General features: G+C 40.7%; 1 protein-coding gene, 1 long non-coding RNA gene and 1 pseudogene across 3 annotated transcripts; 2 read left to right on the top strand and 1 right to left on the bottom strand.

The window, feature by feature from the left end:
- Positions 1 to 20,011: 20,011 nt before the first annotated feature.
- Positions 20,012 to 52,489, bottom strand: gal (galanin/GMAP prepropeptide). 2 transcript variants are annotated; one of them, XM_086028613.1, is made up of 7 exons: positions 52,416 to 52,489; positions 52,152 to 52,232; positions 51,005 to 51,059; positions 30,710 to 30,781; positions 21,880 to 21,966; positions 21,278 to 21,349; positions 20,012 to 20,872 (listed from the first exon to the last, which is right to left on the bottom strand). In XM_086028613.1, the coding sequence occupies exons 2-7, from the start codon at positions 52,230 to 52,232 to the stop codon at positions 20,811 to 20,813; spliced, it is 429 nt and encodes a 142-aa protein (XP_085884739.1). In that variant the 5' UTR covers positions 52,416 to 52,489; the 3' UTR covers positions 20,012 to 20,810. The 2 variants fall into 2 exon arrangements, with proteins under 2 accessions (XP_085884739.1, XP_085884740.1); XM_086028614.1 differs by lacking the exon at positions 30,710 to 30,781.
- LOC147148118 (F-box/LRR-repeat protein 6-like) lies at positions 23,499 to 24,724 on the top strand (annotated as a pseudogene).
- Positions 52,490 to 57,809: 5,320 nt separating the features above from the next.
- On the top strand, positions 57,810 to 60,704 carry LOC147148116 (uncharacterized). Its single transcript, XR_015086418.1, has 3 exons — positions 57,810 to 57,920; positions 59,082 to 59,158; positions 60,587 to 60,704. It is a non-coding gene; the product is annotated as an uncharacterized LOC147148116 (long non-coding RNA).
- The last annotated feature ends 11,385 nt before the right edge of the window (positions 60,705 to 72,089 follow it).

Genomic DNA, 72,089 nt, shown 5'->3' with positions numbered 1-72,089 from the left:
ACAAACTTGTAAGCGGGGTACTTGTATATATTCTGAAGGATATAAATCTATATGAATGGCTTTATATTAGCCAAAAGGTTAACCATCCATCCATTATCGATACCGCTTATCCTCACAAGGGTTGCGGGGCGTGCTGGAGCCTATCCCAGCTGTCTTCGGGCAGTAGGCGGGGGACACCCTGTATTGGTTGCCAGCCAATCACAGGGCACACAAAGACAAACATCTGCACTCACAATCACACCTTGGGGCAATTTAGGGTGTCCAATTAACCTAGCAAGCATGTTTTTGGAATGTGGGAGGAAACTGGAGTACCCGGAGAAAACCCACGCAGGCACGGGGAGAACATGCAAACTCCACACAGGGAGGCCGGAGCCGGGATCGAACCCACGACCTCTGAACTGAGAGGCGGACGCGCTAACCAGTCGCCCACCGTGCCGCCCCAAAAGGTTAAGCAAAAACCAAAATGGGAATTGCACATCGCTTAATCAGTTAAAAAGTCTCAGAGTCAGCATGCCCTGATCTGAGCAGCGACCAGCTGGAGAAGATCAGCCCCATAGGCAGGGCCAGCCAGGGACGAGACCAGCCCACATTATGTTTAGATTTTGAAGACAGTATAAATGTGAGGCCTGCATGTTAGACCGTGCCCCCTTTTCTGCCCTCACCCGTCTCGGGTGAGAGCATTCGCGAGGATGGAAAAGCTGCCCAGATCTGATTATTGTATTCATTCCTGAACTTCAGAGATGGAAAAGAAATCTGACGATAAATTTCAATCGAATTGTGTGAGTCTTTATTTACATTGCATACCTTCTTGAAAGATAAAACAAACACGCATTGAGTAGTAAATTGTATTGAATAAAAGTAAATAGTAAATTGCTAATTGGGCTTATGGCCTTGAGACCTACAAAACATTTCAACAATTCATTAGTTGTATATGCAAGAGCAAATTATGAATCAGCATCCATTAACTTAGTATTTAATGGATTCTGAGTTGCGCTCCAAAGAAATTCCACTTTACAATGCTGTACTAAGATTTTATTGACTGTTCGTATATTTTGAAGGTTTCATGCACAAGCCAACAAAGTTCTAACTCTTCATAACCAATTTGTGAAAAATTGGCCGTCCACCTTGTTTTCAAACGTACGGAAAAGGATTAGTGCCAGTGGGGGCAAACAAATAGGTTGGCAAGATTTTCACTTTTTCGGACTTTAAAGTGAGAATTCTGAGTATAAAGTCAGAATTCTCAATTCTGACTATAAGGTCAGAATTCTGAGAATAAAGTCAGAATTCTTTAAAGTTTGAATTCTGAGATAAGTGAGAATCTTGCCAATTTTTTTTCTTCACTGGCCCTAATCCTCTTCCATACAAACGTGTTATGAACATGTGACATGGCACATTTTAATTGAAGATATTACCGTGTTAGTGTCATTAATTTTTATTCTATTATAGTAGTAGTAGCAACAAGATGGCTCATGTCATGCTGCAAAAAGTATCAGATCAAAAAGACAAGGGTAACACTAATTCATTTTCTTTTCAACATATATGCAGCTCACGATATTTTTTTAATTCAGAGCCACATTTATCAATTTTATCATTCAGTTGAATAATTTATTTTGATTACATATGGAAGTTACCATCATCTCAAACAATATACTTTGCATGATAACTATTTTTATGTACTTAGATTTTCAGAAATCTAGACATGTCATGTCCAGGATGGGCTTTTTAGTGACGGTTGCAACTCTGACCCCGCATGCTGAGATGGAGCGTAACTGCAAGTCACTGGTGACAGCTGAGATCCAGACGGAATGGGCTGAAAAAACAGCCGAGTTGGAGATCCAAGATGAAACATGCCCTCAAGTGGGCCGTCTGACTTGGGGGACTCTTTGAATGAGGATGCGGAAACGCTGCCATCGAAAAAGCCACGAGAAAATGACAACATTGAAATTAAAATACTTGACAAAATCAGAAATTTTAATACTTGACAAAATCATGAATACTAAATTGCATAAATGTACAACACATCATAGTATAAATCGACATCATGGTAAAAACATAGTATTAATTCACCGGGTATATTATTTGTAGGCATAACATTCATTACTCAATATCACTGGATGCTATGAACAGGCAATACCTTTTGTGTGAGAAATTGTATTTATGTACATGGGTTTCAATCAACTGAAATCTTACACCACATATGAAAAATATACACATTTATATACATTTTCTAGGGATGTAACGATTCATCTAAAATTGATTCAAACTGCTTAAAATATGCATCGTGTAAAAAATGAGTCGATTAGCAAGGCCATGTTAACTATAGCCGCTCTCTCACATCTCTGTTGTAAACAAACTGCATACACACATTGCGTAGATTAGTTGACTAACACGCCGACATCAACGATCAAAATTGTCAACAATTAATTTTAACAGTCGACAAATTGAATTGTTTGGTGCTGTGTTTTTCTCTCTTGAAAGTGCCTCGTCTCCCGCTGGAGAAAAAAGGATTGGTGCCCACGAAGAGTGAAATATGCTTACAAGTGGGGCTGAACGAATTTAGGAAGAAAATTGTATTTTCTGGCTGATATTGCGATTTCGATTTAATTGCCTTTTTTCTTGAAATCAAGCTTCAGTGCAATAGTCACAATGTACAGTAACATTTACAAACATACATATCATGGTATTGTTTGAATCTTTTGGTCGTAACAGCAATGGTGAGTGTAAAAATCACAATGAGAATATTTGCGTTTGGGTTATTTAAGCCGTTGGCGAGTTCCGGCCGGTGTTAGAGCGTGTGCTAAATTGCTGTGTGCTAAATTGCTAATGTAGCCCTCGCCTTATTTTTTTGTCCAGATACATGTTGATTGTAATACAACATTTCTGTTCCTAACTGCTGGATCTCCCCCCTTACGCGGTTCTAGTCAGGCTTCAGTAAAAAGTCTACTAAGCACCTAAACAATTATTTGCCATTCTCGAAGCTGCATTTCACTTTAGCGATTAGCACACCTAGCGACCCCTTGTTAGCCTCCCTGGTGAAAACGCTACTTGTTTGTGGCGTCGTTTGTCACAATGGAGGGGATGATGCGCAGCACATTGCTGTCCATTTTTAAAACCCGGTTGAAGACATTTCTTTTCTCTGGCTTTTGATCAGACCTGAAATTTTCGGCTCTTTTCTGATGTCAATTGTATGTAGTGTTTTATGTCAATTTATTGGCTTCATTATTTATATTTATATATTATTTATGTCTATATTTATTAATACATGTATCACAGCCTTTTATTGTGTTTTAAATTTTTTACATTTATTATTTATTTTTATTGTTTTTGTTCTATTTATCATATTGTTTGTAAAGTGCTTTGTTACAGCTCTAGCTGTTATGAAATGCGCTGTATAAATAAAATTGTATTGTATTGCTTAGCACGGACTTTCATATAGTATAAATAAAGACCGTGCTGCTAGAGGGCAAGCTAGCATAGCGCCTAGCATTCAGGCAGTCACGAACGAAGGGAGTACAAGCGACAGCGTGTAGTAGGACAACAGTTTTTTTTAACCAGTTCGGCGCTGGACCTGCCCATAGTAGCATGCCACTAATGGTGAGCGTGGGGGATAAGTGCCCGTTAAAGAAACCGCATCTTTGGGATGCAATCTCGAAATTGCGTTGCTGGCATGATACACTTTTGTCAGAATCCCATACTTGGGTTGCGATCTGATATGTATTAAGATACTTAAATAATGTAAAAAAACAAACAAAACCTGAGGCATGTGTAGGGTTGGGCACCGAGAACCGGGCATTGATTGGAATCGGGTCCATCATTCCGGTTCTCCTGGAACCGTTCAGATTTCAGAATGTAATTAGTTTCGATTCCTAGTTAGCCACGCGAAAGAGCTACGAACGAAGTACGACCGATAAAAAAAAAAAAAAAAAAAAAAAGTGTGCGCGCGCACGGCTCGCAGCCCCGGGCTCCTGCCGCCAAAGCTGTGTCGCAATAGCGCGGAAGCTCGCACCCACTTGAGCTGCCGTGGTCCTCTGGGTCAGCCCCTCCGCTTGCTTCGTAACGGCCGGGAAGCGGGGCGGTTGCGACTCTATGCGTGCGGCAGGCCCTCCCCACGGATTTCCACAGGGGCGGCGGCTGCTGGGACACACCGCGGTGGCATCAGTTGCCCTTCGCGGGGTCGGTGATCCTGCCCGGGCTGGCCCGGCTGGCTCATTCGGCCGATGCCTAGCCATACAACTGACGCGATGCAGCTTATGACCCAAAAGTCAGAATCAGCTAAGTATCTCTAATGCCAACAGGTTCAACACACAAATGCACATATCCAGCTAATGTTTATCTTACATACATAGCTGCAGTATATACATAAATACTGAAGATACAGATACATCATATGGTTACATAGACTGCTTAGATTAGATACTTTCCTTGCTTGACATATGTATTTTCATTCTGAAGACAAGGTTAGCCAACCAATTGGTGTTCAGTAGCATGCTTTCAGTAACAGCTGCATTATTGTATTGTATTGAACTTCTAAAATTAAAGCTCTTGTGAAAAATAATACTAAAAATACAAAAAAATGTATTAAAATAAATATACTGGTTAAAAACAGCCCTTTGAATAATCCATGGTAAAGTTCACAAATAGTAAAAAGTTCATGAAATTGAAGAACAGAGAAGTTCATGTGATTTGTCCAAAAATAACTCATTTTTTTGTTAAGAATTGGTATCGAGAATAGTTAGGAACCGGAATCGAATCAAAGAATCGGAACCGGAATCGTCCAAATTCAAACGACGCCCACCACTAAGCATGTGTTTCCAAAGTTTTAACGTAAATTCCATTTCACATTTATTCAAGTGTCAGAATTGAAAAGTGCATAGACTGCTCCAGTAACTGTTCCTGATACACAGGAGTGCAATAAATAAAATTCCATTCACAAAGCTCAACTTTAAGGACCTCAAATGTTCTAAAAGTATCTTATAAAACATACAACATAAGGTATCGAAAGTATCGATACTTCATCAATGTATCGATAATATCGATACTTCGGTACTTACGCACACTAAACATTTTGAGCGGATAGAATACTAGGTTGGTGTGGTATTGATATTACCGATACCAAACCACTGAATTCGATACCAACAGCGCTTTGCCAACGTCTGCTCCTAATGATCTGCTGCTCCCGCACACACTGCCGAAGCCTGCCCAGTGCGCCCCTCCCTCCCTGCTCTGCCGAGTGCAGACTGCTCGTCGACTCCCTAGTTAGCCGCGCGCATGAGCTACAAACGAAGTACAACCGATTAAAATGTTGCAAAATGAAACTCGTCCCCACTCGAGCTGCCGTGGTCCTTTCGGTCAGCCCCTCCGTTCACTTCGTACCGGCTGGCAAGCGCGGGCCGCGGCGTCGGCTTCTCTGAGCGTGCGCCTGGCCCTTCCCACGGATCAGCAGCCGCCGCGGTGGCAGCGGTCGCCCATCGCGGGTTCGCTGATCCTGCTCGGGCCGGGCTGGCCCGGCTGGCTCATTCGGCCAACGCCGAGCCATAGAATGATGCGTTGCGGCTCATGAACCAAAGTCAGAATCGGCTAAGTACGTCTAATGGCAACATTGAACCAACAAGTTCAAAACTCAAATGCACATATCCAGCTAATATTTAGTTTATAGCATACGCAGCTGCAGCATATACAGAAACACTGTACATACATATGCATCATATCTTTACATAGACTGCTTGGATTAGATAGACTTCCTTGCTTGCCCATAAAATGCAGCGTTGTGTTTGTCATATATATTTTCTTTCTAAAGCGAGACAAGGTTAGCCAAGTGTTCAGTAGCATGTTTTCAGTAACAGCTGCATTATTGTATTGTCTTGAACTTCTCAAAAATAAAGCTCTTGTGAAAAATAATACTAGATAATAATGCAAAAAAAAAAATTAAAATAAATACTGGTTAAAAACAGCCCTTTGAGTATTCCATGGTAACGTTCACAAATAGTAAAAAGTTCATGAAATTGAAGAACAGAGAAGTTCATGTGATTTGTCCAAAAATAAATCTTTCAATTTTTTTTGTTAAGAATCGGGATTGTAAATCGTTAGGAACCAGAATCGAATCAAAACATCCAAACCGGAATCGTCCAAATTCAAACGATGCTCAACCCTACCTGCTACTGTTCTGGACAGCCAATAACTGAAAGTATTTTAATTTATTTTATTTTTAATTATTACAATTATCATTATCTGTGACTTGTTGGTTTGCCTTAATCGATAAACATGTGGGTCTAGATACTCAGACAACTTACAGATTTTGTTGTCAATTTATGTTACTGTAAGTGGTGGGTGTTATTCTTTTTCACTACCTCAAACAACTTGAAAATGATGTGCCATTGGTGTCACACAGTATGGTTATTTCTTTTCACTAGTTCAGACAATTTACAAATTAATAATTGTTTTTTGTGTGTTTTGCTCTTTGCACTACTTCTTCATTTGTTTTGCACTACCCCAGGCTCAGACAACTTAAAATGTGTCATTGGTTCCAAGCATTGACTGTACAGAGGGTTGTCGAAGTTAAATACTGAAGTTGTACTATTTTTTTGCACGACCTCTTAAAAAAACTATTGTATTAATGAGATGATTTAAGTTTTTGGCGATAAAAAGTGTAACAGTAAAAAAAAAAAAAAAAAAAAAAAAGCTGTGCTTTAATTTGTTCCGTGTGGTATCAAAATGGTATCGAGTAGTGACAAGCCTAATTGGTGTCAGCATAAAACATATCACGATACATCGTAATACAATATTTTTTCCCAGTCCTAGTAGTTTCATATGATCACTGCAACTCAGCGTAGTGTTTAGTTTTTGGTTCCATTTTAAAATGCACTAAACATTTACAGCTAAAAAAATTAAGGCCACTGTATTACCTTCAATTTCAATTACTGGTACTCCATTTACGAACATGTGAGGAATGCTGGTACACGCTGCAAAGTTCAATACAAGTTGAATGTACAATAATCTATGTCTTTATTATTCTTTTGAACAACCCTAAATAATTCTGCTGTAAGCTATCGATATAGTCATATAGGAGCATCTGCTTGTTGGTGCGATTATGACGCGATTTACATATGATGCGATTAGTCGACGAATCACAACTACTGTTGTTGAGTAGTCGACTAGCAAAATAATCATTTGTGGCAGCCCTACTTGACACGCTTGCGCCAAACATCAGCACGTATCGCGTTTGTGGATGGCTTCAGCACCACACTAGTGCACAGAGCCAAATATGGAAGTGATTTAAAAAAAAATTGAATCAAATTCGGGAACTGAAAATCGAATCGGGGCTAGAGTCAATCGTTACATCCCTAACATTTACAGTAGATCTATTAAAATGTCAGGAGTATATCAAATTTGGGGTATGTTGATCATGATGTTGACTTACAATATTACTGCAGCTGGGCTGATATTCTCAGAGAATGTAGAAACTACAAAAGAAAATGAGATAATAGTTGGTTAGACAAGTGTTACATGATCACAATTGTGCATTGAAATGGCTCCTCGCTGTGAATAACCTGCAGTACTGCTGACAGACTCCTTGTTGAGAGAGACACTGATGTTGAATGAACTACACTGAAAAAATGTAATGAATTTACTCAATTTAATTTTGGCAAGTGGAATTAGAATTAGAGGTTGCTGTTTCGATCCAACAGCAACTGACTGCTACAAGATTGGAGGCTGACCACATCCTCGGATGGTAGATATTTGGAGCGAAAAAAATCCAGGCGTGATTTCATACACTTGGAGTAATAAAACACATACTAGTTTATCTTGCATAGATTTTTGGTTGGTGTCCAATTGTTTTGATAGCAACGCTGTTTATGTGAATATTCTCACAACTCCATTGACAGATCACCAGACTATTTCAATACAAATACTATTAAATCCCAATATTCCGCGTAGAAGCTCATACTGGGAATTGATCAGTTCTATCTTAAAACATGATGTGGTAATTAAAACGGTCCAATCTTTAATTCATTGCTTTAGGCATAAATCTTTATTATAAAGGACATTTTGCTGTAATTGGGAGCTCCTTAAATTTGAATTAACCAATTTTTTTTTATAAAATATGGGAGTTCTCTAAGTAAAGCTAAAAAAGATGAAGAAGAAAGAATAATTCCAGAAATAACCATGTTGTCACAAAAAGCACCTAATAATCTGTCAGAAAATGACTTAGAACGTCTAATAACTCTACAAAATAAATTGGATGACATTTATAAATTGAAAGCTGATGCAGCCTTTGTTATAAGTAGGAGAAGATGGTTAGAGGAAGGAGAGCAGAACACTGCCTATTTATTTAGATTAGAAAAATTCTGTACTAAATATAAGACGATTCAAAACTTGAATATAAATGGAGACATTACAATCTTCTAATAAAATTGCAAAATATTGTTCTGAATTTTATTCCAAATTATATGAATCAAAGTAGAATGAAGCTCTCGCATGTCAATTTTTGAAATCTCTCACAGGAACCAAAATAATACATTTTGATTCAAAAGATTTATGTGATAAACCGATAACATTACAGGAGATTACCCAGGCAATAGACCACCTTAATCTTAATAAATCTCCAGGGACTGATGGAATTTCCTCTGATTTTTATAAGACTTTTTCAAAACAGCTTGCACCCTTCCTCCTTGTTGTTTTTTTAGAATGAATATGCAATGAATCTCTTCCTCCCACTCTAACTCAAGGCCTAATAACTTTAATTCAGAAACCAAAGAAAGATTTGCTGTTAATTGATAACTGGCGTCCAATTTGCTTATCGAATAATAACTATAGAATTTTGCATCAGTGTTTGCTCAACGAAGAAAAACTGTTCTAGACTCTATAATTGACGAGGTTCAATCTGGCTTCATGACAAACAGACACATCTCCAATAAATCAGATTAGTACTAGATTTAATTGATTATTCAGATTTTTGTCCTGATAATAGTTTCATCCTCTTCTTAGATTTCTATAAGGCTTTTGACACAATAGAACATAATTTTATCCATCATGCCTTGGAGAAATTTGGTTTTGAGAGCTATTTTCGCAGCGCTATCAAACCAATGTACACTAACGGTAATTGCTCAATCAAATTGCATACAGGTACATCTTCTCGTTTTTTGCATTTTTACGAGGTGTTCGGCAAGGATGTCCATTTTTTCCTGATCTTTTTTTACTTTGTACTCAACTTCTTGCAGACTACATAAAACTCAGTCCTCTGAAAGGGATCGCAATTGCAGATAACCACATTATCATCAGCCAACTGGCAGATGGTACAACCTTGTTTTTAAAAGATCTTTGTCAGATACCTTTGGCTATTGAGTTAATTAACACATTCCCTTCCGCCTCTGGACTAAGTTTAAATATAAAGATATGTGAACTTTTTGCGCAAAAAAATGTGATATTCCTTCCTTCTGTAATAAACCTATAAAAGATACTATCACTTATCTTGGTATTACTTTCTTAAAGACGAGGGGATCAGGTGCATCTTAAATTTTGATTTGATTATTGACAAAACCCGTAAAAAAATCAATGGTTGCAGTGATTTGTCTTTAAGGGGAAGGATTTTGCTGACCAAAGCCGAGGGTTTGTCTCGGCTTATATATGCTGCCTTGTCTCTCGATATGAACAAAAAGATTTTGAACGATATAGACAAAATTTTGTCTGGAAGAACAAAACCCATTATATAAAAAAATCAGTTATAATGAACTCCTATGATAGAGGTGGCCTTAACTTTTTGGACTTTCATACCCTAAACAATACCTTTAAGATAAATTGGATAAAACAATTCTTAAAAAAATTCACTTTCAATCTGGAATTTTATTTCAAATTTTGTTTTTTCTAAACTCGGAGGCCTCAAATTCCTTCTATTCTGTAATTATAATATCTCAAAACTCCCCATTAAACATTCTAATTTCCATAAGCAGATACTTCTTTCTTGGTCATTAATTTATAAACATAATTTCTCACCACATAGATATTATTTATGGAACAACAAAGATATTGTATACAGACGAAAATCCTTATTTTATCCCACTTGGTTTTCACATAACATTCTTCTGGTTGGTCAGTTATTTGGTTCGAATGGTTTACTTTTGACACACCAAGACTTTGTTTTGAAATATGGTGTAATTATTTCTGTTTCTGAATTTAATACTGTTGTAAATGCTATTTCTGCTGGTGTCACTATGTTATTTAGGAATTTGGCTGATTACAACTTGACTTTGTTACCCATTGATCCATCCAAAACTGAAATCAGGAGGATTTGTTTTTATCCTAAACGTAACAATTTTAATTTACGAAAACTCTTTCAAAAAGATGTTGCCTCTGTTCCACATGTTGTTTCTTATTGGAATAATCTTGTCAATAATCTTAACCGGCAAAAAATATGGAATCTACCTGCTAAATATTTGATTAACAACAAGATAAAATAAGTAACATTCAAAATAATCCACAGATGTTATCTATGCAAGTTTTTTTTTACAGCGATTTAAAAAAGACATTGACACTCTTTGCACTTTCTGTGAAGAATCTCCTGAAGATGTGTTTCATTTGTTTTGGGATTGACCATTTTCCAGTAAATTTTGGAAACATGTTTATAATTCTATTTTCGCTGTTTTTGAAGCAAGTCTTTCTCTTTGTTTTGAAAATATATTGTTTGGCTTCAATAATTACTTGTCTAAGAAAAAAGAAATATTTAGCATGATTAATCTTAGCATACTGTTGGCTAAATGGCATATACATAAATGTAAATATAATAATCAGAAACCAAATTATCATATGTTTGTAAATGAAGTCATAAATGTGAAATTTCAGCATCTTGACTGACCATTCCTCAGTATTAATATCCTTTCGGTTAGGTGGATTTCTAACTCTATATGGAAGTTTAACAATAATCTTCTTGAGGATGAAGAGTTCTGTAATGAAACAAAGAAAATGGTTAAGGAAACTAATGATTTGAAAATGTCACCTTTGATGAAATGGGAGTGGTTTGAATTCAAAATTAGAGAAACTGCTATTAGTACAAGCAAAACCAATTCTAGAGTGAAGAAACAAAAACAGCAAGATATCATTAAAGGTATAAATAATTTTTGTCTACAAACAGAATTAACAAGGGAGGATCAATCTAAATTATATGATCTGCAAAACCAATTAGATGATTTATATTTGGAAAAAACTAAAGGGGCATTTATTCGATCGAGAGCTCGATGGTTGGAAGACGTGAAAAAAATACATCCTATTTCTTTAGTCTAGAAAAACAAAGACAAACAAAAAAGAAAATTAATAAACTGATGATTCATAATACCCTAACCCTAACCCTAACCCTAACCCTTGCTAATCAAAAGCAAGTTAATGAGCAAATAAGAACATTTGATAGTAATTTGTATAAATCTAAATTTTCAAGGGAGAATTGTCGGTCATTTTTTGAGACAATTCAGGTAGGTAGAAAAGAAATTGATGATCATTTCATGCAACATATAGAGGATGACCTCAGAATAGAAGAATTGGATGAAGCCATTAAACGAATGTTGAAAGGGAGATCTCCAGGGCTCGATGGAATAACTGTGGAGTTTTATCTTTTGTGTGTTTGTGTGTATCTTTTGAGTGACGCTTTATAATGCTCTTGCAGAATGTATTTCAAAAGGACACCTGTCTACTACTATGAAACAGGGAATTGTCACATTAATTCCAAAGCCGAATAAAGACAGACTTTTACTTCAAAATTGGAGGCCAATAACGTTGTTATGTAATGACTATAAATTGTTAGCACATGTTTACTCTAAGAGATTAGATATGGGGTGATCAAATTTAATTGATGAATGTCAATCGGCTTTTATTAAGGGTAGAAGCATACATAATCATACGAGGCTCATTACTGAGTTCTTAGATTATAGTGAATATATTAGAACTTATAGTTATATACTCTTTCTAGATTTGTTTAAGGCTTTTGATACCATTGAACATCCCTTTTTGTTAGAAGCGCTTCACTTCTTGGGTTTTGACGAATAAATTTAGTAATATTGTGAAAAGTTTCTACACTGACATAAGCAACTCTGTTTCCCTAAACCCTGGAGTGACCCTGAGATTTACCGTATTACGTGGTATTCGCCAGGGATGCCCAGTTTCTCCAAAGCTTTTTCTACTGGCAACACAACTATTGACATTACTTATTAATAATGCTGGAAATATACACAGAATTACCATTTTTGATAAAGAATTTAATTCAATTTGCAGATGACACCTGTATATTTTTAAACGATAGATTAACGGTGGACAAAACTCTCAATACCATTTCGACATTTTCTAAAGCATCTGGATTATCTCTAAACATTGATAAATGTGAACTACTCCCTCTTCATACAACTATTGACACATCTGTTGCTTCAGTTGAAGTTAAATCTGAAATAAAATATTTAGGATTAACAATATCGAAAAATGTCGCTAAAAGAGAAGACACAAATATTGCTATTATTAGATACGAAGAAGTCACTTAAGCGCTGGTTGACTCGAGACCTTACTATTTTTGGCAGAATTACACTGTCGAAAGGGGAAGGTATTTTGAAACTGATTTACCCTTGTCACTCTCTGTATATATCATCTCGAAATATTAAGAAAGCTAACACTGTTATTTTTCAGTTCTTGTGGAGGAATAAAACCCATTATATTAAAAGATTCCAGCTTGTTAAGGAATATAATAATGGAGGTATTAAAGCTCCAGAATTTGAATCTTTGATTGGTACCTTTAGAGTGAATTGGATCAAATCTTGTCTGTTGCAACCCAACTCCATGTGGTTCCACATTCCAAAATCTTTATTTAAGAAGATTGAAGGTTTGGATCTTGTGTTGACGTTTGATTTTGATATTAACAGAATCCCTATTAAGTTGTCTAATTTTCATAAACAAATTATTTTTTTCTGGAAAATGATATTTGCCCATAACATTTCTCCTCATAAGTCAATTTTATGGAGCAATAGAGTAATTACAATAAATAGAAGATCAGTCTTTAAAAATATTTGGTTTGAGAACGGCGGCACGGTGGTCGACTGGTTAGCACGTCCGCCTCACAGTTCAGAGGTCGTGGGTTCGATCCCGGCTCCGGCCTCCCTGTGTGGAGTTTGCATGTTCTCCCCGTGCCTGCGTGGGTTTTCTCCGGGAACTCTGGGATTGTGAGTGCGGATGTTTGTCTCTGTGTGCCCTGCGATTGGCTGGCAACCAGTTCAGGGTGTCCCCCGCCTACTGCCCAAAGACAGCTGGGATAGGCTCCAGCACGCCCCGCGACCCTTGTGAGGAGAAGCGGTACAGATAATGGATGGATGGATGGATGGTTTGAGAACGGTGTCATATTTGTAACTGATTTAATGGACAGCCAAGGGACCTTTTTGAGGTATACAGTATTTGTGGAAAAATATCAGTTGAACTGTTCTCAAAAAGAGTATGACAAAATCTGTAATGTAATCCCTTTGCCATTGATCCATTTAATTCGGATTTTTGATGTATAACAATGCTTCAAAGGTATTGCCAAAACTATTGATCCATCCATCCATCCATCCATTATCTCCCGCTTATCCGAAGTCGGGTCGCGGAGGCAGCAGCTTCAGCAGGGAAGCCCAGACTTCCCTCTCCCCAGCAACATCCTCCAGCTCTTCCGGAAGGATCCCAAGGCGTTCCCAGGCAAGCCGGGAGACATAGTCTCTCCAGCGTGTTCTGGGTCGTCCTCGGGGTCTCCTGCCGGTGGGACATGCCCGGAACACCTCACCAGGGAGGCGTCCAGGAGGCATCCTAATCAGATGCCCGAGCCACCTCAACTGGCTCCTCTCGACGCGGAGGAGCAGCGGCTCGACTCTGAGTCCCTCCCGGATGGCCGAACTTCTCACCCTATCTCTAAGGGAGAGCCCAGACACCCTGCGAAGGAAACCCATTTCGGCCGCTTGTATCCGAGATCTTGTTCTTTCGGTCATGACCCACAGCTCATGACCATAGGTGAGAGTAGGAACGTAGATCGACCGGTAAATTGAGAGCTTCGCCTTTCGGCTAAGCTCCTTCTTCACCACGACAGACCGATACAGGGTCCGCATCACAGCAGACGCTGCACCGATCCGCCTGTCGATCTCCCGTTCCATCTTACCCTCACTCGTGAACAAGACCCCAAGATACTTGAACTCCTCCACTTGGGGCAGAATCTCATCCCCGACCTGGAGAGGGCACGCCACCCTTTTCCGACTGAGGACCATGGTCTCAGATTTGGAGGTGCTGATCTTCATTCCGACCGTTTCACACTCGGCTGCGAACCGCTCCAGCGAGAGTTGGAGATCGCGGCTTGAAGAAGCCAACAGTACTACATCATCTGCAAAAAGCAGAGATGCAATACTGAGGCCACCAAACCGGACCCCCTCGACACCTCGGCTGCGCCTAGAAATTCTGTCCATAAAGGTTATGAACAGAATCGGTGACAAAGGGCAGCCTTGGCGGAGTCCAACGCCCACAGGAAACGAATCCGACTTACTGCCGGCAATTCGGACCAAACTCTGGCATCGGTGGTACAGGGACCGGACAGCCCTTATCAGGGGGCTCGGTACCCCGTACTCCCGAAGCACCCCCCACAGAACTCCCCGAGGGACACGGTCGAACGCCTTCTCCAAGTCCACAAAACACATGTAGACCGGTTGGGCAAACTCCCATGCACCCTCGAGGACCCTGCTGAGGGTGTAGAGCTGGTCCACTGTTCCACGGCCAGGACGAAAACCACATTGCTCCTCCTGAATCCGGGATTCGACCTTCGACCTTCTGACAGTGAGACCAAAACTATTGATTGAAGAATATATTTTGTCTGATGAAAAATGTGATAAAAAATTAATTGGTAAGGTCTTCAAAGCCAAAATATTTCATGATTATGATAGAAGGACAGTTTGGCAGGGGTATAATTTGGCAAAGTCAGTCACCATAAATAAAGCATTTACAAACTATAAAAAATGGGCCACTTTGCCGAAAGTCAAACAAACACATTTTAAAATCATAAATAAGATCTATCCCGTGGCTGAATTTCTTAAAAAAATATTTAAATTTGAAGTACAGAACTGTTCCTTCTGCCATAATGATGATGAAACTCAGGATAATTTGTTTTTTCTGTGCCCCATTTCTCAACACTTTTGGACTGATATGAATAATCGGTTGTCATTGAAAATAAATAATGTTCCACAGTTAGAATTATGTCATATCATTTTCTTCATGGATAACTTAGAATGTTCTGTTTCAGATTTGATTAACATTATTTTGTTGTTGGATAAATACCATATACATTGTGCCAAATGGAGAACTAATAAGCCCTCCTTCTCAGGATTTATGACTGACTTTAAAATGAAAAAAGCAATTATGTGAGGAAAATACATACAGACATTGCTAAATATCTATTGTTTTGATTTGGATTGCTTATTTATGCTCCTTTGTGTTTTTGAATGGAAATGCCTCGTTTTTGTTTTTTACTTATGAATCCCCTTTATTTACGTGTTATATACATCTATTTTAGTTTACATGTTGTTACTAAAATTGTGTTATCGTCTGTGAGTGTTTGTAATTTTCAATGTTCAAAGTTAATAAAAAGCATTAAAAAAAAAAAAAAAAGTAAAAATTCAAACCTGAGTGACTGACATACGGGTAACTTTAGGATGAGCAATCGATTGGAGATACAGAGATCTCCTCTTCAGCAGCTGTCAACTGAGCTTTGTGGTACAAGCCATCGGGTCACCGAGTGGAGGTACTTTCAAAACGAAGCGCCGTAGTCAGTACGTCTCGATTTCCGGGTTGTTTTTTCAAACCATAACGCCAATTGAACTCCATGCCTTAGGCATTACTGACACCTAGGGGTAGAATCAGCGCTAATTTTGGTATCAATAATACTGCCCCAAATAGAACAGACACTCGGCATAATATAATGTATCATAATATGAAACAGAGCCTGAGATGAGCGACCAGTCTATGGGTACATGCTGTGCGCTGAGTCAAATCAAACGATAAATATACAATTCAATAGTAATTCAATAATTCATTTTTCCAAGTAAATAATTCAATTTTCAATTCAAATATTCAGTTTTCAATTCAATAATTCAGTTTTCAATTCAAATATTCAAGCTAAGCAATTCAGATTCAGAGAAAGCTTTAGTGATAAAGTGATGTTGACAATCACATCTAAAAAATAGCTATCCCACTCATTTTTGTAAAAATCGCATAGGCTATAATATTCTCAAAATACATTTTTAATAAACCCAATCAGCCACTTCAATTTCAAAACACCGTTCATTACTTCAAAAGCAATAGCATTCACAACTCCTTCTACACGATGTTTAACCACATTGACTTTCCTAATTTACCGAAATCTATTTCTCCATCTGAACTTAATATTAGTGCTATTATTATTTTCTCATTTTATTTGAAACAGATACAGAGAAGGTCAGATAAATAAACCGAGATAAACGATCCGTTTTGAACAGAACTACCCTTCTCAAGATTGTCTCCCTGCAGTCATCTGTTAAAAATGGACTCATATTTATCTATATTGCTTCCAAAATGTTTGCTTTCCATTACAGTATTGTCCTTGGCAATAGTGATACAGTACAGTATTTAACCTCCTAAATAAATAATAATAAATAAATAAATATAATTCTATTAACTGACTGTAGAGGACAGTCATGCAACGTCGATAACTCACATGTTGCATCCACATTTAGTTTCTTTGAGAATACTGTACATGAATGCTTTCAAGTACTAGGGGAATTTGATTAATATTTTTTCGAAAACAAGGTTGTGTCATCTGCCAACTGATTCATCACTATTTTTCTATTTAACACATCCCCACCTAATCGGACCATTCTTAATTAAAATGCTAACATTGCAGCTATCATAAAGAACAAAAGTGGAACTGCCACAACCTTGACCTATGGCTCTTTTAATCTCAAATCTTGAGCAGGTGTCATTACCTAAAGCAGGCATGTCCAAAGTCCGGCCCGGGTGCCAAATGCGGCCCGTGTTCAATTTTCTACCGGGCCGCAGCCTCCATCCATCCATCCATTATCTGTACCGCTTCTCCTCACAAGGGTCGCGGGGCGTGCTGGAGCCTATCCCAGCTGTCTTTGGGCAGTAGGCGGGGGACACCCTGAATTGGTTGCCAGACAATCGCAGGGCACACAGAGACAAACATCCGCACTCACAATCACACCTAGGGGCAATTTAGAGTGTCCAATCAACTTACCATGCATGTTTTTGGAATGTGGGAGGAGACCGGAGTACCCGGAGAAAACCCACGCAGGCACGGGGAGAACATGCAAACTCCACACAGGGAGGCCGGAGCCGGGATCGAACTCACGACCTCTGAACTGTGAGGCGGACGTGCTAACCAGTCGACCACCGTGCCGCCCCGGGCCGCAGCCTCTGGTATAAAATCAATAATGTATGGCCCGTCAATAGTGTTGACCACAGTACAAAATTCACAGGTAAAAAAAAAAAAGCGATTTTATATTTGACCACCAGATAGCAGCAGACATGTGGTTGCCCTCTCGGGTGCTTTAGGAAATTGGCTCCAAGCGGGCTCTCCTCTCAGAACACCCTATCTCTTTGTCGTGTTCGGTGTCAGAGTGAACACCTTGCTAGCAGGATTACATTTTGTGTGGCTCTTTCCAGCGCATTTCTAAACTAAATACTGTAGTGAAGAAAAAGAAAGTTGACAGAGAGGGCCATGCTTCCAGGACAAGTGCAAATAGGCATATTTTTTCACTGAAATACATAAGAAATGTGTCTGTCTAGTTCGCTAAGAGACTGTGGCTGTTTTCAAGGAATTCAATATCAAGAGTCACTACCAGATGAAATATGCAAACTACGACAAAGTGACTGGTAACAAATGCAGTGAAAAATTAAAGCAACTTGAAGCTGAATGGTTGGCCCCCCAGACATATTCACCTCACCAAATCTGGCCCTCTTTGCAAAACGTTTGGAACCCCCTGACCTAAAGCTACATGAGCTATTGATACCATCATAGAGCATAGAAATAGGCTAATAAATCTGTCACCAAACCCAAAATAAAGCCCTGAAAATTAAAGGATGCTCAACTGAAATTCTGAAACTAAAATAAATCCATCCTGAATCATATGTCTATAGTCGATGAAGTCCAGAACAAGCAGAGTTGGGCAATCCGTCCTGGGGACGGAACGGTCCGTCTTGGACGGACGCCCATTTTTGGGCCGGAGGATGGGGGGTGACACGTTTAAAAAAAGGGGCGAACTGAGCAAGGGCGGAAGTGGATTTTAGTCCGGCCCACTAATCGGCCCTCATACGTGTGACGTCGTCACGAGGCGGCCAAAGTTCATCTCAGCCTCCTCAGTGAAAGGCTTCTTTAGGCTTCTTTATACTCCTGCGTCGGAACAAGCGACAACTGCCGCATTGCATCACGTGACAGACGCATTGTGCTGTGAGACAAGTTGACAACAGGTCTGCAACACATGCAGTGCACATCAGAAATTGTTGCTGCGTATACGACTCCGCGCGCATTCTCTCTCGTGATCGGTCCCTTATGTCACATGTTGCGATGACGTACAGTTTCCCCCGGCTTGGCCCGGCAATTTCTTTGTTGCCACGGAGGAGAGGATCCACTTTGCAGCTTGTTGCTGCTGCGAAACAAACTAGTTTAGCAGCTGCGTGAGTGTTATGTCACTTATGTATGTGGAAAGAAGCCTACACACGCATGTACCACCTTCGCCACCACCTTACAGATCGTTTTCACAAGACAATTAAATGCATCGTCTAGTCATCTAGTTCCCTTTGTTGCAAGAGGTACAATATCCATTTTTGTCGCTGTCTTTTTGATGTGACGCCCCCCGACTTGAAATGAAACTGTAACACATTTTCAAAACAACATGTGTGGTTAGTGCGCGAGTATAAAATCTGCCGCAGTGACGTGTTCGCGGATGGCGCAAAAATGAAAATGTCGATTGGGAACTAAATCATATGTTACATTTGCATTGGGAGCGCCGGCGGCAACTCTGTGAACTCTATCCCATTATGCCACGGGGTTGCACATGCACAAGTCCATACCCCGTGTCATTATGGGGAAAATGCTATGTATATTTGCACCATTTAGCTAGTACGTTCGAACGTATTTGCGAGTACTTTTGTAATACTTAGGAGTGCTTTTGAACGTATTTCCAAGTACGTTTGTTAGAAAGAAAGAAAGAAAGAAAGAAAGAAAGAAAGAAAGAAAGAAAGAAAGAAAGAAAGAAAGGTCAGCCATTGGCTCAAAGGGCGACATTTCACAGTGTGGATGGATAATAATCAGACAAAACCTAGGCTGGATGCATGTGAGCAGAGGTGGGTTCCAAAGCTTGCCGCATACAATGACTAGAAATATTTTCCCTGGAACAAAGAATGTAGTCGCTGATGCTCTGAGTAGGGAGCCATTTGTCCAGTCGTGTATCGCCCATCGTCTCGTAACCGAGTTTGGAGTCAATCCTATTCCTCTCTACTCCGGTCCTGTGCGAGTTCTTGTGTGCATCCCTGTTCCTTCCAAGTCTGTCGGGCAAAAAGTGTGGCACAGTACAAGGAATATGCCCCTCAAGGTTTATTTCCGGAAACTTTCCCCCTGCTTCATTGGTCCTTTTGATATTTTGGCTCTGGTAAACCCGTGTGCCGTAAGCCTTATGCTGCATTCACACCAATTCCAGTGGGAGCGTTTCTGGCGGCGCGTTTCAGTTGGAGTCAATGTAGTTCACGCGGAGTATTCATGGAGTCACTTATTTCCTAATTTCTCCCAAATTTATTGATAAAATAGAAAATGACAACTCTTTTCATTTTCCTGATCAAAAAATATATCAATTGAACTTGTAAGTGAAAACATGGCCATCCCGGCCCCATCGTCCCTTTAAGTGTGGATTGTGGTTGACGTCCGTGGTCCCACTGCATTTAAAACGGTCAATAAAAAGAAAAGCATCAAAGATCTGTAGAGTATTTTGTTCGTTTGTTTCTTTATTTCACTACATCGTTTATAATCTGATGATAGCACATTGGGAAAGATTGCAATACACAAGCAGGAATCTGAGTTTTATATTGAATCTTCTTTAAGTTACCATTACCCTTCCTTGTGACTCTGTGACTATATCTACAGTATTTACATCTGAGACGTATACTACTACTCTCATTTCATCATGTAGTGGGGGACAACCACGCTTTGCTAAACACAACATAATTAATAGTAGTGTAAGAAATAACAACATAAATGACTCTAAAGCAGGGCTGTCCGGCACAAAATCGACATCAACATTCTTTACTTTTAATTTAGTTAACACAGTAAAACCAATATATCAGTTTACCTACTGTGAAACATGGGAGGAAGCCCTGTTACTGTATGTTCTGGGGCCGCTTTACTACATCCAGGAAATGGTGTCTTGAATTTGTGCAGGCTGTCATATCAACACTGTGAAGACTAGAAGGAAATGTGTTGCCCAGTGTCAGAAAGCATATTTGTTTGTGTGGTGCATATTTGTTTGTGTGGTACTAGTTTAAACAGAGTCAGAAAATGAATGCAATTCAGTAAAACTAAAAAACATTAGGGTTTCGGTGTTTCTGCTAGGACGCCAATATCAACAACTCGCGCACAAACAAATTGCTGAGTGGTCTGAGTGTCATCTGTTCTGATATTTCATTTGACGTGAGTAACTAAACTTCGGACATCCCTGCTCTAAAGTTCTTTTAGCAAAAAAAAAAACAAAACATGTTGGGTAGAGAAGTTTTAATAGCAGAGGGTGACATGGCTATGGGTTAGCCATTTCATCTGATGTCATAGAAGAAGTCAGGCTTGGCAAGGCTCCCATTTCTACAAATTACAAAAAGAGAAAAAAAAACTTTATTTTTCATATATCCCTACGTGTGAAGCTGTTTGTGAGGGATCCAAATCAATATCTTAATCATCATAAATAACGAAAATTGAATCAGCACCAATCTGGACACTTTTAAGGATATCCATAGCCTGCATACAGTATGTCTGTAATGTATAGTGTTATTCACAAATTTGTTTAGTAGTAGATAAAATACATAGATGACCCACCCCTCATCCATTCATTTTCTGTACTACTTGTCCAGTTTAGGATCAAGTGCAGAGGTACTAAACAATGCCTCTTGACCCCCATTTGGTGGCTTAAGTGTACTTTGTGTAACCCCACTAAATAATAAACTATTTGCCAAGTATCCATAACACCCTTGGCTGAGACAGTATGAATACCTTTGAATTTGAGGTATGTCAGGAAGTCAATGACAGTGTGGACAATGTCTTGCTCTGCTTTCCTTTGGCCTCCTGTGAAAATAGAGCAAGAATTTTTGGAGCAACGAGGAGACAAATTCACTCTACAGCCGATCAAAAAAGTCAGTATTTTAAAGCACGTAGAGGGAATGAAAACCTGTGAGAATCATGTCAGAACATTCAAAAGCAAAGGAAATATTTGTTTTAAACATTTAACGTGCTAGAACAGCAGTGTAAAAGTTGCAAGAACTTTCCCCTGAGGCTTTTGTACGTCTACTGATGTAACCTCAGTGGGTCCGTTTTCCACGACCCAGCCCCTATTCCACGATCTCTCAAGGCCCCTGTGCTGTTCAAAGCCCTGGTTTTGGCTTGGAACGAACGGCCCCAAAATCAGCACGCCTACTTTGTACAGGATGAATTTGATTTACAAGTGCATATTGCATCTACTCATAAAATAACTTAAATGAACTCCTCATTTAATGACACTTTTTTTTTTCAGAGCAACACTCAGTATGTTTAACTTGGTGGTGTGGTGCTAAACAGATATTACAATGTCATACATACATTATGCACAGAATACCAACCTATTTGGACGTTTTCCTCCCAGTCTATGTCTCTCTTGCCAGCAAGACCAGGCTTATCTCCCAGTATTCTCTGTCCATCTATGCCATCTGGAAAAGAGTGGTGTTGTTTGTAGTTGTCAACGTTTAAGGCAGCCAGCATGCCAAATACACTTTAACACAATTCAATTCTACTTTAAAGCCTCATGCTGATTCTGTATTATAACCTGCAGTTGACACCTAAAATAAGTTTGATTTCATTTTCTTTGTTGTTGTTCGGACTTGCTTCAATTAATTGTAATTGAATACAAAATTAAATTCATCTTAATTCACTAAATGTGTGTGTGTGGGGGGCGGGGGGGTTCTTTGGGGGCGCGGGGCGACGTATACTCCAGTGCGACTTATATATGTTTTTTTCTTCTGTATTATGCATTTTATGGCTGGTGCGACTTGTACTCCGGATCGACGTATAGTCGGGAAAATACGGTATATCTAGTATTTTGTATGACCGCCATGACTTTTATGGACAGCAAAATGTTTGCTAGGCCTGGAATGAACAAGTTGTCAGTTTTTTTCTCAGGGTCTACTTATTTGTGCAACATGGTCTTTCATAAATTTGTAAAGAAAATGAATGATTTTTTGTGTGTACAAATGAACAAATCCACATTTGTGGGGATATTTTGTAGTATAGTATTCCAGGAAATCTTGATTCTGAAAGAAAACTAAAGGTGTTCTTACAAACCTGTTGGAGTGTAATCATTTATGCTGGGCACTGTATATGGCCTGCTAAATAGCACATGACAGCTACTAGCAACAATGCTAGAAACAAGATGAATACCACTGATGAATACCACCAACTCCTTTAGAAGATGGCGGTGCTAATTTTTAAAAAATGCACCATCCTGAAGTGTTTGTGGAGGTGAATGGGAAATTCGGCAATGAGACCACACTACCAATGTCTCCAAACAGTGGACAGGAGGATGCTAACAGACAGCTAGCTTCAGCCACCAGCCCTCCTTGGAATGTGCTGGGAGCGAAATCAAAAGTGCGGAGTTTTCCCCCATCAGCCAAACCTGATTGTCAACAAATAAATGAGGAGTTCCACTGGCTCATGATCAAGACCAAGCAATCAGGACTTTGGTACCGGCAAGAAAAAGGAAACAATCTTAAGGACAATGAAAACAAAACACTGGTATTGAACTGACAAACAGGTTCACCTGACCCGCACGCTTTGGTGGATCACAGCACCAATGAAAGGTGTGAAAGTGGACCTTTTCAGCAAATGCCAACAGCTACTTGGCCACAAACACTGATAATAGGCAATAAAGTCTTATTTGGTGTCAAATGTCAATGTAACGGAAAGAACACAAAGGTTCTGTGTTGTTAAGATTTCTGAAAAAGACAAGATTGTATTTTACACAGGAGCATTTGATGTATTGAACAGTCAGAGATACTGAAGCAAGACTTTAACTTATACAAAAAATGCAATCTCTAATTTTTTATGTCGACTTAAAGCACCTTGGAAGTGCACTATGAGCATAATGACTTTGAAATCAACAGACAAATACAATGAATTTGCAGAGCTGGGCATACCGTTTCCTACGGAAAGGTCTGTCCGTCCGGACGCCCATTTTGTGGACGGGCGGTGGACGACAAATCTTTTAAAAAGAACGGACTAAACAAAGACGGATGTAAGTTTTCGTTCGTCCCTCTAATCGTCCCTAACCGGGTCAAGTCCCGTAAAAAATATTGTTGAAAAAAAAAAGACACATTCAACTGGATGGTGCGGGATTTCTCCCTCCATCATTGGACCCAGAATGTGGACAACGCAGTACATGTGTCGCAGTTCTGCCCACACTTGAGTGCCCTCACTTGAGTGCCCTCACTGTCTCCTACTGTACTGGCCTGACGAGAGCAGCCTTCCAGAGCCTGGACCAGCACAGCCGCTCGCTGTGAAGCTTAAATCTACAGTACACGGAGTTTCCATGGGAAGGTCTTCTCACTTACCTCAAAAGTCACAGCACTTTGATCCGGCAGATTTGTTTCACCCACAAACCAAAGTGCAACCGACTCCTCAGTGCCATCTCTAGGGAACGCTGTCCTGATCTAGAGTTTCTAGATATTAACACAAAGCTGGACAATAAAGACGTCAAATACCCCTTTCCATCCAAGCACTACAGATGGCTTGCCACAAACTTAAGACGTTCCGGATGCTGAATCTCTAGCCCAAGAGCATGCCTAATGGTGCTGAATTATTTCCTGGTTTCCCTCTCCTGGAGGAGCTGTGTATCGCCACCACATCACACACATGACCGACAAATACTTATGGGATATGCTCTTTGGTTCCCCCCCGGCTACAAGTGCTGTACCTGCGAGGCTGCTCACGCATAACATCTGCCGGTCTGGCAATGTTACCCTGTCTTGAGCTGGAGTGATTTTTCTGGGGTCAGTATTTCAGCAGCTACTTGAGCCTGTCCTTGAAGATGGGCCTACAAGCGGTGGCACATAAGTGGAGTCACACCCTGCAGCAGCTGGATGTGGCCAATCAGTTTTTTTTCTGAGGAGGACCTGGAGGAGGCCATGCGCCACCTTGCCTGGGCCAACGACTCTGACACCATGCGGTCACTCAACCTGAGCAGGACTAGAATCACAGCAGCTGCCCTGAGGCCTGTCATCGGCCAAGCAACGGAGCTCGACTATCTCAACCTGTCCTCCTGTCGGAATCTTCCCAGAGGGATGATTTTTCCAGTTGCTGGAAAAATTGGGATTGCCTCAATAATATTCATAGTTGAGAGATGCTAAAATCAATAATTAAAGCAGATTACAATATTGCTCCAAACACGTAAATGCTGGATTCACTCACTGCAGTTTCTTTCGCCACTTCAAATAGATACAGTTATTTGCTTGGTTACTGGAAATAAATGTGTACAGTTCTTCATTGCATTTGCATGGTCCTTTAAATATGACTGTTACTCTTGCATTAAAATAAAAGTCAAAAGAAAACGTCAGAGTATGAATGCATTTTGTGAGTCTCAAACATGGACCCAACGAGTCAGTTTCTGCTTCCTCAATTTGAAGCACTGTTATATGCTTCACCACCCTCATTTTAAAGGGAATGAGGGGAGCAGCTTCGATTGGAGTTGGCTGCGTTCCATCCCACAACGGCGCACAGCGGCACAAATGCCCCCTTAAACCTGTGCAACGAGTTGGAAAACTTTAAACATTCATTCATTCATTATCCATACCGCTTATCCTCACAAGGGTCGCGGGCGTGCTGGAGCCTATCCCAGCTGTCTTTGGGCAGTAGGCGGGGGACACCCTGAATTGGTTGCCAGCCAATCGCAGGGCACACAGAGACAAACATCCGCACTCACAATCACACCTAGGGGCAATTTAGACAGTCCAATCAACTTAAACTTTAAACAGTTCTTTACTAAATAACAAATATTTCTAAGGAAAGATTTCTGGATCAACAATTCGCCAACCAAATCACCTTCCCAACTCTGGGAAGCCGTGAAGTTGGTAATCAGAGGTAGAATCATGTGATACTCTTCCTACAAGAACAAACAAAAAAGTTAATTGAGGGAAAAATAAAAAATATTGCAAAAAAAACCAACACAATTAATCCAACTGATCAACTTAGAAAACCAACTTCAAAATGGAAAACAAGAAACTAGACTAGACTAAACTAAACTAGTATCATATCAAAAAGCAAATAATTTCTACTACAGTAGCAGAGATACACCAATTTAAAATAATAAATCAGATCAATTTATTGCTAATCAACTCCAATGCAATAAGAAAAGTCATGAATTACAGCAATTTCAGATTCAACTGGCAATTGTCACCACTAGAAATAAATGTATATTCTACAACTATTATTGCAGATTTTATTTATATCTTCGAACAACCCAAATCAAAAAGACATTGAAAGTCTTGTTCATTATCTGACCATCCCTCAATTAAATGCAGAAACCAAAGATTAACCTTGATAAGAATTATAGTGTGGTGTTGGGCTAATGACTGCCATTTAGGGGCCTGGCAGTCATAATTATATAGGGGAGGTAGCTATGCACTATTTCAATCCAAATTGCTTTCGCGCCTACCATTCCCCCAGTAGTTTTTGAAGGCAACCAGGTTGTGTGAAAGTTCAAAGTACTGTAGATACACACACGACTGGCAAATTCTTGAGGTCGTTGGGTCAGACGTAAAGCCATTTTCACACGGAGGCAGATACAATGACACCAAAAACAACCTATTGCATTATCAAGCTATCACGATTGGTCGGTAGATTCTAAATCTATTCTGCATAGGTATATAAATGAGGCCTCAAAATTGTTAAAAATCAAGCCATTCACTTCACTCTCATTGTCAGCATGTCCGCTGAATGCGCTTTAACCACGCCCCACTCAACTGTCAACTGTCAATCAAATATCATAGTGCCTAGCAACTTTATATGTCTACACACACCTACATTTTCAAGCCAGAGAAATATAGCCACTTAAAGCCTCCAGTAGCTGGAATACAGTACGTCACATTGGGTCATTGTAAGTCTCTTCATGCCCTTATGAGAAGCACTTAGCCATCAGGTAGTTTGCGAGCAAACCATGGCTCCGCTCATCCAATGGACGGGCAGCGGCCTTGTCCTCAGCGTCACCTCCTTGCTTGCTTGTTACGGGGTTCCATTTGTGCCAAAAATATGCAATGTGTCGATGATACGTGCCTATGTTATACGTCCATGATACGTGTCTATGTAATGTGTCGATGATAAGTGTTTGTTAGACGTCCATAATGTGTCTATGTTATGTCGATGATACGTGTCTATGTTATGTGTGGATGATACGTGTCTATGTTATGTGTGGATACGTATCTATGTTATGTGTGGATGATGAGTGTCTATATACAGTATGTTAGACGTCGATGATAAATGTCTATGTTAGACGTCTATGTAAAGTGTCGATGTTAGACGTCGATGAGAAATGTTGTCAGTGTTTAGTAGAATCATTATAAATAAAATAATATGTATAAAAGTATGCACGCGATTCCTGTTAGCCGTTGCGACACAACGCCGCGTTATTTGCAGCCGGGATCAACTTTTGGGTATGTCTTATTTTCAGCATCTATTAATTTCTTTTTATTTATCTATGTGCTGTGCGCTGATTCTACACCTAGATGTCAGTAATGCCAAAGGCAATGAACTCAATGCAGCCATGACGTGAAGGACAGGAAAACAAATTATTACTATTATTATTATGATCATTATTATTATTATTATTATGTGAAGGCGAAGACCTTCATTATCATTATTAAGTCAAATTTATTTGGCGCTTTTCTGTACGTTGCTGAACGGACCAAAAACTCTCCCTAAAAGGCCTACGGAAGACACAGCCCCAGCAGATTACCAGAAAAAAAAAAAAAAAAGAAATTTATACAGGCTGAAAATAAGACACACGAAAAAGTTGATCCCGGCTGTTAAACAAAGCGGCGTTTCGCAACGGTGGTGGGAATGAGCGAACAGGACAGCATGCATACATATTAATTTTATTAAACACTGACGACATTTCTCATCGGCGTCTAACATCGACACTTTACATAGATGTCTAACATAGACACTTATCATGGACGTCTGTAGACACTTATCAGCTACACATAACATAGACACGTATTATCGACACATATAGACACGTATCATTGACGTCTATCTTAGACATTTATCATCGACAGATAATATATTTTTGGCACAAATGGAACCCTATAGCTTGTGTTGGTGTGTGGGTCTTTATGACAGAAATATGTAAGTGAGAGTCAACACTTGTTTCGGCGCACTAATTCAGTCTGTGGCTCACACTACATGAGAGACATTTCAGCATTTACAACATACGTACATATTAGGGGTGCAACAATACATGTATCTGTATTGACTCGTTCGATACAGTGGTCACAGTTCGGTGCGCACTGAATCTAACAATACACAAGATTTTTTGACGAAAAGAAGCTATGCGGTCTACTCCGCCTTTTTATATGCTGCGTTGGCGAGCGCAGACCTCTTCACAGTACAGTACTGCTCCTCTCACATTCATTTGGCTCAAGATGCTGAGAGGGTCACGTGGGAATCTAGCTGGCGGTTGCTACATGGCTACAAGCATACCTGAAGTGGAAGAAGCTCCACCAAACTTCATATCTAGCGTTTGGAAGTTCTTTGGTTTTCGTGTTAAGTATGCCCCAGATGGAAAGCGTGTCGTGGACAAAACTACAACGGTATGCCGCAAGTGTCACACAATGCTAAACTACGTCGGTGGAAATACAACAAATATGGCAACACATTTACGCCGACATCACCCCGATATAAAAATAAGTGGAACCAGACAAGAAAAAGCACCCGTGCAACAAACTTTACTAGTGTCGCTTAGACAGCCATTGGCACATGGTTCCAAGAAGGCAAATTATTTTCTAAGGAACAGGACATTTGGACATTTGTAAATTGTACTGTAATCGGTTGCTTAGAATGCACCACTGAAGATGGGTCATTTCTCCATCAGATGATTTATTTTGTATTAATAAAATATTCTTGTTTTTTCATGGTGCTGTTTTTGTTGAATATTTTGCTAAGTATGTTGCTGTTATCCATTCGGCTTTTCCCCTCAGGGGATCGCCACAGCGAATCAAGTGCACTTTTATTTTTTAAGGAGCTATTTATTTGTAAAATATACTATACCTTGTTGCATAAAATTCACCACAGAAGATGGGTAATTTCTCCATCAGATCATTTATTTTGTATTAGTACAGTATTCTCATTTTTTTCATGGTGCTGTTTTTGTTTAACATGTTGCTAAGTATGCACAGCTGAAAATAAGGCAGGTATTGCTAAATCAGATTTAAAAAAATAAAATTTGTACTTTTGAGTTGAAGCAAATGTTGGTAATTTCACTAATCTAGAAGTTTAAAAAAATTTATTGGATTTTTTTTGTATTGAAAACATGTCGAACCGTGACACTAATGTATCGAACCGAACCGTGAATTTTGTGTATCGTTGCACCCCTTGTACATACATACAGTACGTAATTTACAGTATATGGATTAGCATTTAACCATCCATCCATCCATTATCTGTACCGCTTATCCTCACAAGGGTCGCGGGGCGTGCTGGAGCCTATCCCAGCTGTCTTTGGGCAGTGGGCGGGGGACACCCTGAATTGGTTGCCAGCCAATCGCAAAGACAAACATCCGCACTCACAATCACACCTAGGGGCAATTTTTAGAGAGTCCAATCAACTTACCATGCATGTTTTTTGGAATGTGGGAGGAAACCGGAGTACCCGGAGAAAACATCTGATCATTATGAATGGTGCTTTTATCTACCTGTACACTTGGTGGGAAATGCTGTGATTTAGAATTAGGCCCCGCACGTTAGTATTTTAGTATTGTTTGTGATTGTGGTTGTTGGTATTTGTAATTGTTTTGTTGTGTGTTTGTGTAGTAGTGTATTGCAATGTAATGATGACAACAGTGGAAGTGGACTCCAAGAAAAATAGCGATGGAGAAACTAATATTTGAAATGAAATGAAATACTTTCTGCTAGTTATACTGTATGCCCACATTGTTTTGCATTCCAACATGTTATGGTATGTCTATGGCCTGAATGACAAAATACATAAACACTTGGTAATATAAATAAATAATGGCACTGTTTTGTAAATTGTGGCATTCATTGCAGGCACATTTTCGGGGTGTAAGCAAAACTAGCTCGTCAACTACATGCTGTAATCGGCCAAGAATTTATAACCAAGAAACTTGCAATTGTGCCCGATAAACCACTCATGTGAACGAAGGCTTCTCAAGTTTTAAATATTAAGGGAAGCGTGACTTAAGTCCGAGCCGAAATGCATCACTAGGCACCGTTTTAGCCAAATCGGGAAAACTAACATGGTGGGGGAAAAAAAGTCGCCCTTCAAAAGTATTTTTTTTCTCTTTACGCATGTAATACAGGGTCCCCAAATTTGCTTGTTTTCATGCTCAAAAAGTTGAGTATTATCCGCAGTCATTTGTATTTCTTGTGTTCAGACACATTTATTTATTTATGTATGTATGCATGTAAAGAAACACTCTCTTACCTTGCTCACATTTTCGTCTGTCATAATTTTCACTCCTCAGCAGGAATCATGACGAGGACGAGTGGATTTGTCCCAAAATGGGTTGGTAAGGAGAAAGGAAACGGGCGTATATAAAACAATGTCTTACCCGTTGTCGCGTTTTGTATAAAAGTGGCTTCCACAGATGCAAGAAGTATTTTCCAAAGTGTTATATTAGGCCACTTGTAACATGATAGCAACAGCTGAGGAATCCATAAACATAACAGTAAAGTAAAAAAAGTAAAAAAAAACAGTATTAAATCTGGTAAAAATACTATTGAATCTGGTAAAAATACTATAATATACAGTAAATTGGAACTCTGAGCTATGCCACTACTGCAGGTTGTGACTTTTGTTTTCCCTGAACAAGTACCGAATATGCTGCAGCAATTGCATCATGTGTCATTTTACTTACTGATCAGACAATCAATTGGTCACTTTGCGGGAACATTGAGAGACGATCCATGACTGACCCAATTACCATTTCAGGAGGAAAAAAACATTCCTGATTTTCCCCCACTACAGTATATGTAACAGCAAATGTGACCATTTTACTCAGTCAACATTTTCAGAATATGTAAATAAAACACAGACAAGACCTATTTTTAAGGTTTGGATGGATAAGGTCAGACTGCAGAACAATGAAAGTTGTGACAGGATGTTTGAATGGAGCAATTCCTGGCCTAAAAGCAAGGTCCTGCAGTGGCTGTATGTTTCTATCTTACATTGAGTGATCAGCTTGTCTCTGCCTCTGGTACTGGGTGAATCCTTTATCTGAATTAGGTGATCAATCCGACCTGTAACACAGGATGAGGCAGGAGGAACCTTTATGTGAACTTCACATATATACAAACACGCTCACGCATGGGGGTGAACCGGCCACAGAGCGCTTCAAGAGTTTTCCCAATTGGCCACTGACAGTTGCGTTGCAACAGCTCATTTTGAGGAAAAAAACTAAACAAAAATCACACCTGCAACAGCAGACAGCATATACACTGTGTGCTTTTCAACATGATTCTGTCACATGCCAACTCAAATGTATTTCGCCCATTCTGGCAAAATTTAAGAAAACAGTGATGGCCTTAATTGGACAAAAAGCTAATGAAATGTGTCATTATCAGGGTTAGAGTTCTCAGTAATAGGATCTTAGTTTGTGCTATCACAATAAATAGGTCAACCTTGCTCAAGGGCACTTCAACATCCGTCACTCTAATAACTAGTGCTGCCAATGAGTCACCCACAGAGGACTTCCTCATGCATGTGCACACATGGGCAACCAACTTAGATGTGCTGCTCAATACAATCATTCCACAAGTCAAGAAAGTTGCATTTATTGTAGTTCGTGTTGTATTGTACTGGATGACATGTCAACCAATGCAAACTTGTTGAAGTGTAGAGCACATGGTGTGTGTGCTGGCCCCTTTTCCCAATGAATACTGTACACTTTGCCTTTTACACATGTCAAATGTGAATAACATTGTTTTTTTCACGGTTCTGTCCCAGGAGTTTTATTTTTTTTTTGGTATTACAATAATAAATTATTATAATCCGTGTAAAAAGATTACAGTTCATTCTTTGGGGGAAATGATCGCGTGTATGAAATGTAAGTTGGTTTTGTGTGGTGATTTTAATGCACACAGTTCTTTGTGGGACAGTTTTAACGATGATAATGGGGTTGTAGTGAAAGAGATATTGGACATGAAAAACTTGGTATGTATGAATGATGGGAGAGGGACGAGGATAAATGTGAGGACTGGGTCGGTGTCGGCAATTGATGTCACAATGCTTTCGGATGAGTTGGCTGGTTTGTGTGAGTGGGACGTACTGACCAGAAGTACGATAGGCAGTGACCACTTTCCGGTATGTGTTGAGGTGTTCGTGGGTCTGGACAAAAGTGAGAATGGAGTTGATAAGTGGAGGTTTAATAGTGCGGATTGGGAGAAATACCGAGATAGGTGTGAGAAAGCTTTGCTGAAGATCAATATGACTGACGATGTTAAGAGTTTGAATCATGGGGTGTGTCGGAGCATTCTCGAAGCGGCGAGGGTGTCTATCCGAAAGTCGGGAAGTGGACGAAGGACTAAGACAGTTCCTTGGTGGACAAAGGATTGCAAGAGTGTGATCAAGTTTAGGAATAAAGCTTTTAGAGAATTGAAGAGGAATCATAGTTTACAAAACTTGTTGGAGTATAAACATAGACAAGCACTGGTGAGAAGAACAGTAAGGGAAGATAAGAGGCAGTATTGGAAATCTTTTTGCAACACAGTGGGAAGGGAAACTACTGTGGATAAAATGTGGACGGTGATAAGGCGAATGAATGGTCTAAAGAGAAGTTATGGTTATCCGGTATTAAGAGGATGGAGAAATATTGGCGATAAGAGATGATGAGAAAGCGGAGATGTTTGTGGAACATTTTGTTAAAGTTCATGGTTACAATAATAGTGAAGAAGGAAAAAAGTGAAAGGACAAGAACGAAATATAAAGAGTTTCTGCTGGAGGAGGTAGAGCCTAATGACCTTCTTAATACGCCTTTCACAACAGAGGAGCTGAGTAGGGCATCGTCAAAAGTCAAAATGACTGCGCCAGGTAAGGATGATATTTGTTATCAGATGATAAAGTGGTTAAGTGATGTGTCCAAGGATATTTTGGTCAGTTTTTATAATAGAGTGTGGATGGAGGGACACCTGCGGAGAGGTGGAAAGAGGCGGCGATAATTCCTATCAGGAAACCTGGTAAGGATTCGACAAAACCAGGGAATTATAGGCCAATAGCTTTAACATCTACTTTGTGCAAAGTTATGGAAAGGATGGTAAATGATAGGCTAATGTACTTTTGTGAGGTTATCTAAGTGAGTATCAAAGTGGTTTTAGAAGGGGTAGGAGTAGTTTAGATCCAGTGGTATGCTTGGAGCATGAAATAAAGGCATGAGTGAATGGTGAGAGCGTAGTGGCCCTGTTTTTTGATATAGAGAAGGCTTATGATATGAGGTGGAGTGAAGGTTTATTGATTAAATTGAGAAGATTGGGGTTCAGATGAAGGATTTATATATGGATTAAGGAATTTTTACTAGGTAGATTGAAGTTAGAGTTGGAGAGAAATACTTGAGTGTATGTGTTATTGACAATGGAACTCCTCAGGGTAGTATCATTAGTCCTCTATTATTTTCGATAATGATAAATGATGTGTTTTGGGGATTGGAGAGGGAGATAGGTGTGTCGCTGTTTGCAGACGATGGGGCGATTTGGTGAAGAGGAAAATATTTGGCATTTGTAGTTACAAAATTGCAAGAATCTATTAAGAGAGTGGAAGAATGGTCATACAAATGGGGTTTTAAATTCTCTGTGGAGTAAAACAAAAACATTATGTTTTACACGCAAAAGAGACTGTAGAGTACGGCTGAAATTTTATGGGGAAATTATAGAGAGAGTAAAACAATATAAGTATTTAGGGTTATGGTTTGATGAGGAATTAACGTGGGCTATACATGTCCAGAAGGTGATTGATAAATGTAAAAAGGTTAATAATGTAATGAGATGTCTAGTCGGCAGAGATTGGGGGGCAGATAGAGAGGCATTAAGGCATGTATATTGTTGATTAATTCGGTCTTCTATAGATTATGGCTGCATACTGTATAGGTCGGCGGCTGGAACAGTTTTAAAGAAGTCGGACGTAGTCCAAAACCAGGCATCGAGGATCTGTACGGGTGCATTTCCAACAACTTCCAAAGCAGCACTAGAAGTGGAATTGGGGTGTATGCCATTGGAAATTCCGTCCTCCCGTCTGTTATCATGGGGAATGTTAGATCGCTCCCCAACAAGATGGACGAGCTAGCGGCGCTTACCCGGCATGAGAGGGACTTCCGGGAGGCTAGCCTGATGCTATTCACGTAGTCGTGGCTAACAGCGCTAACGCCGAACGCGGTCGTAGAATTGGACAGCTTCCAAATCATACGCGCGGACAGGACGCTGGAGAGTGGAAAGAGGAAAGGAGGAGGGCTGGCTGTGTTTGTGAACGATAGATGGTGTAATCCTGGGCACATCACGATTAAGGAGCAGCTTTGCAGCAGGAATATTGAGCTGCTAGCTGTTGGCATGAGGCGCGAGAGTTTAGTCATGTGATCGCGGTGACCGTCTACGTCCCGCCAGCTGCCAGCAGCGACACAGCCTGTGATGTCTTGACTGCAGCAGTGAGCAGGCTACAAACACAGCACCCAAATGCCCTGATACTCATCTCTGGTGACTTCAATCATGCCTCCACTTCCTCCTCTCTGCCTTCATTCACACAGTATGTCACCTGCCACACCAGAGACAATAAAACACTGGACCTTTTCTATGCCAACACCAAGGAGGCATACACATCACTGCCCCTCCCCCCGCTGGGCAAAGCTGATCACAACCTGGTGGCTCTCCAGTCTGTGTACAAACCTCTGGTCCGCAGGCAGCCAGCTGTGACCCGCACGGTTCAGAGATGGTCTGGAGAGGCCGAGGAGGCCTTAAAGGACTGCTTCAGCACAACTGTGTGGGAAGTATTCAGCGATGCTCACGGGGAAGACATTAGTAGTCTAACGGACACTGTTACAGACTATATAAATTTCTGCATGGAGAACACCATACCCACCAGGACAGTAAGGTGTTTCTCCAACAACAAACCCAGGATCATACCAGACACAAAAGCTCTCCTGAAGGAGAAGAGGAGGGCTTTTGCGTCAGGCAACATAGAGGAGCGGAAGACTGTGCAGCGCCAGCTGAGGAGGAGGATCAGAGAGGGGAAAAGGTCCTACAGGAAGAGGATGGAGGAGCAGCTGCTGCAGAATAATGCCAGGGGATTCTGGAGGGGCCTGAAGACCATCTCAGGCCACGGACAACCCAAGACCCGGACTGGGGGGGACCTGCAGTGGGCAAATGAGCTGAATCTCTTTTTCAATAGGTTCGATCAGATGCCTGCCTCCACTCAGTCTCTCCTGCTGCAGCCTCCACCTACTCCTCCTGCTGGGCGTGTCACCCCCTCCCCCCTTTTCTCCACAGTCGCCAGCTCCCAGCTACACCAGATAGCCACCACTCCCTTCTGCCCAGCCTTGGCCTTCACAACATCTCAGGTGAGGAACCAGCTGAAGAAGATGAAGGCGAGGAAGGCAGCGGGTCCAGATGGCATCAGCCCCCAGCTCCTCAAATCCTGCGCAGACCAGCTGTGTGGAATTGTCCAGCACATGTTCAACCTGAGCCTGAAGCTGGGTAGGGTCCCCCAGCTATGGAAAACATCCTGCCTGGTCCCGGTGCCAAAGACCCCCCACCCGAAGGAGCTCAACAGCTTCAGACCAGTGGCGCTGACTTCTCACCTGATGAAGACCCTGGAGAGACTGGTCCTTGTCCACCTGCGCCCCCTGGTGAGCTCCTCAATGGACCCACTCCAGTTCGCATATCAGCCTGGCATCAGTGTGGATGATGCCATCATCTACCTCCTCCACACTTCACCCTCCCACCTGGAGAAGGCGGGGAGCACTGTGAGGATCATGTTCTTTGATTTCTCCAGTGCTTTCAACACCATCCAGCCCACCCTACTGGGAGACAAGCTGGAGCGGGCGGGGGTGGCCCACCACCTCACCACATGGATCCAGGACTACCTCACAAACCGGCCACAGTATGTGAGGACACAGGACTGTGTGTCTGACGTGCTCCTCCGCAGCACGGGGGCCCCACAGGGAACTGTCTTGGCTCCCTTCCTGTTCACCCTCTACACCTCGGACTTCAACGACAACACCCCTACCTGTCACCTGCAGAAGTTCTCTGACGACTCTGCGATTGTCGGACTCATCACAGGCGGAGATGATCGGGAGTACAGAGAACTTACTCAGGGTTTTGTGGACTGGTGCCAGCAGAACCGCCTCCTGATCAATGCGGGGAAATCCAAAGAAATGGTGGGGGATTTCGGTAGGCGCCAGCACTCTTCACCTGCACCAGTGAATATCCGGGGAACAGATGTTGAGAGAGTCTCAATTTACAGGTACCTGGGTGTTCATCTGAACAATAAACTGGACTGGTGCGACAACACAGACGCCCTCTATAGGAAGAGTCAGAGCAGACTCTTCCTACTCAGGAGACTGAGGTCTTTCGGGGTTCAGGGGACACTCCTCAGGAACTTTTATGACTCGGTGGTTGCACCGGTCATCTTCCAGGGAGTGGTCACCTGGGCACGCGGCATCTCGGCCCGGGACAAGAAGCGGCTGGACAAACTGGTCAGGAGGGCCGGCTCTGTCCTGGGCTGCTCCCTGGACTCTGTGGACTCGGTGGGGGACAGGAGGATGTTGGCCAAGCTGTCATCAATGCTGGGCAACCCGGACCACCCCCTCCAGGGCACCCTAACAGCACTCCACAGCACCTTCAGTGACAGACTGTTACACCCTCGCTGTGCAAAGGAGAGATTCCGCCGTTCCTTCTTGCCTGCTACTGTCAGACTCTTTAACAAGAACATTGTGTAGTCTCTACAAACTGGCGGACCTTAGTGCAATTGTGCAGTCCTGCACCTGAGCTCATATCGTGCAATACCCAATATTCCCCACTACTGTAATACCGTGCAATACTCAACATTCCCCACTACTGTTAGTCTAGTTTTATTTTTATCCAATGCTGTTCCTTACATTTCACTACAGCACTGCAGCACTGTCACTTAGTATTTTTCCTCTGTACTATGTACAGGCCAAAATGAGTGTTCCTCATACTTTTTATGTAGATGTATGTTGGTGTGCACATACATGTGTATATACACATGTTACTGCTTATATTTACATAGGTTTGATCCCGAATGTTTGCCGTCAATGTTATACATTAATGGCTATATTATGCCGCCGTCCCTGTGTGACCTATATCTTTGCTGCTGTTACAATGAAAATTTCCCCACTGTGGGATCAATAGAGGCATTCTTATCTTATCTTATCTTAAATTCGTAGGGAACTATTGTCACTCAGTTATTGGGCCGGCTTGAAGGGACGATCCCAGGATCACCCTGTTAAAAAGGTGTTGGAACCTTGTTGGGAAAAAGAAAAGAAGATATTGAGGTGCTTCGGATTGCGAACCAGGAAGCAAAGGATAGAGGCTTAGAGCGATGTGTTATAAATCCGGCAGTTCCACATTCAGTGATTCCACCATGGATACATCCTGAGCTAGGAGTGGACTTTACTTTATTAAATAGGAAAGTGGAAAATGGGGATGAGTATTGTGCTTACCCTGAGGGTAAAAGCCGAAAGGATAACAACAACATTGTGATGCAGGTAGAATAGATAATTATATATCCAGTTATGCTAATTATCTAAATATATATATTGATGCTTCTAAGGACAAACAAGATAGAGTAGGAGTGGCAATATATATACCGGAATTCCGAATAGAATTGGGTAAAAGGATTAGCGGTGAGGTTTCAGTTTTTACGGGGGAGATGGTAGCTGTATTGATGGCAGTACAATAGGTGGAGGAGAACAGGCCATTACGTACACTTTTATGCTCAGATTCTAGTTCAGTGGTAAAGAGTTTACAGGTTGGTCACTCAGAATGCCGACCAGATCTGGTTCTGGAAATTCAACAAGTATTGTATAGATTACATATGATGGGGTTGATAGTTGTGTTACTTTGGGTCCCAGCTCATGTTGGTGTTGAGGGGAATGAGAAAGTGGATAGGATTGCAAAACGGGCATCATTGAGGTCTGATATAGATATAAATGTTGGGGTTAGTAAGGTGGAAATGAAAGGGATAGTTACACAAAAATTGATGGAGAGATGGCAGCGGCAGTGGGATACAGAAAGCAGAGGAAGGTGGTTATACAGAATCAACAGGAGGGTTGCTGAAAAGCGTTGGAAGGTGGGAAATAGGTTGCAGGAAGTGGTGTTATCTAGGATTAGATTTGGGCATACAGGTTTGAATAGTTCACTTTTCAAAATAGGGAAGCATCAGTCAGGGAACTGTCAATGTGGAGACGAAGACACTGTAGAACATGTCATTTTGCACTGTGCAAACTACGAGGCGAGAAGACAGTTGATCAGTGTATTGGAAAATGGGAAACTGAAACTGGATTTGGTTAAAATTCTGAATAATAGGGAAGGTTGCCAGCTTCTATATAGTTATTTAAAGCCTACAGGATTGGTTAATAGAATTTGAGAAAATGTAATTGGGATTGTTAGGTTTGTTGATTGTTATTTTATTGACTGTTGATGTTATTGGTTAGGTATGTATTAATATTTTCACTCTACTGGGATATTAGTTAAGGGGCATACCTGGTTCACACTCCTTACCAGTAGGTGGCGGCAATGCACCTGTAAGTTTCTTGCCAACCGCCAAAAAAAAAACATTAGAAGAAGAACTCGCTGTCAGATTATTCGCTTTGCTCACACCCATGATTCCAAGATTTCAAATTTTCTAGCCGCGTCTTTTCCATCCGTTTGTTCCTGTTGTTTGCATCCTTTGTTCATGTAAGTAGTTTCTGATTCAGAGTTGTCCTCGGTTGGTATTATACGCGTTTTGGCAAAAAAACAAGCAATTAATGTTTTCGTTTTTTCCTTGCCTTTTGCAAGCCCTTTGATTTACTTCGTTTTATCCTGGTTTTTGAATACCAGCGTTTTGTGTTGTGCTTTATCGGTCTGGCGGTTCTTTTTGTGTAAATAAATACTTGTTTTTGTTCAAATTCTTTTGTGTCTGCATTTTTAGAATCCGCCCCATTCTGGTGTTAACCAGAATCTTAACAGTCTGCCTCCTTGAATCCCGAAGTTCTTTGGTATGTCGAAGTGGACCATGACTTTGTGCAACATCACCTTATCCTGCCACAAAGCCATTACTTTCTTTCGTCTTTTTTTTTTAAATTAATTCCAGATATGTAAAGAACCAAATATTCTAGCCCAAAGATTAGGTTATACACATCTATCAACAGGGGCGGACTGACGACAAAAAAAGATGGTGACTTTCTACAGCCCTGATTTGCAGATGATATGCGCAGAGGTTCAGGAGCAGCACGTGATCGATACCAATAGAAAATGCCTTTGAGAAAACGTTCGATAGAAAAAAAGAAAAGAAAAACAAACCCAATCGCAGCATGGTGCGTGATGTAGGCAGCGCGCTTCTGCCTCCAAACATGAAGAAGAAGCGTTTAAACCAAAGAAGAAGCAGCTTTAAAACCAACGAGGAAGAAGCATTTAAACCAACAAGAAGAAGCTGCTAGCAGTAGTTAGCCTTATCCGACACCAGCATCGCACTCATCCATGCCTTTGTTACATCTCGGCTAGATTACTGTAATGCACTTTATTTTGGAGTCAACCAGTCCTCTCTCAAACGTCTCCAGTTGGTCCAAAATACTGCTGCCCGCCTACTAACTGTACTTTGGAAGATGGAGAAAATACTGTAACACCAATTCTGGCCTCCCTTCACTGGGTCCCAGTGCATTTTAGGGTTCAATTTAAAGGGACGGTGGGGCAGAGATGGCCATGTTTTCATGTTTTCAAGTTCATTTTATATATTTTTTGATCAGGAAAATGAAAAGAGTTGTCATTGTCTATTTTATCAATAAATTTGGGAGAAATTAGGTAATAAGTCACTCCATGAATAACGTCTCTTGTTAATGAGGAGAATGGCCGCGCCCCCTACAGTTCTATCCTTGTCCGGTCGAAGTCCCTGGAGGAACAGATTACAAACTCTCCCTTGGAAATCATTGTACTTTCATTGCTTATAACGTCCAAAAACGATGATCAACTGGCACCAAAATTTATGTGGATATCCTTACTAATGACCACTTCAACATATCAAAAGGATTAACCTCTCCGTGGCTGATTTATATGAGGATGAGGAAATGTGGAAGGGAGCAGAGCTACATAGATTTATGCTGGGACGAGCGCACACTGCTTCTTTGCTAAAAAAAATAAAATAAAATAAAAAAAACACTGCTTCTTTGCTGATCACAGTTAGGACGAGCGAGGCATTAACACCAGTCAGGATATTTACAGAGACTGAAGTGCAAATGATTGGACGTGCACATTTATTTGGATGAGGAATGCCCCCAGTTTTTCGACCGACAACACGCCGTCCAATGGAACGTAACAGCTGAAATGGTGCATTCCAATGCGGCCACACTCGGTTGTGGAGTCGGATGCGCACGTTCAAGACACTCCTGGTGTTCAATGAGGTCTTACTTCAGTCTGACGCCGCTTCACTCTCGCGGCTGCAAGCGGTGTCGGACAACGCACGCAACTGCTTGGGAGGCAAGCCCGCGACATGAAGATGCAGGCTCATGATCACCTCCACACGCTGCACAGACAGTAAGGAGCTAATGTTGTTGTGCTACCACCTTTTGTTTTAACGGCCTGAAGCTAGTTGTTGCTATTATTTTAATTTTTAATCTTTATATGCTTCCCCTCGGGGATGTCATCAGGGGACACGGCATCAGCTTTCACAGCTATGCTGATGACACGCAGCTGTATATTGCCGTGTCTCCTGATGACACAGGACCCATTGATACCCTTTTAAATTGCATTTTAGATATCAAGTCATGGATGGCAGCTCAATCAGGACAAGACTGAGGTTTTAGTTATCGGTCCCGAAGGTCAGAGAGAGAAGCTTTTACCAAAACTACACATTTTTAATCCCTCACACTGTGTGAAGAACCTTGGCGTCATTTTTGACTCTGAGCTCAGTTTTATTCCTCATATTAAAAATGTAACCAAGATTGGTTTTTATCACCTTAAGAATATCGCCAGAGTCCGCCCGTTTCTCTCTCAGGCTAACACGGAAGTGCTGATGCATGACCGTCGTGAGACAGGTTAGTTTTACCCTACTGCTGATGTAAGTAATGCCCTGCTCTCTGGCCTCCCGAAAAAGAGCATTTCACCACTGCAACTACTGCAGAATTCAGCCGCTCGGGTGCTGACGAGAACCAGAGGGCGGGAGCACATTACGCCAGTTTTGAAATTGCTGCATTGGCTCCCTGTGTGTTTCAGGATCGATTTTAAAGTACTTTTATTAGTTTATAAATGTGTTAATGGTCTTGGGCCATCTTATTTATCTGATTTGCTTTTATCATACCAGCCCTCGCGGATCCTGAGGTCCTCTGGCGCGGGCCTTTTATTTATTCCAAGGGTGAGGACCAAACTGCATGGCGAGGCTGCATTCAGCCGTTTTGGTCCTCACCTTTGGAATAGCCTGCCAGAGGATGTCAGGTCTGCAGAGACTGTTGATATTTTTAAGAGGAAGCTCAAGACACACCTTTTTAGTTTGGCTTTCAACAACTTTTAAATAATTTATCTTTTCTTTTGATTGAAGATAATTCTATGTTTTGCTTTGAATGTTTTAAAGCACTTTGAGTTGCATTTTTATGTATGAAAAGTGCTATATAAATAAAATGTGATTGATTGATTGATTAGCTGTACCGTTATTCTACTGTTAGCCGGGGAGGGAAGGGGGAGTGGGGAAATAAAGATCCATGCTTGCCTGATTGCTTGCCCACTGCCAGTCGCCGTCTGCCTCCCGAGAGTTAACATGAGTTTAGCGTCGCTAAATGTCCGAAATATTACCAGTCGGGGTTCGTGTGGGCATTCATGCTCTTGTCCGCTTCAGCTTGTGAAAGTGGAGGAGCAATCGCCATTTTTTGCCACTGATGTCATTTTTACATGCAAACCTATTATATAAGTGCCAATGTTAAGAACACTCAAGTCTCTCTCCTATTTGTCTATAAATCATTAAATGGCCTCGCCCCGGCGTACCTCTCTGAGCTCCTCCACTCCTACGCACCTTCCCGCAGCCTCAGGTCTGCGGACCAGGCGCTGCTTGAAGTGCCGAGGACCAAGCGGAGCATCAGAGGGGATCGAGCTTTTTCGGCTGCTGGTCCTTCCCTTTGGAATGACCTCCCATTGGATGTTAGGTAAGCCCCCTCTCTGTCCACTTTTAAAACCCGGTTGAAGACACATTTCTATTCTCTGGCTTTTGATCTGACCTGAGACCTGAAATTTTGTCTCTTTTCCGGTGTCTATTGTATATAGTGTTTTATGTTAATTTATTGATTCCATTTTGCTGTATTATGGCTATTTTGTTGTTTGTATGTAAAGTGCTTTGTTACAGCTCTAGCTGTTATGAAATGTGCTGTATGATTACAATTGTGTTGTATTGTATAAGATCTTCATATATACTGTAACTAAAGAATGTAGAGATTAAATGATTAAATGAAAGACCTGGCATTGCACTTTCAGGTAAAAAGGGGGTTGCCACAGGTGTGGGTGCTATAGATGGATCCCACGTTCCCATTCTGTGGCGAGGGGAGTATCACACAGAATACTTAAACCACAAAGGCTGGCACTCCATCATTCTGCAGGCTGTAGTGAATGAACAAGGACAATTTTTAAATATTTTTGTTGGTACTGCAGGGAGCCTGCATGATGCCAGAGTACTCCGTTTGATGCCAGAGTGCTCCGCTTGACTGGATTATGGGCTCTTGTGGATAGTGGTGTGCTAAAACCTCGAGAGACAAAAACATATGGGGACACGAAGTTGGATATTATCTGCTTGGCGATGCAGCCTATCTCCTTAAGCGCTAGATGCTGAAACCTTTCAAAGACAATGGCAGGTTGACCACCCAGCAGTTTACAATAACAAGACAAGCAGAGCCAGAGTCATGTGGAACATGCATTTGGTAGACTGAAGGGCAGGTGACGATGCTTGTTAAAATGCAATGACTGCCACCTGGCAAAAGATAAATCTATGGTCTTAACATGTTGCATAATTTGTGTGAACTGCATAGTAATGATTTCTTTGAAGAATGATCTGACACTGCAATTGTCCTACAGCATCCTGATAGTTCTCAGTCTACAATAGTGGAAACTGAGAGGCTGCAGACCTGTACAGCTCTTATGGAGTTTTTAAATACTGTCGAGCAGTGTAAAGAATTTGAAATCCTTTGCATTTGCATGACTTGTTTTTCATAAATAAATAAAAAAAACAATACAATGTGCATTGAACCTTTTTATTTCTGTGAGAAAAAAAACAAATGAGTGACTTGAAAATGAAATAAATTATTGCTTGTGGGCCATTTTATCTACCAATTTGCTAGTTACTGCCAGAAAGCCCAAGTGCAAGTCTTTGTTTGCCTTCTGCTCTATTGAATCATCTCATGTTCCTATCTGTGGTTCTTACCCAACTCTGGAGCTTGGCTGGGCTACCTAGCCGCAAGAGACTTCGCAAAGCTTTTGCACCCTCAAAAACAGCCGACACTTTGGTTTACAATATAGACTGGGACCCACCTACAAAGCTCGGAGGCACGTTGCCCAAACATTCCTAACGAGTCCTAGTGAAAAACGGAGAAATCTTACTCCAGCGACTGAGAGAAAATGTCCACACGGTCGCAACACCCTCAAAACCGTAGGTCGAGGTCAAACCCAATAAGCAGCGGGACGGAACACAATCGGACAGGAGAATGGTGACTCTAAAGACACTAAAGTAAGTCTAACCCACGTTCCCAATCTAAATGAGACAAAACTGAGTGGAATGTTGTTGCTATTGTAATAGGCTTGGGATAAAATTGTTGTTGTAGCTATAATGTCGATTTTCCATCTTTAACACTGAAACTTCCAAAGGTCAGACTTGAAGTGAATAGGCTTCAGACCTCCAACTTTCTTGCATTGTATTCGTAAGTACCAGAGCTGGGCAGTCCAGTCGGACCCTCCGGCTCAGCCGGATGCCCATTTTTTGGGCGGGGCGTGAGGGCTGACAAATTTTTAAAAAGGGCTGGACTAAGCATGGTCCGGCCCACTAATCGGCCCTCATGCCTGTGACGTGGTCACGAGGTGGCCAACTTTAATCTCAGCCTACTCGGTGAAAGGCTTCCTTTTAGGCTTTTTTCTACTCCTGCATCGGCGCGAGCAACAACTGCTGCATTGATTCACATGACCTACGCAATTGTGCTGTTGGGGACAGGTGTGCAACACATGCCACGCACACATCAGGAATTGTTGCTGCTCTGATCAGTCCATGTCACATGTTGCGATGACATACAGTTTCCCACATAGGAGATGATGCACCACGCAGCTCGTTGCTGCTGCAAAGCAAACTAGTTTGGCAGCGGCTTGGGTGTTATGTCACGTATGTGTGTGTAAAGAAGCTACTCACCCACGTTCCACTTTAGCCGCCACCTTCCAGATCGTTTTTGCAATAAAATTGAATGCATCGCTGGTCATCTTGGTCCCTTTATGGTTGTAGCAGGCACGATATCCATTGATGTCGCTGTCTTTTTAAAGCGATGCCCCCGCGACTTGGAACTGTTTCAAAACAAGTTGTGTCCACGAGTATAGTCAAGTTGCGCGCAGCACTCATGGATGATGCTGGCACATCAAGGTGGAGTTCATGCCCTTCTTCTGGCGTCTTCCCTACTTCCGGAAATACGCCGTAGCAAACCTTCTGTGTAGTGGTTTGCTGGTATGCTTTTATTTTGAAGGCCGGGAAGTGTGAAGGAGGGGAAGTGTGGAAGTAAGTAATTTGTTAAATGCTTGCAGACTTGTCGTCTGTTGGACCCAAATGATTATGCAATACAACAAAACCAACCCCAGGGCTCGCAATGGAAGTAAGAACACGCAGCAGGGTAAGTACTAGTGGCGCATTTGAAGCATGTTCAAAGCGTGTCCACAGCGGGTTTGAATAGTAAATTATCGAGCTAATGGTCTTTAAATAAACCTCTTCCGTTAGCATCTCTCCCGCGTTTTTTTTTTTGGGGGGCGGGAGGGTGCTGGGGTCGGAACGGGGTGGGGGGGTGATAAGTTTTATGAATAAGGGCGGGGGGGGTCGAGGCCGGAAGGGTACTCAGGTCAAGTGTGGAGGGCAAAAAAGGGTCAAGTGCCCAGCTCTGGTAAGTACCCTTTCAACGAGTTGAGCAATAATAATGCAGTAATTGAGCAAAAGGTTATGAACATTTTCATGTCCAGATATGCAGCTGTATAACCTCTGTGCTTCTTGGACACAGAAAGCAGAGTTTCTGGAGATTTGAATGGTCTCCAACAATGCAATCATATTTGCAGACTGAGTGAGCATTTATGTTTGACAATCGTAGATCTAAAAACAAAATAGCGACTCACCATAACAACGTCACAAATGTACACAAAACGTCCAACGTCATCAAACATGGTCCCATTACGTCGACAAGGGTCCAGTCAAAGTATTCCGGTAAAATAGTGAGTCCATGCCAAGCTTTACATCCATAAAGCCACATTATCTGCAGCTGTAAACGTTACCAATTTCCATCAAATATCACTATTTTTGATGCATTTGCGGCCGTAGCTTCACTTAGCATGAGCGGATTAGCCACGTACAACATCAAACGAAAGGCCTAATCCTTGGCCTTTGATTGACACCTCACTTTAGCCAATGCGCAAGGGTTTTCCCTTCAAAGAGACCTACAGAAGCAAATGAACGGCCGTGTGTAAAAAAGTCACTCCCATTATATATCCTTACGTAGCTTTGGCTAATCACAGCGGAACTGACTGGTGACTGATGCATTGGATAGCCAGTAAAATTCCTCAGACAACGGTATGGGGTGTGTCATACAAATACTCTTGGAAAAAAAAACTTGTTGCGTAAACGCCTTTTTTCGTACTTTGAAGAAAAAGAATCTGCTATCGCGAAGCCTTCTTTGCTGTTGTTGTTTTTTTGTCGTGTAATGGCAAAACAACAGCAAAAAAAGAACTACACCTCTTCTTCTACGTGAACAGCCTCGCTCAAGTTCACCTCTCTCTCGTTTCTTCTTCGCTCAGGAAATGCGCCGTACCAAACCAAATCATCCATTCATCCATTATCTATACCGCTTATCCTCACAAGGGTCGCGGGGAGTGCTGGAGCCTATGCCAGCAGTCTTCGGGCAGTAGGCGCGGTACACCCTGAATTGGTCGCCAACCAGTCAGAGACAGACATTCGCACTCACAATCACACCTAGGGGCAATTTAGAGAGTCCAATCACATTTGCCCACCGTGCCGCCCCAAACCAAATCAAAAAGAAAGAAATACTTAAGCACAATATAAATAAATCTATATTCACAAAACAATATTGCAGCATTTTAGAAAAATAATAAATACAAAATAATAATTGAAGTGGAAGTCAACCCAAACATTTTTTTTCAAGAATATATTCTATGCAGACCCCCAAGTTAAAACAAGGCATTCTGATTAATATTGTGTTTGTGGAATATGAGTCAAGCAGCAAAATCTAGCCATCTCAGGGGTCGGCCATTTGATCACATTTGTCGACCGAAAATGACATCACAGATGCCTTGAGGGCTCAAATAACGACCAGTCGTGGCTCAGTTTCAGAAAACAGGTGAGCTGTGATTAGTCGTTACCTGAGCCCTGAGCAACTGTGATGTCATTTTCAGTCGACAGACATGACAAAATGGCCGCGGCCAGTGATGGCTAAAAACAGGTGGATTATTCCACAAACGTAATATTTATCAGAATGCCTTGTTTCAACTAGAGCATATTCTTGAAAAAAAATATGTTTGGGTTGACTTCCCTTTAATAAAGTGTTTGCATAAGAAAATCAATCCTCTTATTCATGATAAGGGTGTTAAAATTCAAGAAAATAATGGGACAGAAAAATCAATGGATTCTTTTTTACAATAAATAAAATATGAGATTAACTAGGAGTTAACTACGAAAAATGCGATTAATCGCAATTAAATATTTCAATCGATTGACAGCACTAATATATATATATATCCATCCATCCATTATCGAAAACGCTTATCCTCACAAGGGTCGCGGGGCGTGCTGGAGCCTATCCCAGCTGTCTTCGGGCAGTAGGCGGGGGACACCCTGAATTGGTTGCCAGCCAATCGCAGGGCACAGAGGGACAAACATCCGCACTCACAATCACACCTAGGGGCAATTTAGAGAGTCCAATCAACTTACCATGCATGTTTTTGGAATGTGGGAGGAAACCGGAGGACCTGGAGAAAACCCACGCAGGCACGGGGAGAACATGCACACTCCACACAGGGAAGCCAGGGCCAGGATCGAACCCACGTCCCCTCCCAGTTCATCGAGTGTTTTGCCAAATTATACAAATTGTGAACAAAATAATTATCATTCTACTTATTTAAACTGGTGGTATAACTCTGGATGTCGGTCAGCGAGGTGCTTGGCCATGTCGGTAGACAGGCGCCTTTGCGCGCATGTACTGTATACTTGCCTTTAAGACAGAGTTGGTGAGATCTGTGGGCTTTTTTTTTTTTGATTACCGGTGTTAAAAAAAAATGGTCTCGAGCCCTTTTGATGCCGAAAAATCACGGTTCGGTTCCTGCTTCTCCCCTTCCCTCTCTGTGCTCCTCCCTCCCTGCAGTGCTGGAGTGTGGCAGTAGGTGGAGCTTAACTCTGCAACAGAGACTCACACACTCACCTGAACCACATCAGACTAATTAGCTTCTCCCCTTACTCTTGTGCCAGATGATTCCTTGACTTCCATGCTCCTCTCTGTTGAATCCCTCCTGCCACGCGCTCCAGCTCTCGAGTGGACAACTCCTGGTGAACTGAGTTACTCCCTTTTGTTGTTTAATTGCATTTCCCTGAGCAAGGTGATTCTCAGTTGCTGCTTTGTCTTCCTGGGTGAATTTTGTTGCTACTTTGTTTTCCTGAATATATATTAGTTTTCCCTACTTCTGAACCCAGTGATTTTGTGTTGTTACTTTGTACCAAAATAAATGTTGCCTTTTTTTGTTACTGTTCTCTGCCTCCTGGGTCCTGGCCTTTTAATTGCCTACCTAACAGGATCATAAACAAATCTTGAACAAAATATAAACAATTTTAAAGTTTTATTCTCATTCACATTCATTCTCCTCTAAGCCCCAATGATAATTCATGATTATTACTCTTTCGAGGCAGTATGGTAAAAGCTACCGTATACTGCTTTTAAAATATACTATTACTGTAAGGTAGTGGTCCCCAACCTTTTTTTGCGTCATGGACTGGTTTAGGCCAGGAGATGCTTTTCACAGACTGGCAATTATTTGCAGATGGTGTGAGGATTGGGTGAGCTAAAAAAATAAATAAATAAAATAATAATAATAAATTAAAGTGACTGTGTGGAAAGTTCGATTTTTCAATGTTCATTCAGTACAATAAAACACAATTTAAATAATTAAAAAAAAAAAAAAAAGTTCTATCACATCAACGTACCGTATTTTCTGGACTATAAGTCACGTTTTTTTCTCATGGTTTGGCTGGGGGGGCGATTTATACTCTGGAGCGATTTATGTGTGAAATTATTAACACATATTGTATCCCTTTCCTTTACAAGGTCAGCAAACAATACACCAAACAACCACAGGAGGGCGTTCTAAGGCTGCATATAAACCTGCATTACATATTGACTTTACAACAGGCAGAATAACCTGTAGTGTATATCATTTCACATGTTATTGTAACCCACATAAAGAAACATAAAGATAAATCCTAAAAGCTATTAAAATGCATGAATGATTTAAACAGTTAAAATCTAATATTGTGTTAAATAAGTAATTTAAAAAGTATGATAAAAAGACAATTTGACCGTCTATCAATCCATCTATACAAAATAGTGTACTGTTCCTTTAAAAGGCGTGCCTGGCAGTGGTATTGCATCATCAGCCGGCCACACACACGCACACACACACGCACACGCACACACACCCCCACACACACCCACACACACGCACACACACACACACACAGCTCGGTGGAAATGATGTGTACTAAGCGCACAATTTTATTAATTTGATTTATATGGACGCATTTACTTGCGTTATGCGACAGAGACAACTTGGATTCCAAGAGGGGGTGGAGGGGGGCGACTTATACTCCAGTGCGACTTATGTATGTTTTTTGCTTCTGTATTATGCATTTTATAGCTGGTGCGACGTATCGTCCAGAAAATATGGTACATATTTTCGTATGATCGTAGGTGAAGTTATCTCTAATTGTATAAGGGCATGCCTCCCTTACAGGAGGCTTGCATGTTTTGCTGCCATCTTTCTGCTGCGGATACCAGAAGGAGACAAATCACCCGATCACAAATTTTCTGGATCGATAACTACAGTAAATGTCACAAATGCAATGCACTTCCTTTCTTACTTGAGGGGATACTAGAAGTTGTTTGTGATGACATTTGCTTTCAACTCTGCTGAAGAAATTGGTGATAGGCTTGCGAAGCATGGTCCCTCTGAGGCACCGTAATGCGTTACATTCTATTAGTTGACCACTATTAGCTGACTAGATGGCACTAAATTCTACGCACTGCAACTTTAAGGTCAAAATCAGTTTTTTTAAACATTCGGAATAACCCATTTACATGCTTGAGCGGACAGAGTTACTCCCACAATTGAATATTCCAATTTAATGGCGACACACAGACAATGTCATGATGCAAATGGGCATAATTTCCGCTTATTTTCTACTATCAATAAAACACATTGTATTCATCACAGGAATAAAGCAGGTTTCCTCATAACTCCAAATGTGTGATTTTGTGCTGCGTCTCTGAGCTTCTTTAACTCTGCTTGTGTATTTCCGGCGAGCTACGCGCCAGACGTACGGACTTTATACACACGTATATGTGTGTCTGTAAACATGTTGAGTTATGTTCGCTGAATAGACAGAAAATAATGTGAAAACGCTGCGGAGAAACCGATGGCAGCGAGGGCCGACCTGACTGCCTTCAACTAGGGATGGTCATATCGAAACCAAAATATCGATATTACGATCCAGAGTGCTCAATTTTAAATATTGATCCTCAAGGTCTCACCCTAACCCAAACCCTCAGTCATAGTCGAGGCTCAAAATGAGCTCACCTTTAATCACTCAGATAGCAGAACATTTGTTTCACAGAATTTGTCCACTTACTCTTCATAAAAGATAAAAATACTGAAAAAAAAATTGTTACCGTTTTTTGCTGCTATATTTATAGTTAAACTGTAGTATTTCGAGTAGTAAAAAATATGCATATCTGTTTGAAAATGTAATAAATGTAAGACTGTGTGTGTATTCTTTCCCTATTTTTCATCAATGTATTACTTTTCTGTATTATCTATTTAACGTACTTGTCAATCAACTGTACCCCAAAATTATTATGTTGTTTGTCCATACAATGCTAACATTCATTGCACATTCCCATATTAACCTTGATCAGAGTGTTAAAAAAAATCATTCTATACATACCATATCTATATCTGGCGTTGCCTGGTGGACAACAAATTTGTCACGATGCTTTGTTGACATCCGCTAACTACTGTGGCAAGCAACATTACCTCGACCACTATGATAAGCGGATTCTGTATCCTGATACGCATGAATGTGCTGTCAGCTCATTGGTCACAGAGCAGGGGAGGGCCTAGGACCGTTACTGTAAGTTGTCCTATCAAGGGAACTGTTGTTCATTCATTCCATCGACATTTTACAGACTATTTTTGACTGTCACGATATTATGGGACAAAGTGTGTCCCTTTACAACTCAATATGTACTTATACTTCCAAATACGGGATGATTCCATTTTTAAAGGGATGGTTGGCAACCCTATTATGTAGTGTATGATCCGCTAAAAAAAAAAAAAAAAAAAAAAATCGGGGGGAGTGGTGGTCATTGATCCCTGGCCATTTTGACCATGTCGAAGTGTCCTTGAGCAAGATACTGAACCCCCAGTTGGTCCTGATGCTGCGCCATCAGTAGGTGAATGAGGGAACAGTGATAAAGCGCTTTGGATACCTAAAAGGCAGAAAAGCGCGATACAAGTGACAGCTAATTTACTATTTATTTCCCTGTCCCTCCGTGCGGTCTGGTACTGAAATGGGCCGCAGCCCAGGTCTAGTGGTTGGGGACCACTGCTGTCAGGTATTTTGATTCTTCTTGAAATCCTACCTCTTAAATGCACCTACAAAACTGGAATTTAGCGAACATCTGTCTATTTAAGAGCTATGAGCCACATGGTGGTGAGACAGCATACACTGTAGTGTAAGATAATATGTTGAACAGTAGGTTCGCACTCAGTACTTACGGGGACCTAAAAGGTAGCCAGCACTATTGAGAGTCCATCCCCTCTTCTCCTTTGCCTGCATGGTGAAGTAGGACAACAGTAAACGGATCCACAAATTAGTGCTAAGGCCTTAATTGTTGAGTATCTGCAATTGCACCAACTCAGAATTATTCCATTTATAGATTACTGTAAAGTTATTGCTGAAAAGTCTTGTTGACAATTCTCGACATATACTGTACAGTTTGTAACAAATGTTGATCTTGAGACTTTCTTTATCTGTTATAACATTTTATGAATTCAAAGACTTCATTGCAAAGTACTAGATGACAAACACTTCCTGGTTATTTATTGCTGTTTATTACCACCAGGTGTCAAGGATGTCCTTTTTTCGGTAAAAGGAAATCATTTTAGGATTTTGGGGTGGCCGGTGGCCCTAATTTCTGTGCTTCTGTGAATATTCAGCTCCCATGGTTAAACCATTTTTATTAGGAATTCGGATTTCAAACTCAAATGTGAGCCAGCTCAGTGGACTTTGCTGAGATGTCTAATATTAATCAAGAATAAGAAATTCAACATTTTCAATCAAATATATTTTCTTTATTAATCTATGGAGCTTTAGCATACTGGTGCATTAACTACATAAGTAATAACACAAACATAAGCAATTAATTTTAGTAATTACCTATGCATTTCATTTTTTGTAATGTAGTATTACATGCTTGCTGCCTTTGATTGCCAGCTATACCTCAATACACGCCCTATTCATGGATACATTTTAGAGTTGCATCGAAAAGGGCATCCTTAAAAATTGCACCAAATAAATTTCGGAATGTAAGTGAGTCGCTGTAGGGACCCGACCCCTGATGGGATGAGTTGAAAGTCACAAGAACCAATGCCCTTTAAAAGAAAAAAAAATCATTTCATTAATTCTTTTTATTTCATTATTTTTCACTGTGGCATAATCCTTAATTTAGGTGGTGGTTTATAGATTATGTATATATTCCTACAAGCAATTCATTTGACTAATAAAGTAGTCTTGTAATTTTTTTTTTTTTTCAGTTTCACTTCGGAGATTGGGTCAAAGAACAGAATAGCAGCACATAATATTGCCGATCTCATTTCCAAATGCAACAGTAAATTAAATACCATCAATGAATAAAGTACTTACCGCAATAACCAACCCGATGGTCTCAGAGAACATTGTGCAAAAGATGAGGGACACCATCAAAATCCCAAACGACCTTTTCATCTAGAGATTTAAAGTAAGAAGTAAAGACATCAATAACTACCTAATCAATACAATTTTTCACAATTACTACAACCAGGAAAATGTTCTTTATGTGGGACTCTACTGTGTATTGGCCTATGCAGTATATATGCAGTAATGTCTTTATCGTAAGAATGAAATAACTTGAACAAAGAAGTAGCTTACCTTTGATATGCCGGCAACACAGACTCTCCTCCTTAAGGCAGCAGCTGAAGTTGCTGTATGTGTGAACACTTCGCAGTTCAGATTAAATGGGTACTTCATACACCTTTTATTGTCCTCCAGCTCACCCTGGCTTCAGTCCACCTGCGTCAGCAGCCCTCTCCCCTCAGGCAGGCGAAAGCATAATGAAATTCAATTACATCATGTAATGCCCGGATACAATTTTTCTTTACCCCCCCTCAGAGACATTGGATTAAATTTGAAAATGAGGGAAATGTTTTTTCTTTCATCATCCTTCATTCTATAAGCATATGCTTCACATTTGTGTAGCAAATCATTACTGGACATTTGCTTTCTGCTTTCTTGTTTGGGTTTAGGTAGAGTGCTTATGAAAATTCATTTAAAAGTAAATATTGAATACATTCCTACTCTGGCAAATAGTTCATCCTTTTAAATGGTGTGTTCAAAGGTAAGAAAAAAACAAACATTTTAGCCTACTTATTATTCTACTGATCAGTGAACTGTCCAGTCCGATCTTTCACTCAAAGTCCCTGAAATGTAATTGAGGTATTCCAGAATCGGTTCCATTCTTTACAATTTTGGTGAATGTGCAGGTGGAAACAATATTAAATTGCTTTTAAAAACCAATAAATCATTGTGGACAAAAAAACAATGTCAGTTAGAACTTTTAAAATTAAGGTGAGTCCTGTATTAGTTTTCATTCAAACAAAAAGATGTTATATTCAAATAAATGACTCACTTTGACAGCAAGATCATTTTGTGTGTTTATGGAACATTTCATTCAAAGTCAATCATAAATGTTGACCTACAAAAGTGACTGAAACAATTTGTACTCTTCTCAAATTCAAATTTGTTTGAATAGTTTTCACACTTTTATTCTCATCAAACAAATGTAAATATAAATAACTACCGGTAAGATAACCCAAGTAAACATAAAATTCAGTTTCTAAATGGTGATTTTATTTATTAACGGAGTAGAAAAAAGAATGCTATTCAAAGCTAGCTGGCCCTATGTGACTAAGTAGTTTCCCCATAAACCTGTTAGGGCCAACCTCAGCGGCAACAACAAGCTTTCTATAATTGGCAATGAGTCTTCCACGTCTCTGTGAAAATATTTTGTCCCACTATTTCTTGCAGAATTGCTTTAATTCAGCAACACCCGAGGGTTTTGAGTTGCCTTTTAAAAGTCATGCCACCGTAACTTCAATCAAATTCAAGTCTCACAAGTATGACTAGGCCACTCTAGAACCTTATTTATTTATTTATTTATTTATTTATTTATTTATTTTAATCCATTTGAATTGCTGATGTGTTTTGAATTGTTGTCATGCTGCCGAACACCAAGCGCTGCTCGAAGTGCCGAGGACTAAGCGGTGCCTCAGACGGGATCGAGCCTTCTCTGTTGTTGGTCCTTCCCTTTGGAATGACCTTCCATTGAATTTTAGGCAAGCCCCCTCTCTGTCCATTTTTAAAACCCGATTGAAGACACATTTCTATTCTTTGGCTTTTGTTCCAACGTAAGATTGACTTTTCTGCTGTTTTTCGGTGTCTATTTTATATAGTATTTTGTGTTTTAGTTTATTTATTTCACTTGTTATTTTATTGCTATTCTGTTGTTGTAATGTAAAGTGCTTGTTACAGCTGTAGCTGTTATGAAATGCGCTATATAAATAAAGTTGTATTGTATTGTTTCTCCTGAGGGAGTTTTTCCTTTCCAATGACCTGGATCTCCTCTGTCTGACGAAGACCTAATTGGACAGGTGCCGGTGAGTTTAGTGCTTTACTTGAATTATTGCCACCTGACTGTGCCTTCTTGGACTCCCCGAGAGGACTTGGGTCTTGGAGGAGGAACGGTGAGTATTTTTAAAAACAAAAACAATCCACATCAATCACCAGCTTTGAAGCCACTTTCTTTGACGTAGGCCGAGCTGTCCCTGTGTTTACCACCCCCCCAAATACAATAAGGACTTTTTGATGGATTTTTCACATCTTTTACCAAACTCATGCTCATATCATATCCTCGTCATGAGAGATTCATGGATTTAGTTTATGGACTACTGCGACACATGAACAACATACTTTTACACCTAGTTCTTGCTTCTGGTCTACGGGTGTCAAACTTGAAAGGCATGGACAATGCCCACACAGCAAAGGCATTTGGGCCAGATCTGGCATGAACCTGGCACAGGTGGAATTCAGTCGGCACCGGCACATGGCATGTGAACCAAACATGGCCCAGGACTGGCAAAGGAGGTACTGTCTTGACTCTGGCAAACAAGATGTGAGCCAGTTGTTGACTGAATGATCTGGCCCAGAAATCAATTTAGAAGTCTGGGCCATATATGTATAGCCAGTTTTCTCCCACCCTTAGATGCAGTTTAATTTTTTTTTCTATGCACAGTATTATTTTACATCACAGACGTAAGAATTGTATTACATCATCACTTACACACAGAGCTGGGCAGTCCGTCCCTGGGCCGGACCGGTCAGACCCTCCGGCCCGGCCGGATGCCCATTTTTGGGGCGGAGGGCTGGGGGGTGACAAATTTTAAAAAATGGCTGGACTAAGCATGGCCGGAAGTTGATTTTAGTCCGGCCCACTAATCGGCTCTCATGCGTGTGACGTGTTCGCGAGGCGGCCAGAAATCGTCTCAGCCTACTCGGTGAAAGGCTTCTTTTTAGGCTTCTTTCTACTCCCGCGTCTGCGCGAGCGACAACTGATGTTATAGGGATTATGGTATTGCCCCTCCGCCCCCTGTTGTAATGGTATGCCCCAGTTGCAGGTGGGAGGCGCGGGTTACATGATGTGACAATGAGGAAATACAAACACGCTTGTTGCGATGACATACAGTTTCCCACACGGAGACGGATGAGCCACGCAGTTCGTTGCTACTGCTGCAAAGTCCCATCACTCAAAGTAAACAAGCTACTCACCCACGTTCCCCCTTAGCCGCCACCTTCCAGATTGTTTTCGCAATAAAATTAAATGCATCGTCTAGTCATCCCTTTATGGTTGTAGCAGGCACGATATGCATTGTTGTCGCTGTCTTTTTGAAGCGACGCCCCCCGACTTGTTTCAAAACAATTTGTGTCCACGAGTATATTCAGACGCTAGCACATCAAGGTGGAGTTCATGCCCTTTTTCTGTCGTTCACTACTTCCGGAAATACGCCATAGCAAACCTGCAGTGTATAGTGGTTTGCTTGCATGCTTTTATTTTGAAGGCCGGGAAGCAGGGGAAGTGTGCAAAATAAATAAGTAACTTGACTTCGACTTCTGCGACTTCTTCATCTTCTACGACTCTTCTCTATAATTATTGGACCCAAATAATTATACAATACGGCAAATCCAACCCCGGGGCTCGCAATGCAAGGAAGCACACAGTTGGGTAAATACTACTGCCGCATTTGAAGCGTGTCCACAGCGGGTTCGAATAGTAAATTAGCCAGTTAATGATCCTTAAAAAGCCTCTGCCGTTAGCGTCTCTCCCGCAGCGACGTCAATCACGGACACTTTTTTTTTTTGGTCGGGGGGCCGAATGGGGCGGGGGCCGACAATGTTTATGAATATGGCCGGAGGGTCGCGGCCGGAATGGTAACCAAGTCAAGGGTGGAGGGTTGCGGCCGGACCGGCAAAAAATGGTCAAGTGCCCAGCTCTGCTTACACACAGGCACGCGCACACCATTACGACATGCCACGTTTGTTAGGTTAAAGGTCGACTGACGTCCGCTGAAGATGCACTGATAGCAAAATAAATAGCAAAACCCAAGTGCATTTGGCCCAATATCTCAATGAATTACGGTACTTTAGTGGTCCACATCTGGTTCCCATATTGTCGGCCACACAAGGCCCACATCGCAGCCAATTCATCTAACCATAGCTGTCCCCACTGTTACCTAGGTAACTGTACAAGTATTTATTGAAAAAAAGGTATTTATTTATTTAAAATTCTTTATTCAAGAACACAGAATGAGACATCAAAATAATAGCCAGGGTGAGACAAACGGGAAAAGAAATGTGGTCTTCTGTGGATCCGGTTGAGGGGGTGGTGCAGTCACCTGACTTCAGCGTGGGTTCACTTCCCACTCGATAGACCACAAATGTGAGTGTGAATGATTGTGTTTGTGCCTAAAAAAAACAAAAAAAAACAGGATGAAGTAGAGAAAACTTTATAGACGAATTAAAGAAGAGTGTGGTGGTCGTGTTTAGCCTTAAACATGTGCTGAGGACATAAGGGATGAAGTGTAAGGCTTTGTTTCAGTTTTTAAGAGAAATGGGTTGAGAAAGAGAATTTAGGTTTGTTTGTTTTTCTCCTAGCACTGTGCAATAGTCATAATAACTACTTTGACCCACACTCCAGCACAGTAGGTGGCGGTAATGCACCTCAAACGTCAGATGCCACTCACCAATGAAGAAAAAAGAACAAGCAAGAAGATTCCAGAATCTTCAACCACAGGTTAATCTATTCAACTGGCAGGTAAACGAGCTTAGTTGATTAGAAGCACCTTTGGCTCAAGACAAACTGTGGCAGGGTTTTTACTTTCTGGACCTGAATTTCCCATCTTTACCATGCACATGGCGGTGAGACATCCAGCAAAGACGTGGTGATTAAATGCATTTGTTTTATGTTTAGGGTAACGTTTGCCTTTTGTGTGTGTTATTCAGATTCAGTTTCTGTTGGCACATATTTCAGCCCATAGTGTCACACCTAGTTTAACCCTGTGGGTTGGTATTTTGGTTACTCAGTCAGTGTTCATGGGTCTGGTGGACCTGCTAGAGTTTTGGGTTTTCAAACACAATCAAATAATTTTCTGTTAAAATACTCAATAGATGTCTACTACATCCCTATTGCAAGTCCCATGAATAGCAAACATTAATATTGGTCTCAAAGTTGGCCGCGTATCACGTTTGCTTGGACGTGTCAGGCGCATAGCTTCTATTTTTCACAGAAGCACACTTTTGACGTCTAAACAAAGACAGCTGGGACTGCCCGCGCACAAGCTAATAATGGACGTTATCACGCGCTGGAACAGCTCTTTTTACATGATGGCCTGCTATCTAGAACAACAGGCTGCCGTATCTGCAGCTCTGATGAGCCCAGAACTACGACAGAATTGCAGAAATCTTGACACTTTGGATTGCAGTGATATTCCTCTTGTCGAAGATCTAGTGAGAATCCTGGGTCCACTCAAAACTGCTACCACTGTTCTATGTGAAGAAAAATGCCCCACTTTGTCACTTACTGTGCCATTAAAGAGTATGATTCAGAAGAGCATGACGCCAACACATGAGGACTCCACTACTGTGGCAATGAGGAAACGTGCCAAATCAAAAAATATCTCAGAAAGATACAGTGGGGATACACATAATCTGTTGGAAAGCACTGCGCTAGATCCCCGGTTTCATACTCTGCCACACCTTGATGCTGATCAGAGGAAAGAAGTGTTCCAGAGGATCCAGACAAAGGTAGAAGAGCTGAGGCAACAGGTATAACCTCTTGAAAATATTAGTTTTTGTCAATGTTGTTGTTAATGTAACATTTCTCCAATTTGCTAATGTAAAGTACTGTATTGTGTGTTGGCAAATGACCGTAGCCTGCCGTGTTAGGTTTAAAGGGGGGTGGGGCGTGTGTGTCTTCCTTTATGTTACATATGATAAGAGTTGTTTCTCTTTTCGAGATCACCGATGAATGTGGACATGCTTGTATTTCTGAAAAAGAACATGACCCTTAAAGTTTAGAATTGTTCGATGGTCCCAGTTTACTGGCAAACTGAACCATGGATGGCCTGATACGGTGCTGATATTTTGTTCAACTATTCAGTGAGAGGAAAGATCTCAGCTGCAACTGTTATTGAAGCAGCATTTGAAGTTAGCTCTTTAGAAAGAAAGTATTTTCATTTTGTTAAACTATTCAATAAGAGGAAAGATCTCAGCTGTAGCTGTTATTGCAGCAGTATTTGAAAAGTGAGCATTTAACAAAAGTGACTCTCCTATTTATGTTTATATTTGCACTGTAGAACTATATCATTCATTTTATTGCTCAATAAAAAACATTGTGACAACTGGAAAAAATACATTATTTTATATTCGAAAATTTGCGAAAATCTTGTCTCGTCTCGTTCTCGTGGACTCAATCTCGTGTGCCATCTCGTCTCGTGGGATTTGTGTCTCGTCCCATCCCTAATATATATATATATATATATATATATATTATATATGCATTATCTATACCGCTTGTCCTCACAAGGATCGCACGTGTGCTGGAGTCTATCCTATGGAGTAAGATCGCTGTCTAAAAGGCATATCCGTGATTAAAGATTTGTATCTGTAATAGTAATAACTTGTGAGTACAAATCAGAATTGTGAGGGTTTGACTTCTTTTCTTGAGAGTACAAATCAAAATTGTTAGGGTTTGACTTCTCTTCTTGTGAGTACGAATAAAAACTGTGAGTGCCATTGTTTTGTGAATACAACTCTCGCTTCTATGACTACGAATCTTCACTACGCACGAATTGACAGTTTGGGAAGAATCACTTTGTGAGAGGACGAATCTGCACAACATGCAAATTAGGATGACGTCACACAGAACACAGGCAGGTCCGAAGGGGAACTAATTGATTCGCGATTCCTCTCACCGCGCATGCGTAGGGAAGAAAACAAAGATGGCGAACGCGAGCGGATCGGTCGGCGCTTGCAGCGGCTCAGGAGAAGCATCTTCACAGCAGGTAAAGTCAGCAAGGTGTATATCCAATTTATTAATATGTATTTCATAACGTCGTTCTGTCTCAAATAATAGCTTTGGACTCAGGCTTACGGCGATAGATTGAAATCTAATGATGCGTTTCACTGTTAGCATTAGTATTTGGCTAATGTAGCTCTGTTTTTAACGTGTCTATGTACCCACAATTTATCGCGTCGACAAAAATGTATTGTATGGATACTGTTAATAGCTCTTGCTAATTTGGTTGCTCCGATTTGATCGATTATTTAAGTATTCTCACAGAACTAAAAAAAAAAAAAAACAAGTAGTGTTTAACGCAAAAGAAAAAATGTTGCGCATAATTTCTTGTATAGTGAAGACAGATCACAAAGGGCAATTTTGTTACTCTGCGAACTAGTTTAAACTTAAATGTAGTGACACAAGTGAGGTTTATCTGCTTTAACATCTTGCTGAGTGTTGTTGTCCTTACATGTTTTTTGGTACAAATATTACATATTCATAAGTACAGTATACCATGTTTGTAGACACTGAGATAGTGTGTGCTGTGTATCAGTAGCTTACAGCTAGATCTCTTTAAGGTATCGTACAAAAGAATAAAGACAAGATAATAGTACATTCAACTTGTACTAAACTGTGCAGGTTGTACCAGCATTCCTGACTTGTTTTCAGTGGAGTACCAGTAATTGAAATTGAATTGTGGCCGTAAATATTTTATTGCTGAATGTTTAGTGCATTTTAAAATGGAACCAAAAAACAATACACTATGCTGAGTTGCACTAATACTATGAAACTACCTATAAATACTAAAGGAAATACCGGATTTGTAAACATATTTCACCCTTCCTTGGCAGTTGGCACCAATCATTTTTTTCTCCATCGGGAGATTTGGGAAATTTGCGCCAAATAATTTGAGAGCGGCTATTGTTAACATGATGTTGTGAATCGATTCTAATCTCTTTTATTTATTTATTTTTTACATCAACGCATATTTTATGCAGTTAAAATTGATTTTAGATTAATCGTTACATCCATAGAAAATGTATCAAACAATATGTAAATTCTTCATGTATGGTGTCAGAGTTCAGATTTCAACTGATGTACACAAATACAGTTTCACACACAAAAAGTATTGCTTGTTCATCGCGTCCAGTGATATTGAATAATAAATGTTATGCTCACAAATAATATACCCGGTGAAATAATTGATGTCTATTATACTCTGATGTGTTGCATAATTATGCAATTTAGTACTCATGATTTTGTCAAGTATTTTAATTTCTATGTTGTCATTTTCTCGTGGCGCTGTTTCAATCCCCACGTCGTCATTGACATCGTCCCCCAAGTCAGGCGGTCCATCTGAGGGCATGTGTTCATCGTGGATCTAGATTGTCATCAGTGTTTGCCTCAATCTCCAACTCTGCTGTCTTTTCAGCCCACTCCGTCTGGATCTCAGCCGTCACCAGTGACTTGCAGTTACACTTCAAGTCAGCAAAAAAGACGCATTCTCCATAAGACCACTTCTGTTCTGCCTAGAGGACATCAACGACTGGATGCCACTGAATGTCTTGAAGTTCAATGAAAAGAAAACAGAAGCTATGGTGTTCGGTCCCAATGGCTCGTCTACATCCCACCTCGTTGACCTGGGCCCCCTGGCTTCATATCTAATCCCAACAGTCTTAAACTTGGGTTTTAAAATGGTGGTGATCTGAAATTGGACCAGCAAATCAGTGCTGCTGTAAAGTCTAGCTTCTTTCACCTTAATGGCTAAGGTAAACATTCCCATCAGCACTTAAAAACAGTCATCCATGCCTTTGTTACATCTCGGCTAGATTACTGTAATGCACTTTATTTTGGAGTCAGCCAGCACTCTCTCAAACGTCTCCAGTTGGTCCAAAATGCTGCTGTCCGCCTACTAACTCGAGCTCGGAAGATGGAGCACATTACACCGATTCTGGCCTCCCTTCACTGGGTCCCAGTGCATTTTAGAGTTGGATTTAAGTTTCTCCTATTTGTCTATAAATCATTAAATGGCCCCGCCCCGGCGTACCTCTCTGAGCTCCTCCACTCCTACGCACGTTCCCGCAGCCTCAGGTCTGCGGACCAGGCGCTGCTTGAGGTGCCGAGGACCAAGCGGAGTCTCAGAGGGGATCGAGCCTTTTCGGCTGCTGGTCCTTCCCTTTGGAATGACCCCCCATTGGATGTTAGGCAAGCCCCCTCTCTGTTCACTTTTAAAACCCGGTTGAAGACACATTTCTATTCTCTGGCTTTTGATCCGACCTGAGACCTGAAATTTTGGCTCTTTTGTGGTGTCTATTGTATATAGTGTTTTATGTTAATGTATTGATTCCACTTAAGGGTATTTTGTTCTTTTTATGTAAAGTGCTTTGTTACAGCTCTAGCTGTTGTGAAATGCGCTATACAAATAAAATTGTATTGTATTTTTTGTATTTTAATTTCCCCTAGGAAATTAAAGGAAGGAACTGGAAGGAATTCAGCAATTTAATGTTCTAAAATTAAGGCATTAAATATCCGTGAAAGTGGCATGCGATCCCTACATGTCACATACCTAAAAAATATATTTTCCGCTTATTGAATAAAATAAATGTAAATGTTTTACATTATAGGACAGACTTTGTGAGTGTAAATATGAAGTTGAAATTTTCTATGGAAAAGTTATGTACCCTTGGCGGTTGCAATGCACTAAATATATGTACCAGTGTTATCAAGCTTTAGCAGCCGATGTAGAGTGACCAATGTTTTTGTTTTTTCCCCTGGACAGTTCATGTTTTGGTACCCCTCAAAAAGCATCTCGAAGGGATTTGTAAAACATTCAGTATTTCAGTCTTCATATTCTATTACTTTGAAATAAATTATGTTGTACTGTGTCACATGCCACTCTTTCTAGCAGCTACACTTCCTTTGTGTACATGTCATTTATTGCAGTTCAGTGGCGTCGGCCATAACCTTGTACCACCAAATTAGTCACTTTTCAGGAGAGCCCAAAAATGGCAAGTTTGTTCAACCATTTGCATTGCATTGTGAAAGAGAGCAGGCCATTTTCAACACATGAGTTTGGAAAAAATATGAAATTCACCAAAATGTGACTTTTAAGGTTTTGGCCTGACGCAAATGAGTTCTAACACAATCTGAACCTTTCCTCAATCCATAATTATCTGAATTTTTATTCAAAAAACATCAACTGTAGATTTGTCGAAAAGGAATCTTTCAAATCTGATATTTCCTTGACAATGACACGTATTTTATCCTTGTTTTCATTAATATTATTTTCTGGTGGAGGTTAACTAAAAAGAGTCCACATCGGAAGTGTTAATAATTTCTGGCCAAATTGTGTTCTGGAATGGGGTTATGGCAAAGCAGAGCAGGAGGAGTGAAATATTGGAACTTGCAAAAATATTTTATTTTATGTCTATCAAAATAAATTGTTTGAAAGTGAAAACTTTTAGGCATATAAGGAGGTTATGTGTCATATGTTGTGTTTGTTGTTGTCCCCCAAGAAGTTCATTTGAATACATAATGGTTTTACGTCATACTGACTCATTGTGTTAGTCACTGTTACAGTAGAGGTTAATAGAGAGAAGGGCAGAGCAAAAGAAGCATCCTAATTAAATTCTCGAGTAAACTGTTGCAAGTAAGATATTGCGCCATGCAGTTAATAAAATTTACTGTAGATGTTGCCTACAATGGTCAAAATAAACACTGATGTGTGGATGGTCCACTTGCAAGAAGCTTGCCATGCTCATTTCGTATTTACTGTCAGGCATGATTGTGGACATCACTCATGTGAGAGTTATAGGACTGGGAAACAGGACAAAGAGAATACAATTGAAATGGGACACTGGTTGAGGGATTAAAGAGGTTAAGCAAGAGCGGCAGTTTAAAACAAAGAGCTCAAGAAGACTGTAGTTTAAAAAAAAAGACTACTTGGGTACTGTAATATATATGGCCATCAGTTCTGGGCTGACTTTTAGTTAATCTTCATAAAATGCATGAACACTTAACAAATCAAATCCTCAAATCAAAACTACTCAAATGTGTTTTATATGAAAGAGTGGGGACATGGCAAACGTTTTGGTGCTGTGTAGTCCTATATAAAACATCACTATGGACATAGACTGCTTGAGTTACAATCAGCGGCCATGATTTTCTGACTCATGCACCCGAGAATTACCCCAGCCCTTCAAGGCCTCCGCCCCTATGTTGTATTAGTGGTCTGGTTTTCTTCAGATTTGTTTTTTTGTCAATGCAAAGCCTATTGCGGGCTTAAATTTCATTAGAAAGACATTTATGAGTGGTGTTGACCTCTGCGCAGCTTGGTCTTCAAATGTGGTTTTGTGTTATTCAATGTGTATGAAATAATGACAATGAACACTTAGCCATTGTTCTGTTCTCCATCAAGTGGGGACAAAGAGGTCATTGTCATCATTTCCACCGTCTTGGAAATAAATGACCACAAGGTGTTCTGTGATGACAGTCAAACTATGATGTGGTTGTCATAAGAAAAGAAGAAAAATCTCATTTCGCTCAAGAATATTTTGAATAATTTGTTCCCGATATATATATATATATATATATATATATATATATATATATATATATATATATATATATATATATATATATATATATATTTATTTATTTATTAGGGATGAATCAAAAATCGATTCAAAATAGATCGGCCCCGATTAATCGATTCGATTAATTGAAAATCGAGTTGATTAAATGTATCTAGAAAATTAGGTCTTGAAATGTTTTTTCATTCCAGATGCACAGCACATTTTGAATGTGCAGATCAAATTATGCTTTTGCGCCAAACATCATAGCATATTGCGTTTGTGGATGGCTGCAGAACCACACTAGTACACATAAAAAAATCTAATGGAATCGAAAATCGGGAACCGAAAATCGAATCGAATCGGGGCTTGAGTGAATCTTTACATCCCTAATATATATAGAACGGGTGTGATTATGACTAAAAAGGTCAGCTAGCCAGGGGCATGCTGGCATTAATGACCAGCTTTTATATTGCCCGGGCAAATCGGGAGAGAGAGGCTGTTCCCCCAGGACGCCAGGGTTCATTTCTGAGTGGTAGAAAAGCAGCTTTATTACAGTTTATCGTATAGCCTGAGGCTGCAGAGAAGTTGCAAATAGTTTTGTAGTGCTTCAGTGAATTAGAGAGATTTTGTTAGCACAATGATAAATGATAATGATAAAATTTCCATTGAGACTCATTTGTGTTCTGACCAAGGAGCTGGAATTGCCATGTTGTCAGAGTGATTTAGGCCATTTTAAAGCTTGTGTATTGACATGCCACTTAAAATTTGAGGGAGTTCTGACGTACTAAGTAATACTGCATGAAACAGGAGGTGAAACACATTGATGTTAAGTATGTGATGATGATGATTATCCATCAATTAATTTTCTTTACCGCTCGTCCTCATTGGGGTCATCGGTGAGCTCCTACATTTTCCCCTTGCGTTGGTGGAGGTCTGTGCTCCAATAAATTTGTCAAGTTTAATGGTGACTAGGCTTTTACACAGTATTGTATTTCACTGTCCAATTACTTATTGACTTCTTTTTTGGGTTGGTTGCACTGCAGAAGAGCTCTTACTCTCCTTATAGAATTTCCGTATGTTCTCAACTCAAGCAATTTATATCCTCAAATTGTATTCCATCGCCTTACTGAGACACTCCTGATGGGACTGACAGGGGGAATCAGAAGATTATGTTCTGAAATTTGGGATAATGTTTTTGTTACATGACATGGTATGCTTTCCTTCATTCTGATACAGCCTTGGTGTCACTTTCTGTACCGCTGTCTGGGTGTAACATACCCACTTGGGAAAAATAGTTTTTTCATTTGAATAATTAAAAAAAAAATCAGATAAAGTTGGGATTTACAGTACAATATACTGTGCATAAAAGGACAAACAAACCCAGAGATAGAAAGACACCAAAACCCCAAAAACAAAGCTTACACTGAAAGCTGACATGATCTGCACTGAGACAAAAAAATCAATAAGCAAAGAGAATACTATTAAAAAGTGAATGAATTTGTGTTTAAAATGTTGATAATGTAACCCCGAGAGCATTTGTTCAGTACATCAGCATTTGTGGTTATTTTATTTAAAAATACAAAAAACACGTGAAACAATAGCAGCAAGAATAATTTTGTGACGTGCACAGTTTTGCTCTCAGTCTCCTCACCTACCCTTAGCTTCAAAGGAGAGGTAATAGCAGCAAAGGAAGGCAACAGACACTTTTCTTTTTCATAGCACAGAGGTCTTGCTGTGAAGAAAAGGAAAAAGGTGTGCCTCATGAGCTCTTACAGCATTATTGACAAGTCCGGGAAAAAAGACAAATGGCCACAATAGAACTCCACCATGAAAGAGCTTTGCACAGCAGACTGTGTTCGCCTTTATTTAAAAGCTAGCTTGTATTCTGATTTCAAATGTAATGAAAGGAAAACCAAACTGCCAACAATAAGTTGCAAAAGTTCATTAAATGTACACACCGAATTTCTGAAGAGAAATATCTGTTTATTAGAAGTAAAAGTTTGAACCAGTGGCAACTGATGGAGTGTTGTTGCCTCATGTATTAACGAGTGCATAGAAGAGGTTCGAAATTCGTTTGACTAAAATTTGGAGTGTGCGTAAAGTATGTGTGTATGTATGAATGTATGTATGTATCAGTGGCGGCTGCTGGTGATTCAAGGAGGGGAAGCTCATTTTTTTCCCAGCCGACATCATAAATGTGTTTATTTTTTCAGTAAAGAGTAAAAAGAGCCCAAAAGGAGTAGGGTGAAGCCGAAGCTTATAGAGGCCTACCCCAGCACACATCTTGCAGTACGGCAGGGATGGCCAAATCGAGAAGTGTATATTAACATGAAAAACAAAAATACCACACGCAGTAGAAACAAATGGAACATTGCAAGAGGTGGGCATTTTACAACATTTTGCTGGGCCGTCATTTGTCATTCGTCAGCAGCCTGGGTACCCGTCATTCGTCAGTCCGTCATTTTCCAAGCCGAACAGATTTGTAATCTTCTGTGGTCGACCTCCGATCATGTCAGTTGCTGTAGAATCCAGATAGCAACTTCCAATTCGGTCATTGTCACCAAGCTGGGGAAGAGGAGGCATGAGAGACAAAAGAAGCGGCAGTCAAATAGGCCAAAAGCAGTTGATCTAAATGCAAATGTATATAAATAAGTCTTTAGTCGTGTTTTAAACATTTCTCCTGAGGCTTTAATATCCGTGGGTCGGGCATTCCAAAGCACTGGGGCCCAAATAGAAAACGTTCTAGAAAATGTGGGCGTCTTTTTGGCAATCTGGATCACTAAAAGACTAGTGTTTTGTGAATGAAGGTTTCGGGACGGAACATACTGTACCGGAGCTGGGCATTTTACAAAATATTGAGCGTCCGTTATTCGTCATACGTCTGCATACGTCTCGACCTTTGGTCGAGCAAGCAAGTTGTCTGTTTTGCCACACTAACCAGTTTTGTAAAGCTTTCAAGATATCCTTTTTTTTTTTTAAATGACAAAGGGTTGTGGGAGAATTATCAGCCTTAATGTCCCTATGAACATCAGTAATTGGGGGATTTGACTGCGTTTTAGGAACGGTGTCCTGAATGTCATCCCTAATGAGATGAATGTTCCGAGTTGATAATGCATGAAATTGTGAGCTGAATCAGGTGACCCATTGGAGATTGGCTGCTGTTGAGTTAGCATTGCCACTGTATATTTAGGGTTGTTTTTATTGAGACCTGGAGAAATAATTACTTGTGTCTAAAATGAGAGCTTCTTTATTTATCAGCAAGCTATTGCTCCACGCCTGACGAAAAACCTCATGATTAGTCATGCGTCATTTGCGCTCGAGCTTTCTACATGATTAAAGCGGAAGTCAAACCAAACATTTTTTTTTCAACAATATGTTCTATGCAAGCCCACTAGTTGAAACAGGGCATTCTGATACATATTGCGTTTGTGGAATAAGTGTTAATCCACTCGTTTTTTAGCCATCTCTGGGGGCGGCCATTTTGTCTTCTGTCGACTGAAAATGACATCACAACGACCAATGATGGCTCAGATTCAGAAGACAGGTCAGCTGTGATTGGTTGTTGTGAGCAGTTGTGATGTCACTCTCAGAGAAAATGGCCGCCCCCAGGTATGGCTAAAAATAAGTGCATTTTGCCGCTTAACTTATATTAAGTCTCCTGGACAAGTTGGAAAGGTACAACTGTCATTTTCAAGTGAGGTGAGGGCTTGTAACCGTGTACAAACATCAGTCAAAACGACGTACTATCAAAAATATCATTCTTTCACAGGGTACAGAGATGATTACAGGAGTTTTGTTGATTATTATATTTTTAAATACATTGGAGTTAATCACACTAATTCTTAAGTTGATGGCCAGAATGTTGAATCATTCCTATTTACGTGTCTTTAAGCATGGCCGTAGTCTGTTCCCGTCTTTTAGGCAATGTTTTCCATGTTTTCGTGATAAGAAATGCTAGTGTTGAGTTGTTTCTCACTCGGACATCAAAAATACAAAATTTGCAACAGCCTATCATGCCACAAAGCAAGTTCGAAGTGTGTGTGTATGTGTAATTGTGTGCCCTTGCTGATGTCCCTCTGTTGACCCCTTAAACTGCACCTGCGTCATATTTGGTGTGTGGCTGGCTGAATAATTTATTGTTAAAGTAGCTATCTCTAGATATGAACATTCAAGATATTCATATCTCAAAATCAGTGATATAGGTTTTTACTGCTTGAAACTGCATGTACATTCGAATACAACACGAAGGCCAACCAATCACAAACCTTATTTCATGCTTGCCGTGCCACGTCAGCTGAAGCCAGCCAAAGGCAAATCTGAGGGCGGAAGTAATGAGTGCGTCACATGGGGGTGGCGGAAGTTAAGGAGCGCGTTCAACGTAATTCCACTGATTTTGTGGCTAAAAGAAATCATCATTATTTGGAGGTATTTTGGATGAAAAGAAGAGACTGAACCAGAGAGAAGTGTTGTGCTTGTCATGCTCACTTAGCAAAAATTGTGATGAAGTAAACTACCACAACGTTTTGCTACAGTACGCCATGTGAAACACACACGACACAATTTTTTTAGTCGCCGTAAATTGTGAGAGATTGTCCTGTCTAAAGCCAGACATGATTAATACTGTAAGATGTGTTTCTCAAACAATCTATAGATGTTGCACTGTTGCATTTGGTAATAATCACAGCTGGGCAGTCCGTCCCGGACGCCCATTTTTGGGGGCCGAGGACAGGGAGTGACACGTTTTAAAAAAGGATCGGAGCAAGCAAGGGCGGAGGTGGATTTTAGTCCGGCCCACTAATCGGTCCTCATGGTGTGACTTAAAGTTCATATCAACCAACTCGGCAAAATAGGCAAACTCCAAACACTTCAAACGCGCCACTAGTTACCCAACTGCGCAGGAGATTTTCCAACGGGAGATACAGCGCGAGTACTAGTACGAAAAGTGATGAGACCCAGCGTCAGAGCCAGCACACCGGTGAGGACGTCAGCAGGTTGCGTGACTGTCCTGCAGGTGGAGTAAGTAGCTGTAGTTGTGCTAAAGCTAATGCAAACAAATATTGCTGTCTTGGTGAAGTTGTGAAAAACTCAGGAAAGTAACAACATACCAGGTTTAATAAGCTCCTCGCTCACGGTTCTCCAAGCCTGGTCTTTTTTTTTTTGTCACGGTACTTCTAGATGGCCATGTCATATGTAGCCCAGTAAATATTCCGTTTTATATTTTGCTATTTAAATTTTGTGAACATTCTCAAAACTCGACATTGACCATTTTGTAAATATGCTTGTTGGTTCTGCATCGTCTATTGTAGCAAGGGGGGCATTTATTAATTTTTATTTATTTTTTTAAACAACTGCTGACATTTACTGAAATGAAGGATTGTGTATTGATTACAGATGGGTATCAAACTTTGACAAATAATGAACATAATCTGTGTTTTCACATGAAATCATTCATTATTAATAATAACCTATAACTCAACTTCTAAAAAGTTGAGGCAAATATAATAACAAATTGAACACAATTTGCACTTTAGCGCACACACAAAGAAACATAACGCTAGGGGGTAAACATAAAACAACATTCGAGAAGAAAAATAGTTACAACTTTCTATGTAGAGCATAGACCAGGGGTGTCAAACTCCCTTTGGTCTGCGGGCCGAATACAGCTTAATTTGAGATCAAGCGGGCCGGACCAGTAAACTCATTGCAAAATTACATAGAACTAACAATAAGCCCACTTTTTTCCTTTGTATTAGTCACTAATACTAATAATTAGTGCAAAGAATGAGTAAATTATCAAAATGTTTATTGACAGAATTTTCCTTTTACATTATGAACAATATATTATGAACAAGAGAATAACATAAGAACATAAATAAAGTATGTGCAATTTTAACAACACTTTTACACAGTTAAACATAAATTTAAGTGTGTTGTACATAAAACTGATCACAGAAATAGTAACAATGTTCCAAAAACATTTAGTACCAGCCTTGTGGAACTTAAAAACACTGTTTTTCAACATCTGGAAAGCAATTTGAACAAATGAATAACTTACACAGCAATTATTCGTCTTGCTTGGAATTTGCACTTGAAACTTGACATCGTTTATCCTGCACAAGTGCATCAATATGAGGCATCATGTCCTGAGAAGCAGCCAATTTCAGAATCTCATTCAAATGCTTATGTGTGAGCTTTGAGCGCAGCTTTGTTTTATTAATGTTCATTAGTGAGAAAACTTGCTCACAAAGGTAGGTTGTCCCAAACATGGACAATGTTTTAGCAGCTAGTGCTGTCAATGCGGGATAGCCTGGTAGGAGGTACTTGTAAAATGTGTCCAAGCTTACAGAGGCAAATCTGTCCTTCAGTTCTACATCACACTGCAAATCAATGATTTCAAGTTGCATGGCAACGGGCAAATCAGAAGCTTTGACTGTGAATGGTGAGCAAAAAACTGCAAAATCTGTTTCGAGTTCGCTAAAAACCTGAAATCTTTTCTCAAACTCCATCAACAGCCCTGAAATCTTCTCTTTGTACCGTTTCACGTCAGAATTAACGCTTGCTGCGCACATATCTTTTAAACAGGGAAAATGAGCAGGGTCACCGCTTGCCACCTGCGTCTCCCATAACCCGAGCTTTAACTTGAATGCACGTATGCTGTCATAATACTGTGTTACGATTTTTTTGCGTCCCTGCAACATTTTGTTAAGAATATTCAAGTGCTCAGTGATGTCAACCATAAACGCAAGGTCCTGCAGCCACAGATGGCACTGTAATTCCTTAACAGGTTTACCTTTTTTCTCCATGAATTGTCCGATTTCATCACGTAAATCAAAGAAGCGCTTTAGCACAGCACCTCTGCTTAACCATCGTACGTTCGTGTGATAAGGCACACCATGGATAATGTTACAGTCACTGAGAAAGCTGTCAAATTGACGATGATTGAGACCTCTGGCTCGGATGAAATTAACAGTTCGGACAACCACCTCCATGACGTGATCCATTCTTAGCGATTTGCTGCATAATGCCTCCTGATGCAAAATGCAATGAAATGTCCAAAAATTACCTCCCCCATTTGCGGCTTGTACTTTATCTCTGAACTTTGTCACAACACCTGCCTTTTTACCGATCATTGACGGCGCACCATCAGTAGCCAGGCTTACGGCGCGTGACCAGTCCGCTCCGACTCTGTCCAGCGCTCCAACGACGGAGCTGAAAATGTCCTCAGCTGTTGTGGTGTCGATCATCGGCACCAGCTCGAGAAACTCCTCTGTGACATTCAAAGTCTTGTCAACTCCACGAATGAATATGGCCAGTTGAGCGACGTCCGTGATATCAGTACTCTCATCAATCGCAACAGAAAATGCCACAAATGACCCCACTTTGCGTTTTAGTTGGTGGTCCAAATCTGCAGAGAGTTCCGAAATCCTGTCTGCCACGGTATTTCTTGTCAAGCTTATATTGGCGAAAGCATGTCGCTTCTCAGGACACACAATTTCAGCAGCCGTCAGCAAGCAGTTTTTGATGAACTCTCCTTCACTGTACGGCTTTGATGCCATTGCTATTTGGCTCGCAATTAGGTAGCTGGCTTTCACCGCAGCATCACTGGCTTCTCGGCTCCGGGTGAAAACAGATTGCTGTTTCTTCAGACGCGCCATCATTTCATTTACCTTCTGTTTTCTCAATTCTCCATGCAAACTGTTGTATTTTTCACCATGCTGAGTTTCGTAATGGCGCCGAATATTGTATTCTTTAAGCACCGAAACTTGCTGCTGGCAACACCAGGCACACGGGTTTCCCATTCACCTCCGTGAACATATAAGAACATGTCCATTTTTCTTGAAAAGTCCGACACTCTGTGTCTACTTTTCTCCTTTTTGACAAAGACATTTTGCTGATGAGGGTGCGAGGCAAACGGAAAAGTAGATAATGCAATTGTCGCCAATAGACGCTGTACAGACGTTCAATTTTACCAGGTCAAGGTGGTCCTAGTTCCGCCGCAGTGTTGCTTTCATGTTGTCTGCATGTACTAAAACACTGCGCCCCCTAGCGGATAATACAAGAACTACAAATTTTAAAGAAAATTCATATTTTTTTTATACAATGCAGCTTTCTTCCCCGGGCCGTACCAAACCACCAGACGGGCCGGATCCGGCCCGCGGGCCGTACGTTTGACACCCCTGGCATAGATAGATAGAGAGAGAGAGAGTGAGAGAGAGAGATAAAAAAACCCAAATACATTCAAAAAAAGATTTAAATAAAAACATTAGATTCAACACAAGCAGAAATAGTTTAATTGCTTTCTGTTTTAGAGAGTGCCTAATTGTAGAGATATAATGTTTGAATTCTTTAATGAAAACAATA

The sequence above is a fragment of the Filicampus tigris genome, chromosome 4 (genome assembly GCF_054856515.1).
Source record: "Filicampus tigris isolate MCC_2025a chromosome 4, RoL_Ftig_1.0, whole genome shotgun sequence".
NCBI classification, from domain to species: Eukaryota; Metazoa; Chordata; class Actinopteri; order Syngnathiformes; family Syngnathidae; genus Filicampus; species Filicampus tigris.
The sequence above is the reverse complement of the archived record's forward strand: the minus strand, read 5'-3'. Positions and strand labels throughout refer to the sequence as shown.

Coding starts and splice junctions, on each gene's coding strand:
- gal (XM_086028613.1), bottom strand. CDS start 52,232: ATGAAAAGGTCGTTTGGGATTTTGATGGTGTCCCTCATCTTTTGCACA. Junction 21,967..30,709: donor AGACAAGCTGATCACTCAAT/GTAAGATAGAAA, acceptor ACTCTTTTCCAG/ATGGCATAGATGGACAGAGA. Junction 20,873..21,277: donor GACATACCTCAAATTCAAAG/GTATTCATACTG, acceptor TGTAATTTGTAG/AAATGGGAGCCTTGCCAAGC.